Source organism: Molothrus aeneus, chromosome 8, assembly GCF_037042795.1.
Source record: "Molothrus aeneus isolate 106 chromosome 8, BPBGC_Maene_1.0, whole genome shotgun sequence".
Taxonomy (NCBI): domain Eukaryota; kingdom Metazoa; phylum Chordata; class Aves; order Passeriformes; family Icteridae; genus Molothrus; species Molothrus aeneus.
The window spans coordinates 19,669,230-19,741,318 of record NC_089653.1 but is presented as its reverse complement, the minus strand read 5'-3'; the positions used below and the strand labels follow the sequence as shown (position 1 = coordinate 19,741,318).

General features: G+C 38.8%; 2 protein-coding genes across 3 annotated transcripts in view; one reads left to right on the top strand and one right to left on the bottom strand.

Annotated features, from left to right (window-relative positions):
• The window catches only part of PPP1R3C (protein phosphatase 1 regulatory subunit 3C), a 4,086-nt gene extending 3,323 nt beyond the window's left edge, over positions 1–763 (top strand). Inside the window, exon 2 of the mRNA XM_066554490.1 lies at positions 1–763. This exon is cut by the window's left edge and continues 1,754 nt beyond it. The gene's annotated coding sequence lies outside the window, so the exon portion shown is untranslated.
• A 37,409-nt stretch (positions 764–38,172) lies between these two features.
• Positions 38,173–71,330, bottom strand: HECTD2 (HECT domain E3 ubiquitin protein ligase 2). 2 transcript variants are annotated; one of them, XM_066554269.1, is made up of 21 exons: positions 70,897–71,328; positions 66,605–66,734; positions 63,023–63,161; positions 61,481–61,583; positions 60,537–60,626; positions 59,924–59,988; positions 58,610–58,655; positions 57,420–57,529; positions 55,859–56,007; positions 54,349–54,472; positions 53,521–53,617; positions 52,539–52,646; positions 50,575–50,707; positions 47,612–47,700; positions 46,433–46,591; positions 46,068–46,142; positions 45,155–45,242; positions 44,797–44,903; positions 43,496–43,611; positions 42,733–42,876; positions 38,173–40,703 (listed from the first exon to the last, which is right to left on the bottom strand). In XM_066554269.1, the coding sequence occupies exons 1-21, from the start codon at positions 71,146–71,148 to the stop codon at positions 40,583–40,585; spliced, it is 2,445 nt and encodes an 814-aa protein (XP_066410366.1). In that variant the 5' UTR covers positions 71,149–71,328; the 3' UTR covers positions 38,173–40,582. The 2 variants fall into 2 exon arrangements, with proteins under 2 accessions (XP_066410366.1, XP_066410367.1); XM_066554270.1 differs by lacking the exon at positions 38,173–40,703 and having other exon boundaries at positions 42,764–42,876; positions 44,797–44,866; positions 70,897–71,330.
• Between the last annotated feature and the right edge of the window lie 759 nt (positions 71,331–72,089).

Here is a 72,089-nt window from a genome sequence, read left to right as displayed (position 1 = left end):
GGCAAATGGTTGCCTTTCAATGTTAAAAGAAAAATGTGCCTTTGAAAAAATTTTAAAGCCACCCTAATATGACAAAAATAGGGTTAGGCAACAAAAGAAAGTGATTTTGAATTTCCTACTCTGTAGTATCATTAGGTGATTCCACTCACCACCAGATCTAATCTTACAGCATCTGGTGGTTGAGTATCTTGCTCCTAATTGCAATGTTAGCCATGACTTTTCACAAGTAACATAGGCAAGGTCCTTCATATTGAAGACAGTGAATTAGCTGCACTTTGTGAGAGCTAATTTCTTTAAAAGAGCAGGGTTGTTACTAGTTTTTTCTAGACTGAATATAGGCTTGCACATAGAAAACTGTTCTGGTTTACCTCATTTTTATAAGTTTATTTGTTTTTAGAATTTAGTAAACATATATATATCTTGTATCTGTATGCTTATTATAGCTTTCTGAGCTGTCAAACTTTAAATGTTTTCTGGGTTTCATGCAAGACTTGTGTGAGAAATTGTCCAGTACATGCTCAGCAGGTGTGAATGCTGGCACACCTTTTAGCTATATAGAAATGGTGTTAATAACAAAAAATAAATCACAGTTTTGTCCACGGCTAAGAAGTATAATAGCCTGAGTATGAAGCTACTTGCAGTGCAGCGAGATGTTAGGTACTAAGGTGAAATAAACCTCCTCCACTAATTGCACTTTTCCTTATGTAACCTTTGCTATTATGTGTAAACTAGCCATTTTAAGAATAAATTTTATTTTGATACATCTGGTTCTCACTGTGTCAGCTCAATATATCTATTTTCTCAGCTTCTGTAAAACAAACTTAGCTGTGATACAAAGTACAACTAGTTTGTTCTGTGCCATGGGATCTGCTAAAGTTGGCTGTGGTATGGCATTGCAGATCAGAAGCTGGCACTACCCTGAAAATGAAATCCAACCTCTTCACTAAATGAGAGTATTCACCTTGCAAGTTGTATCATTTTAAGAAACACTGTATCTCACTAAATTTACTGGAATATTTTGGTTTGACAGATTTAGTCAAGGATCTTGCTGTGCTGTGGGCAAGTCTGGCAGGAGCGTGTCTTAATCTGAGGGCCAGATTTACCTGCTGAGCTAGAGCATATGTGATGTGTGGATGGGTGAATCTACACAGCAGCACTTAATGTTTTCTGGCTTGGTTTCACCTGAACTTGGCTGGTTGTGCTGCCTCCTGCAGCTATGCTGCTGTCTACGGCAGTGGGGGCTGTACCACGGAGCTGCCATCAGTCCCAAAGGGCTCCCTGTGAAATAAAGTGTTTGCTGTGAAATAAAGTGTTTGCTGTGAGGCAGCCATGCACTGTTGAGGCTGCAGCCTGGCCTCACGGGCACTGAGAATACAGAGAAGGGTGGGGGTGGTTTCCAAGGGCCCTCAGTCCCTGGGGTGTGGGCAGAGGGCAGCCCTACTTCTCCATGGCCGTGGACAGCTGCACAGAGGACTTCTTAGTACATCAGCTCACTGACAAGATGCAGTTTAGTTCTGTCTGCTGCACACAAAGTCAAGGGTTTCCAGCAAGAAATCTAGCTTTAATTGTGAAAAAGCAATTCCCGAAAGGCAGAAGACATGAAGCTAACGGCAAGTTGCTGACCTGAGGAATTAATTTAGTGCTTCCATATGGCTGGACACAGAGCCCACCTACCAATCTCCAACTCAGTTACTAAATACACTGGGTCTTAGTGGGCAGGAGCTCTTATATACTAGAAATTCCAGGTCCATCAGGTCCCTGCTCTAGCAAAAAAAAAGTGAACTAAATAATTAAGTGGCTTGAAGGCTGCTCTGCCTCAATGTGAAATTTGGCTTCAATTGCCACAAAGCTACTGGGTAAAGCAGAAGTCCTCTAGCATGAGGAAAAGAGGAAAAGAAGCATTTCTTACCCTCCAGCCAGACTTTGAGACTAGCCAGCCCAACTGTCCTGCTCCTGACTGAGACATAAATCACTTTAAAATACCAGAAGACAGATTCCTTTTACCAAGCCTTGGCTTTAAGCCAGCTGCTTTGCAAAGATGCCTTGCAAGGTCCTGCTTGCCCAGCAGAGAGTCAATGTGGTGCTGCAGCGTTGCTCAGCAGCTTCAAAGCTCTCCCTCAGCTGAAAGGGCAAAGGATTTCTCTTTTTTCCACTCCCTACCAAAGCAACACAGTTTCACTCCTTCCTCTTCTAAAACAGCTCATGTTTAACACTAAAGCTCACATCCATCAGAAAGGTAACAGGCTCCTGGAGAAAAGCGTTAGCAACACAAAGGTATATTAATTGAGAAAAATACTAGTCTACAAATCTTTTTATCAAACACAGAGAAAAACATCGCCACTGGAAAATTGTCTTAACATCTTCGATACTGCCCTTTCAGATATATCTGTTCCAAAACCTGAAGGTATAAAACAGATGTGGTCCTTGGAAAAAAAAAAAGCTAGTAAGCTGTGGCATTGTCTCATTCTCTTAGGAAGTCACTTTTTCAGCTGCACTGTAGGTCTGTATTACCACCACTAATGTGACAGCAGTGAGTAACTGGATTCACTCCTATGCCTTGGCAGTGCCTGACTTTCAGTTATAGCCTATGGGTGGCACAGTGCTTACAGACTTTATTTTTCAAACATGAGTGTTTTAAGTTGGGTTCCTAATAGCTGTGCTCACTTTTGAGAGGCTAGATCTAATTTTGCCATGCAAAATTAAATTAAAATTTGCTGGCGTTTTATATTAACAAAGATCTATCACCCTGGAAGATCAGTGTCTGAACATTTCCTGAGAACATAATTAGAATTTTCATGGGCAATTAGTGAATGTCTTTTTCTGTAGTTAAATATAGCTAAGCAAATCACCACAATTTATATGGTAAATCTGGTATATTAATGGTAATGTGGTAGATTTAACAGTGTTAAATATGCATAAAGCAACAACTCCCATCTCTCTCAGACACTTCTGAGATTTAAAATGAAATGTAATCAAGAATAAAGTATTTCCATGAAGCTAAAAAAAAAGGAAAGCAAGAATGTGCTAAATACTCTTGAGAGGTCTCTGCTCCTGTTTCAAGAACCACCTGTACTTCAGCCTGTCCTGGCTGGCACTCCCTTCACCTTTTCTTATGGCCCTTCAGTGATGGTGGCTTCCAATTATTCTTCCCTCATTTTAAGAGTCTCCTCAGGTTCTAGCCTGATTAAAATGAAGCTCTTAGCTTCTTGTTTTATTCTGCATAGACAAGAAGAAACACCTATTTCTTTCTTTTTACAATAGCCTGTAATGTCTTGAGAGCAAAGAACAGCTCTTTCCCCTCTCACCACATCTTCTCTAGGCTATGTAAAACTTCATTTCATTAAAATCAACATTTTGACTTTCCATCCTTCTTTGGGAAGAACCTGTTACAGCTTTGAATTTTCCTTAAAGCAGAAATACCACTCTTGACTAGTCTGGCAAAAGCCTCATGGAGTGGTCCTCAATTTCACCAGTGAAAACTTAGCACAGCTCAGTACCCATTTTTCATTGCTCAACTGGCTTCATCTATCTCATTCAGAAAGGCCTGGAGAATGTACAGCTCATTTCAGTGCTCCAGAGCTGTCTGTGAAGATCATGACAGCTGGGCAGACCGAGTCACTGATGCACTTCACTGACTATTCATCCTAACAATATTGTAAAAAGAAATTTACAATTCACTATATTGTAAAAAGAAATTTACAATTCACTATATTGTAAAAAAATTAGCGGGGAAGAATGAAATAAAATTATTTGCCCCAAAGGTGTTATTGGGGAAAAACATCTGCTATCTCTTCATATTTCAGGTCATTGTAATATTTTATATGCTTCAGTCCTTACTTTCAGGAACAACACGAAAGTGGCTGTTGCTACAGACTTGGTGGCAATTAGAGTGTAAGGGCAATTCCCCTTGCTTGCAAAAATGGGAAAACAAAACAAAAACCTTCACACAGCAAAACTCCTGCCCTAAATAGTCCTCTCATCCCTGAATCACACACACAACAGTAGTTAACCATGAAGTCAAATCCGTGAAATTGTTATACCAAAAGCAACTATCTCAATTTTTTTTTTCCCAAAATGTTCCTTACTGATATCCCTTTGAGAAAACAACATTTTAACAGATGAATTCAGAGTATGCAGCAAGCATCATTACCTGAAATCAGCAGAAGGTCAGGGTGAGGGTTTTTTTGTTTGTATTTTTTAAGTGCTTTTCTTCACAAAGCTTTGTCTTTTTCTCCTGCCTTCCCACTCACAATTCCCCTCCATTTTTCCTTCCCTGGGGCTACATCAATATTGAACCAGGAGACACATAAATTCTCAAAGCATCCAGCCTCACTTTGGCCTAAAAGTGAATGGAATTTCTAGAGATATACCAACCCTAAAATACAAACCCATACCAACAAAGCAAAACCCCAAACCCCTAGTTCTTCTTAGTTTAAAGATAATTACACAGTACAGGTCTATCAGCTGAGGCTCCAAGAATGTTATGGTACAGCACAGAGACATCTTTGACTTGGCTTGGAGCACCACAGCAAATCTACTGATCGCAGGAAAACAGATCTGTCCATAAACTTAGAGCTCAGCCACAACCATTAGCAGCCACCCCTCTTCTACCCATCAGAAATTCAGGTCACACACTGATACAGCACAGAAACCCACAGACTTAAAGGTGATTTTTGTGTTCAGGTGACACAGTCATATGTCAAATATTGATACCCTTCAAACCCTCCATCTAGCAAAGGCAAGTAATGGAAGACCTCCTAATATTTTCTGCTCCACTTTTGTGTTTTCTTGTAACAGTCACATTCTTCCATAGCCCAAACCAGCCCATGGTCTCTGTGTCTGTAACTATCACTTCAGCAGCTGCACCACCAAAAGCATTTCCCCTTGCTCTGCATTGGCAAGTCAGGAAAAGTTAACTTCCAAACCACACTCCCTAGCCCTAGAGTTTTTTTACCTTGTTATCAGGCTGTAAAATCCTCCTTTTCTTACTGCTATAATCTTCTGAAAGACCATCGTTGTCTGAATTTCTGGAAAATACCACTTTCAGAGGTCTGTCATCATCTTTGTTCAAGAGGGACGCCAGGCAGGATTTAATCCCAGTACAAAGGAACTGCCTGCTGGTGCAAAGGCAACCCCAGCAGCTGAGATAGATTGAGTTACAATCAGTTATAGCTCCAAAGAACAGGACCTAAGAGCCACTTCCAGTGGCAGGAGATGGAAATGATGCTTTATGGATAGCTGCTATTGCTGAAGTGAATTTCCTGCAAGCTTGATGTCATCCTGGGGGTGGTGGGTGAGTGCTGCATTGGCAGCACCTGGGAGAATAGGCATAACAGGTGCTGCCTGTATGGCACACATGGTGGCTATTTGCTAAATAAAAGAATTACATTCCTCCTCCTCCAAATCAAACCTTTATCATACTGAAGAAAACCAAAAGGGGTGTTTCACAGGCCCCTGTCTCTGCATCCTAGGTGTACTGGGATGAGCAGCCCAACTTTGTGCATTGAATCATGGTGAAGTCAAGTCACCAACAGAGAAGCAGCTGGGGCTGTGCTGAATGCAGTGCAGACCCTGCTGGAATAACAGCTGTGGTACAGAGCATCTCTACTCAGCTGCAAGAGAGCAATCAGGCACTACATTACATCATAAGAGTCTGCTCCTCTATGGCAAAATCCATGAGCAGCTGAATACTGAAGAACTCAACACTGATATTAATTGTAGCTAGTGATTAAAAAAAAATTGTTTTGGTGAACTGCGAATGCCAATTATTGTATTATTATTCTCAAGATCAGTTACATAAATAACATTGCATTTTATTCTATACAGTGAAAAATATGCTACCTCAAATATAAAATGTCATACAAATGCCACAGGTGTACGTCCTGGGCATGTGAAAGTTAAGGTATCATGTCATAGTACAATATTCATGCATTGTACTATGTACTATTTATTTTGTTTTGACCCAGGAAAAGCAAATGCCACAGCCTCAAGCAGCTGACTGGCAGAGGAGGTTGTGCTGGGTTTCTCCCATCATGCTTCAGTCATTATTCAAAAGGAGAAAAAAAAAAGAGGGATGAAAAGTGTTTCTGAGATCACATCCTGCTGGCTGTTTATTAGAACTCCCATCTTTACTCCTACCAGCTCCAGGAGAATGCCCAGGGCAGGGCCATGGTGGCTGTGAAGTCATTCACCCTGCAGTCTTTCTTCTCTCTTGTGGTAGTGTGGGAAAGAGTTACTTTCTGTCAGCATGGCAGTGATGAAGAATCACAGAATGAAAGAGAGGTGATTCTGTCACAGAATCAGAAAGAGAAGTCTGTGAAGTCATTTTATATAGTCAGTCACATTTCCTGGACTAAAAGCTCCTTAGAGAAGGAAAATTTTACCCCTTAGGACCTATGGTTCAGAGGTGTGTACTAATGCCTTCGTCAGCCACTGGTGAACATATTGCTATGCCTTTGCAAGGAATAATTAGGCAGAGACATATATTTAGAGTTAATTATCTTGTTAGGGCAGCAAGAGCAGAGTGAATTCCAAATGCAAAATAAATGCCCCCCTTCCTTTCCATATGGATTATATTAGCCCCTCTGGTGTTTGCTTATTCCTCTTGGGAGCCTTTTCAAAGACTTCTCAGCTCTGAGATTTAATGCCTGGCATTGCTGACGCGCAGAATTAAAAATGTAAAGCGTATTTGCTGCCTTCTGTTTTTAGATTAGCAATGGAGAAAATGGAACTTGACCTGCACATAAAGCCAGAAGGGCCCAAGGGACACAGCTGCAGTGTGAGCAGAATGGGGAGCAGAAAGCCCATTGCAGGAGGGGTGGGGGCAGAAGTCCCTCTGGAGCTATGGGAACAACTGGAGGAGAGGGAAGTTGTGGAGAAAATCCCTATCAAATGTTCACTGCTGGCATGGAGATCTGTTGAAGTGTTATTTCAGGAGACAAGAGCAGAGTGGTTTTGTCTGTAGGCCAGGGAAAGGATTGCATTGCAGCTGTACTTGTATCTGCAGTTAGCAATCAAGTGGTTTGAGGAAAGAGTAAAACCCCATGATTTTCACTGGATGTACAAAACTAAAAATCTTTAGTTAAAACAATAAAGAGAAGAAGAAGAGTGATTTTTTCCCCTTTCAGTGGAACGTTATTAACAGCTCTAGTGTTTGCTTTTTGAAGTGGCCTACTGATAGTTTCCAGACATCATTCTACCTATTTTCCAATTTGTCTTGTTTACGGAATGTTTTTTAAACCCTGAAGGCATAACTATTAAGTACTTACAAAAAGTTTCTCATGACATTTTTGAAGGATTTTCTCAGAAAACAGGGTTACCACACCACCCTTGCATGACTAGAAACTAGAATAAATTCCTAGTATTTTAGCTCTATTTTTGTACTGTTCTTTTGGTAAATAGCGCAGTGTCATTCACAGGTACATAACCTGAGACTTAGGTGCCAGAGGCTTATTTGCCACAGGTTTAAAATAATCTTGGGACAGTGGTGGGTTTTTTTCATCTATGGTTTCAATTTTTGTCAGAGCAATTTTCTGCCTTTCCTGGTCTGAGTCACAAATTTGTGAGAACAGAAAGCAGCTCCTGAAGTAAATTTACATAAGGCTTTACTTGTGTGCCTTTCTCGAGACAAATCTGCTCAGTGCTTTGGGATGTATTCTTTCTCAGCTGAAGTTCTGGCCCCCTGCAAATAACCTTTCACATGACTATGAATTTGCTGAGTTTGTGACTACCCTGGTGAGGAAGAAGTGTCAGTAGGGCAGTTCCTCTGAAACTCATGCCAGTCCTGCTGGAAGTGACTTTGGCTCCTTATGTTCGAGCACCTTTTGTTCTCCAAAGGTCATTCCTTTTCAACACCATGAGCCCACATGATTTCTTGGACAGTTTGGATTTTTCTTCACATAATGGTGCAAATTAAGTGCCTCTGGCCTTCAGTAGAATTGGGATATGTGTGACTGCCTCTCAAACTGGCAAGAAGCACAAAAGTGAGGAAGGACAGCTCGTGGACTGAAGTCCCTGGATGTTTTCCACCATCCGGCCATAGCTCCTCACTTCCCACGCCGGCTGCCAAACAGAGCCCAGGCAGCTCCAGACACAGGGGGAAGGGGAAGGCTCAGCAACTGAGGGCTGGGCTGCAGCTCAGTGCTTCTAGAGGAAATATTCCTCTGCTCTAAGGAGATGCTGAAATAGTTGTACTGCCAGCATCTGCTTCCTCTTAGACACCTATTTTACTCCTACATTTGACAGATGGACCAGTGAAGGGGAGATGAGTGCTGAGAGCCTCCTGCTAATTTCACTGATTTGGAAACAAAACTGAGAAATACATGTATTTTTATCTCTCACTTCTTTCAAAGGCCTTCTACTCCTTCATTGAGCAAGGCTAGAGCTACAAATCAACGTGGATTTTGTTTAGCAAGGAGTGGAGTAGAAGATGGAAGTGTGGCTGATCTAAACCATTTCACCTGTTTTAATGTTTCTGAAGGCCTGAATATTTAAAACACAATTAAAAAATATATTCTTGGTGCAAAGACTCCTTCTGAAGTAGAAGGAGCTATTTTTCAATATCCAGCTGAATTTCCAACTCTATTCTGAACATGCAGTAAACAGTTAAGATTTTTCTTGGATAGCTCTCAGTTCTGTAGGTCAGGTGACACAATAATTCTATTGTGCTTGCCCCTGTTCTTGGGCTTCCTGCAGTTTTTCCTGTCATACACCCCCCTCAATTCCCAAACTTGCTGTGGATCTATTCTCACCTCCTGCCCTGCCTGAAATTCACTGTATGTGCTAGTGTGAATCAGCAGTAATTACACTTCATCTGTAGAAAAGACAGTGGAAAAGGAGTTGGAGGTGATTCAGCAGAACACTTTATTGGCAATATCACTTTGGAAATCACCACACCTGAATCCTCAGGTTGAGGGCTTCACAGTCATAGATCATTGTGTAATAGACAGCCATCCTAAAGGCTTTCTGCAGCAGTCTGAAATTTGCTATCCATTATACTTGGACTGCCAATCAAAGCACCATGGCAGGGCAGGGACAGTGCCTAAGTGCTGTGAGCAATTTCCCATTTGTTCTCGTGTCAAACGTTCTCTCCAATCTCACAAAACACAGCCCTGGAGCTGGAAGTCATTTGAGTCTGATGAGTCAGAGCTCACAGTATTATTCTGGCACAATGGAGGCACTAGCAATTAAACCTTATTCTCCAGTTGTTCTGCCCTTTTAATCACTGCCAGTTCTTGTGGGTTTCTGGCTTATTGGTTACTTTGAAGGAGATGGAGGCAGACAGCTGATCAGGTATCACAGAGATGTGCCATACTGATGTCAGTCTAACTGCAGAGTTAAAATCTGCTGTCTGATCAAAAATGATTGGATTTATATAATGAATCCACCATGGGATTATGTTGCCACAATCATTAAAACAAGAGCAAAACAGCACTGCATACCAATATTATAAAAGGAGCCAGCAGTTAATTGTGTGATTGGCTTAGTTAATTTTTGTTATAAATACAGCAATTAGCTGTGTAAACCAAAGTCAAAGTAATTCTTCCAAAATGTAACTATTTCTATTTTTTTTTAACACTTTATGGTTGGGAATAGCTCTTTATGAGGCTGAGGGTGAACTCTCACTGGACTGGGCTGCACAGAGCAGGTTGTTCTGTGGGACGTGTAAGTCTGCATGTTCCTCTCCAGCCCTGCCAGCACTCTAACCCTGGGTGTGGTTCTTCCTTTCTTGTCACCCTTTCCAGCCAGAGCCTAGGAATTACATGATAGTTTGTACAAGACAAATCAATTAAGAGCCAACACAAGAACAAGAAACTCCTAGCTTGTGGCTTAAGAAATGCAGTGCTTAGCATATTTTTCCTATAAGTATTTTGCAGCAATGACATGCTGTCCTTGCAGTGCTTTATAAGGCCAAGGCAAGATTATCTTTCCTTATCTCCTAAATATGTGTAATACCCTGAACAGCATTTGCAGATGCTAATAGAGACAGTGTATTTTATGGATGTTCTAATTTTACAAAACCATGTTTCATTATTTGCTTATTTAATATATTCTCCAAATATTCTCCTTAAGACTGGCAGTATTTTGAACACATGTCAGAACTGAAGCACTGGGTGTTTAATGTCAACAAAAGAGACTGTGTGAAGGCCAAGTAGGGAAAGATGTGAGTGGAATGAGAGCACTGTGGCCATGCAAGGGGGGGTCACATTCAAGAGCAGATGTGAAAGCTGCTAAGCCTATTACTGAATCTTAAACGTGCAACAATTTTTCCTTAAATTCAGAACTGAGACTTCTCTTCCTAAGGGGAATAAAGGCATTTCAGGAATAATTCTGTAAAAGCCACAAGGTTATGGAAACGATTGAAGTTAGCCAATATGAAAGTGTGTGTCAAGTCTTGCTCTTCTCAATAACTTACTTCACATTTTACTAAATTGTACTTCAAATATTTTCTCAATTCACTGCTGCCAAATGCTATGATGCTTTTGGTTTTCCTCTTTTTCCTAAAAGCCTGAATTAAAACCTACCCATCTCCTTTCAAGATTCCCATTTCTGTCAAATAAAAGAAACAGAAAGAGGGATATAAAGATAGCAGAGAGAGACTAAGATTAAATGGAAATGGGATAGCTCCATCATTTCCTCCCTCTTTACAGGCACTGGACCACAAACGAGTCCTTCTGCAAGCACGGGGCTACGGAGCTTCTGCTCAGCACTTTTCCTTCCTGCAGGACTCTGAGAGCTCTGCAGGCACCCAGTGCTGTAAGAAGCATCCACAGGCACAGAGCCTCATCCCAGCTCAGTGTTGGTCCTTCACTGAGATCACACAGAATTCAGATGGCAATAATAAATGAGATGGCAAACCTGCCTTGTGGAGCACAGGCTCAGGAAGCTCCTGCAGCCACTGGTGTCCAACACCCTCATTTTTAGACTGTCATTAGCTACCTCAACACCAGCACAGGACATCCAGTTTGATTCCACTTCAAATCTGAGAAAACTAATAAATATTTTCTAGAAGCATCTCCTGCTCACAAGCTAATGTTCCCTTTGGATCTAAGTGAAATTCTTGCTAACAGCATTTTCAGGGTATTGCACTATGTGTTATAGTAAAAAAGCTTCCTTGCATGCAATAAAAAAAAAGAATATATCTTAACTAACTTATTTTAGTCGACTGTTTAAAGTATTAGCCTGGCTTGCCCTGCCCTATCAATACTTAAGTATTTTTCAATTGCCATTGGATAAAATGCACAAGCAATTCCTGAAGCTGTCCAGGGGAAATGTATTCCTCCCCTTATCCACAACAGGAGAAAAATGGTAGAATTCCTTTCTCAAATGCATACAGTATTTGCCTTTTCCAGAAAAAAAAACAGACCAAATATCTTTATATGGTTTTTCAGAGTTCTTATATTGTTCTTAGCTGTGAAAAGTTACATTTTTTCCAAGTGTGTACACATTGAGCATTTAACAATGGCTAGAAACAGTCAACACTGAAGACTGTGTCTGAACTCTTGATAAATACCTTGTTTAAATGTAGTCAAGATACCACAAAATATTTTCCCTTATAGGAAATAAAACATAGTCATCAGTTCTAATTTCACTGATGCTGATGTAGCAAAACATGTATTCATCAATTCACTTTATCAGAGAGTATCATAAGGACCACATTTCCACGGAGATGCCACAACAAATCACATTTAAACAATGTTTCAGCTTCCTTTTCAATGAAGGATTTTCTTTTTAATTTAAAAATCAGACATGATCTGAAATGTACATACCCTTACTCAAGCTGTGGATTATTGAGGCCCTGTCTCCAGCTGATGCTTCTGTTATGGACCTCATAAGAGAAAGTGTTTTATGCTCACCTCAAGCACAGCTTTGCCTACTTTTGGTTAAAGCTCTTTTTTTTTAGAGAGCTGATGGCAAAGGTGAGCACACTCAGTATGTTCTTATAGCCTCATTTACATATTTTTTATATCACGATTCTCTATCTAGGTTATCCCACCTCACCCTTTTTCTGAATAATTGAGCAGTGAGTATACAGCAGAATTGGGTAATGAAGAAGAAATATCTCAGGAAGAGACTGTACCCCCAGCAGCTTCCCAGGGACCTCCAGGGAGGCTGCAGGGAGTTAAAAGTGCACTAAGTCAGGTTTGCACCTTCTGCTTCTGGCCACAGGATAAGAAGAGCTCAGCTCAGCGAAGAGCTTTGAGCAGCAGGGTGGAATGCCCTAAGTTACAAGCTGCTGGTCCACAGAGCACTTTGGCCTGGTTACATTCCTGAGTCTCCACCTGGTCCTCCAGACCTTTCCTGAGGTCAGTCTGACTCAGGGACTTACATGTGGCACTACAGGGGCAATGCAGACTGGCAGGCTCTTGGGCACCACAGCCCCATAAGTCTTCACAAACAGAGGAGGAAAAGGAGGTATGTATCTTCTGCCAGGCCATTTTATTGCACAAAGACTACTAAATCCTAAAAATATGCAGGGTCAGGTCGTGGGTTTAAAAGCATAGATATGAAGAGTAGGAGAAGGAGCCACAATTTTAACTTACTGCAGAGTCAGAAGACAGATGTATTTACAGCCTTAAATCTCTGAAAACTGAAGAGTATGAGGCCTCTTGTCTGCCCTCTGGACTCTGTGTGCTTTTGGGATCTAGCAGTCATGTAATACCTCTCAGAACCTGGAACTAAGTGAACCTTAAAAAAAAATACAAGAGCAATTTAAGAGGTGAGGAGAAATGCCACAAGTGTCAGTGGCAGGCATCCTATCCTACCCCCAGCCCACCAGCCATGCTCTGTGGGAGGTTTTCCTTGCTGGAGCTGCATTAAAAACACTTTGTCCTGGATGTGATTTCTGTGAGAAGTATTCCACATGCCCATGCCAGAGCTTGGCCCCAGGCTTACATTCCTACTGTCAGAAGTACTCTTATGCTCAACACAACCTGCAAACTACAGACAGTTTTAAACTAAAACAGGGTAGATTTAGACTAAATATAAGGAAGAAATTTTTATGATGAGAGGGGTGAAACACTGGATCAGGTTCCACAGAGGGGATGGTTGTCACTGTCCCCAGAGGTATTAAAGTGCAGACGTGTTGTTAAGGGGCATGGTTTAGTGGAGGACTAGACAGTGTCATGGTTATGGTTGGACTCAATGACCTTAATGGCAATTTCCAACCTAAATTATTCTATGATTACTGCTGAAATCCATTGTAGACAGCGAGTCCTGATTGCTCCTTATGGTTCCCTCCCCTTCTAAAAAATTCCCCTGCATATACCTCAGCTCAGTGCACACAAGTCCAAACTCTTCCTCCGCTCCTCTGGATGCTAGAAAACAAACAAACAAAAAAAGAATTCCAAGACCAGTGTTTCTTTTAATAAGGGAGAGAGTTCATATGGAGGCAATATGCTATGCTGTAAGAAACTCATTCTCTCTACAGAAAATGAAGAAAGGACCAGTGAGACAGTAGCATTCAGAAGTGCTTTTTTACAACCCTGTGCTAGCCTCATTGCTTCCTGAGAAACATCTTTCTGGGTAGTTCTCTGAAGAATTCATTATTCCACCCAGTGACTTCAATTTATTCCATATAAAGCAGTTATATTTGGAAAAGTTGCAGTCAAAACCATATGATGCCATCACTGATTTATGTGCACAGCAGCAACAATGAGTAATAAAGTTAAAAAGCAATAAGAGAGGTCTAGCAGATGGGCGAAACATAAAAATAAATGTTCTGTTAAAAATGCAGATTCAGCAAACTACCAAACCCCGTAGATTCTTGGGAGTTTGGCTTTATTTGGGTTAACTAAGTAAATTTGCTCAGAATGTTGTTACACTATCATAATATTAAGGCACAGAGCATAGCCAAGGACAGTGGAACATACTCTGGATATCAGAGGATGAGGATATCAGAGAGAGAAGGCAGAACATACTGTAGCTCAGTTGCACTTTGCCCCCATCACATGAACTTATAAATCCTTCTAGAAGAGCTGCCCTTTCCCACAATCCATGCTACTAAAACTAGATGCAGCAGTGGTATTTGTGTACACAAAGGCCTTAGCTACTGTTCCCCACATCAAGCCTTCCCATTTTGTATGAAATTGATTTTATTGCAGCAAACTAGGCTCAAACTCAGGAAAAAATGTACAATAATGCAAGTGTATAAAATACTGAACCATCTTAATGGGACAGGTACATTTGGCAAATAAATTCTCATTAACAAGATTTTGGGTCAACTGGGTCCTGTTTCCTGCACCAGGATAAGAAATATTAGTTTAATAATACTTTTGTATTGGGGAATGTGGCTTCATTATCACTGGGGAATCCAGTGCCATTGCCAGTAGTGGCTTGGGAGAAGATTCTGAAACTCAGCAACTCCCTTATTTCCCATATCCAAGAGCTTTGAACCTGCTCACAGATGGGTAACCCCTCCTTTTGATCAGAAAATGACAGTCACAGGCTTTACTCTGTGATAATGATGATTTTTAAGTGGACAGCCCTGCTGCACAATCCATTGCAATCAGGAAATGAAATGGAAATTATGAGGAGCATGGTTTTCTTGTATACACAGCTTCTGTACAGAACTAACATTTAATTATATCCTTTTATGCTAAAAAGATCTGAAAGTAGCTTCCAACTGCAATTATAACCTGTGGATGGCAGAACATATTTCCAGAGATAATCATCTGTTCTGGGCAGATAATGAGATTTACATGGCCTGAGATCAAGATAGAAGTTTAGAAACACTTAAGAGAAATAATTTCTAGCATGATGATTTCTCAACAGCTCTAAATCAATCCAGCTCTAAGGTGCATTTGCCCTGCCATCCTCCACTGCCTTTATGTTTCCTGCCTTCTGCTGGGCCTGTGGAATCAGTGGCAGGAGCAGGACACTGTGAAACACAGCTGCAAACCAGGCTCTTTCTCAGCTACATTCAGCAGCCCAACAGTTCTGGTTACAGCAGTGCTTTTGAGCCATGTATAATCCCAGCAGTTCTTTAATGCTGTAAATGAATAACCTGGTTTGTGCTGCAGCAGCAGCAGCAGCTCAGGAGGGTGGGAGCTGCGGGTGCTCACCCCAGCCCCGTGTGGTCCCTGGTGCCCAGAGCTTGCAGCCTGGAGCCCTGCACCTACCGAGGGACTCCCAGCCTCCCACGACTGGGAGCAGGGCTGGAGGACCTGCCTGCTTGCTGCCAGCTATAATCTCTGGCCCTGAGCAAACTTTCTAATGTGGAAATTCACAATGAATAGAGCGTTATAAAAAAATATGGCATGAAACTCATATATGTAGGTTTAATCAGAAACAAAGGCTGAATACTGTACAAATGAGGAAATTTTGGTCACAGGAGACTGTAGAGCACTTTTCTCAAATATGCATTTGTTGGCTATGGCTGTCTCAGTCTATCAATTCAACATTTTCTAAATTAGGAGGGATTTCTATAAACAGAGCATGGTCTCTAAGGTGCTGTTTATGGTCTGTCTGGTATAAATATTTACGATCATTCTAAAATTAGTAATTTTTCTAAAGCGTGCTTTTGTTTAATACAGCTCCTGACAGTCCCTGTGGTAAATATGCCGTTTTGTTTTTTATGAGAGAAACAGAGGCAACAGAGAAACCCACTGAAAAATACAGCTGCAAAGATAGCTGATCAATGGAGGGTCGTTCTCAGCTGTGAACTGCAGACTCTCTGCTGTCTGAGAAGAATTCCCTCCTACACACTTTCCCCCAGGGCATGCAATCCTTTTCCCACGTGCCATGCAAACCTACCCATGCCCCGCAGGAATATATATATAGGAGCAGGGGGCTGGGAGGAAGTGCTGGAGCTGCTGCCTCCTGCAATAGAACACGTGTGATCACACGGAGTGCATCTGCTTACTCAGATCTGGTGTCAGAATGATAATTCATGTCCTCTCTGCAGAAATAAAAATAAACTGGGTTCAGGCTGAGTTCAACAATCTTAGGTTGCATATCAGCAGTTACCAATCTTCCTGGGAGGTGAGGCATTTTTCAAGTTCCCACTAGGAGGAAAGAAACCAGATAAAAGCCTGGTGCATGATGAGAGGCATGGTGCTCACAGTGACGTGACTCATACTCATTGGTCGTGACTTCAGTGGGCTTTTGTGAGCCATGACTACAGCATCTTTTAGCAGGATTTCCTTGAGTCACTGGCCACAGATCTATAGATCTGTGGAACCTGAACAAGCTTGTAGAATAGACTGTTCCTGTTCGTGTACTGCATTACGAATTGTAAAGTGCAACTGTGGGTAGACTGTCAATTCATTTCTATCTTAATCTCTCTTTTGAATAACAAAGCTGTATTAAAAAGTTGTAACTATGTCATTGCCAGATCTTGCAAGTAAAGTCTGCTCTTAGTATAGAATCACCAAATGAGAATAATAAATGACTGAAAATTATTGTGAACTTCCAAGCCCCTCACCAAATTCAGTCATCCAAACATCCCTTCTTCCTCTGCCTCTTTCCATTCTCACTATTCTCCCTTGTTACACAGCTAGGAACATGGATTTCAGAACAAGAGTTAAGCAAGTTTGCTATGGTCCTCCACTTGAATCACTTCAGCAAATCTCAAACACAGAAAAAATTTGAATTCATTTATGAAAATTTACCAGGAAGATGGAAAATTGGCAAGCTGTAAAGAGGACAATCCACTGCTTTAATTCAATCTGCACAAGCTGACAAGATTTAATTGATGTACTTTTGCAATGGGAATGAATTTGTCCAAACTCGGAGAGGCCAGGCAGCAGTCATTGAAAGGGAAAGAAATGGGTTTAAAAAAGAATTTGAGGTCACAGGGAATAATTAACTGAACATTGTATTATTGTTGATAAATACCTGATAGTTGTGGTGAGAAGGAAAGAAGAAGGAGTCAGACTCTTCTCTGCAGTGACAGGACTGTGACAGGATCAGAGGCAATGGACAAAACCTGAAACATAGAAAACCCCCCTTAAACATAAGAGAACACTTTTTCACTGGGGTGTAGTGAAACACTGAAACAAGTTACCCAGAGAGATTCTGGAGTATTCACCCTGGAAGATATTCAAAGCTGGGCCAGGCAGAGCCCTGAGCGCCAGCCCTGGCTGGAGCTGCTCTAAGCAGAGGACTTGGACTTGACAGCTTCCAGAGGTCCCTGCCAACATCCACCTCTTGTGGTTCTTCAGTACCTACACAGAGATCAGAAATACGAGAATAGAAAGACCAGAAACTTATCCATAGGACAAGATTCAAGAAATAGGAGCTGATGTAAATGCCTGAAGTTAATTGCATAGTTTTGACCATTTGACTTGCTGGAGCAATTTGCTAAGGACTATTGTGGACATTCCAACAATTCCAACTTTAAAATCAAATTAGATTTTATTCTAAATATAGCGATAGGGCAAGGGGGAATGGCTTTAAACAGGAAGAGGGTCTTTTAGTTAATGGTTTATTCTATATAAAGTATATTCTTATACTTCATAAAACACATTCCTGAATGGGACCTATGTTCCAGTGAATTTAAGTATCTTGGTGCATCCTTCAGGTCATGATTTTCATTACATTCTTTTGGCCTCAGAAAATGGAAAAAAATGCAGAATATATTCTTTTGCATTGTCACCACGTAGAAAAAACCTCCAGTGAGAAGACCAGTGGATATGCTTTTTGAACACCATAAATATATTTTTAAAGAAATAAAAACATCTTTGAAAAAGAAAATATAGCAAAAGAAAGACCTATACAAGCAACATTTCTCCCTGGGCTGCCCTGCAGGATTGGTCTTTGCAGGGAGAAAGTATTGGTGTATCTCTTAGGCTGAGGTTTTAAAAAGTTTTTAAGAAAAACTCTCCCAAAGTACAGCTGTAACCGTGATGCCCACCTTTGGTAATACTTGTAAATTTGTGGAAGACATGCTTCCTTCTGACTACAGAGGATGGTCAGGATGATGGGCACAGAACTGGAGCTCACAAAGACCTTTTTTATGCCAAGCTAGCTCAGAATATGGGAGCACGTGCACCTGAGCAGCACAATTTCTAGCTCATTGTGTCACTGGGACAGCTGCCAGTGCACGCAGTGTGTGGCACATGAACAGAGTGCCTGAAGAGCCTGCCTCAGTACAAACATTTATCTTTAGATAGCTCCCTGAGTGGGTCTGTGCAGCCTCTTTGTCCAGCTATAGCATGCTGCAAACGTTCAGGTTACAGCACCCATTTTGCTGCATGTTCAGCTTCTGTAAAAAGCAGAAAATCCTTCCCATCCTTCCCTTTGACTGTGGCAATTTTCAGAAGTGAAGGTGGTGCAGCTTGGCAGCATCTTCTGTGGGATGGCTGGGTAGTGACAGCCTGGGCTCCACACTGGCGTGAGGCAGACCAAGACAGAGCTGGGGGCTGTTTTTCACAGCCTTCTGTCAGGCAGCCAGACCAAATCCCTTCTGACACAAAGAGGGCATTTTTAGAATAACTAACATTCAGACAGTGACAAGCTAGACAAAGTGATGTGTTTCAGAAAATTGATGCTCAGGAAGGAAGATGGAGATATCAGGGAAGGAGGATTCTCAGCTTTACAGAGCCATATTAAATATGGGCTAAATATTTTCAAAACAAAAAGAAGTAAAAGTAAGTTGGCTAAAACCACCAAGTATGTTTGACCTTTCTTTCCTATAAGCAAAATCTTAGAGTTGAACTGAAGCCTCCCTCATATGAAAAGATCTTGCTCCTTCTGGTATGTTACTCCTTTCTGGATATGGGGAAGATGGCATTTGTAACCTATGTGATTCCAGCCTTTCACCCTAATCAAGAGACTGCCCACAAGATGGGACTGCATGGCAGATCCACCTTCCCACAGAAAGCAAAGCTGTGCACTGCCAATGCCTTGGAGCACTGTGGAACCTCTGAATCTGCAATAACCAGGGCTCCGAAATGCCCGAGGCATCTCACCAGCCTTCCCCTCTACCCTTCAAGTCAACTTTGTTTAACAGAAAACCCAAGGCCACAAAAGAGAAGCATGAAGAATGTTTCTCACAGTTACAATCGCAGGGAGTCCCAGATCCCTCCCTCCCTCCCCACCCCAGACTCCCCAGCCCCCAAGCAGAAGTGCCTGGAGAGGCTGCAGCAGCCCTGGCACAAGAGGGCAGAAAGGGCACAGCTCGCTCTCTCATGGGAGCACATTGCTAAATACCCACTGTCAGTAAATTAAATACCAACATTATTTGCTGGGACTGGTGCTTTGTTTAAGTGATTCATCCACAGAGTTCATTTTGTAAAAGAAGTGCAGATAAGCACTGCCATTTCTTTTTTAATCTGAATCTGATGACAGGCAGAGTCACCAGTTTCCTGGGCTGCTGAACAGTGGGTCACCTGCCCAGCCAAGAGTTAAGAATACCTCACAACTTGTACAAAATGATTGTTGTTGGTGTTCTTTTAAAATTTTTCATTCCTTCAAGCAGAGGAAAGGAGTGGAGAGGAGATGAAAAAGAAAACTAATGGCTAACTTAGAAGGTTTGCTGTTTTTTCTCAAAATGCACCAGCATCTTACAATCCATTAAAGATGAAACCATTCAAATTTTGTACTAAAAAAGTTGCATTTAAGTCCTAGGGGAGATGAAATTTTTTGATCAGAAATTTTTTGATTTTTTGTGTTTACTTATGTGCAGATGTCTGAAACTATGTATTTACCAATCAGAGGTTACCCAAATTTAATAGATCAGACAGAAACTGTAATGTCTGTTAAAATTTAACAGTCTTTTTCTAGCTTGTGTGGCTGCAGACTCTGAAGCCATGGCCAGAATCAAGTAGGAGCTCTCTGGGACTCACCTGATTTGAGCACAGTTAGAGAGTAACCTTTGAAGGACTGCCAATACAAACGATCCTTCCTGATAACAACTGCCTTGAGCATGATGAAATGGCTCTTGGATCCAATTCACTAAAAAATTCTGTCCTCTGAGCACATTTCAAGTTAATAAAACCCCACAAAAAAGATCAACAAAAATCCCATGGAATTTCAGTGCAAAGTTTACTCTAATGATAGGTCTAGATTAGACCTAAAATGGGATTGCCAAAGTACTTTTCATGTTTTACTAAATAAAGATATTTACTCTATAAGGATGCTAATTAATAAATGTCTGATGGGCTGATTTGGAGACTTCATGATGGGACAGAACAATCAACAGCAGAGTCTCTTCTCATTTAGTCTGCAGGTGCTGCTGAAATCAGACCTCTGCCTCAGCTCTCCTAGGATGAATTTAGAGCAAAGAAGGTTGTTTGCAAAACCAGTTAGTTTTGCTTGCTGGAGCTTGGATGTAAAGGCACTGGTATTCTCATTTCCTCTTCTCTCTCCTTTTCCCAATACAGTAGTACCATTTCTTAGTATGCAGCTTATGCTCAAAGTGACACAGAGCCCAGATGTGGACAACTACAGCTATGCAATAGAGAATTTCAGTCCACACAGCTTCCAAAGTCTCTTTTAGGTAGTACTTTGACAAATGGGAAGCTGAATGTGCCCTGTACATACCTTGCTTTGCATCTGGGAAGGTGAAGGGAAACACTAGGTACATCTTTTTGGTCCATTATTCCTATTGTTTCTTCCAATATGCCGATTTAAGAAGGTTTTGTCTGGATGCTGTGTAAAACCATTTATGTTCAATTGTGGCAGGATTTCCTAGACATCTGAAGGCTGATCCTCCTGCTTCAGAAAAAGGAGCAAGGTCAGGCACTTGGCAGTTCTCCTGTGTGCCCTGTGTGCTACCTCCCCATCCCCATCCCCATCCCCATCCTGACCTACTTTGGATAACCCTGAGGCACGTCACCATTGCCCTGGCCTTGTTTTTTCAAAAACACCACCTCAGACTGTCCTTCAAAAAATTACTCCCCTGACAGTTTCTCTTTAATATCAGTATTTTAAGAGGTTACATTTTGCCACTGTGACTGTCAGTATTCACCCCATCTATACTTTCACACAGATCTCTCCTGCTGTCCTATTAGCAAAGTATTATCACATTTAAATAGTATCACATCCAATTATCATTAATTCAAAAGACAGTCAGCAGTGAAAGCTCTTCTATGGTTTTAGAGGCTGGAAATAAGTGTCACTGGTTCAACTTTATGTTTATATTTTATAATTAGGTGCTGACTTTATTCCCAGGACTGAGAGCATGAGCTCCTCTAGCTGAGGCACAGGGTCCCTAAGCATCACCAAAATGTTACAGGGATCTCTGAAGCCCTGCAGCAAATTTCAGCCTCTGTTAGAGATGTCATGGAGCAAACTTCCAGCAGAATGAAGAACCTCTGCCTCCAGTAAAATTAACAGCTACCACCAAATTGTGTTAACACATACACAGTACTTCAATTGCCTCTGCCTGGGTCAAAAGCACGTGTAAACTTGGATTTTAGGATATGACACTCAAAAAGCTGATGTAGGGATGTAAGTAGGTGGTAATAAAGCTATAAGCTTTTGTTGTGACCTCTGCAAGAGAAAGCAGAGACTACTTGTCTGGTTATGGGAGAAATAAAACTCCTGACAAAATCCTGTGCCATATATGAACTGCATTAAATAGTTCTGGAATGTGAAAACCTTTTTCTTAATGTATTTTAGAACACATTCTCCCACTAATATCTTCGATAAACACACAGGACAACTCTGCTGCAGCACAATAAACCATTTCTTGGCTCTGTGCTTTTTGTATTTCAACGCCCTTTCCTGGATTCTGCTCTCAGCTAAAAGAGATGGGTTGTTTCTGCATTTAGCAAACAAAAATGCAAGTACTCTGAAGTTTAATAAACTAAATTCATGTCATGAACTAGAGACCTTCTCTTACTCTCCTGCCTCCCCAAGCAAGCTTTTCAACTGGCCTCTAAGCAAGTGTTTAAACTTCTTTAAGAGCAACACAGTCAAAAAATTAAATCAAAGTGGCTTTCACTCTCTCTTCATCCCTGCTAGCTATTACATATGGAAATACCCTGGGACTAATTTTCTGACAGGCAGTCCTATTGTTATTTCAGTCCCCTAAGAAAATACTAAGTTTTTTTCAGTCTAAGAACAGTAAAGAAAACCGCAGAAATAGATTTTGTTTAGGAAAAATATTTGTATGTTGCTTAAAACACTCATAGCAAGTGTAGGAAAATATAAAATCCTCCCAGCTGATATATTAAAATTATTTTGCTATGAGCCAGGATGTAAGGTGCTAGAGTTTTCCAGAGAGCTGGTATGTGCACCAGTAGATTCACTTTCTGGATGGAGAAAACACAAACTCCCCTGCAAAGAGCTGGAGTGCTGCCTGGTGCTGCAGACAGCCCCGCTCATGTGATGCAGCCCCACAGCTCTCCTCCACTAACTCTGGGTAGTTACACTGAATAAAATCACATTAAATAAAACTTTTCTATTATGTTTAAGCAATGACCATTTATATCCCAGAGCTACGCAGGTGTGATATGAACTCAGACACAGAGAGGATCCACACCACCACAAACACACACACTTAGAGTGATACTGCTCTAGTTCTGGCTCTACTAAATCCTCCTTAGGGAATTCTGTGACTACAAAGAGGGAATTTCATGGTGTCAGTGTTCCTAGGAGCTGTGCTGGAGTCACAGTGTGCCAAAAAGTGCAGACCTGACCACACCTCAGCAGGTGAAGGGCTGTTGTGGTAAGGAAGTGGTGGCAGGTAAAAGGCAACTTGGTAAAAAGGAACAAGAGCAGCACTCTAGCACCCTGGCACCTTGCTTGCAACAGAAGTTGAGGCTGGCTGCAAGCCTGTGGTATTATTATGCTGTCTCTCACAGACTCAGGACCCTATTTGCCCTCTGCATGAAGAAACAAAACAGTCCTGAGATTATGTTGGTTGTAGCAAAAACAACCATCATATATAGAGACATGGGCTGCAGTTTCTTACTCAGCCAATGCAATGCTAATAGTCCTGGAGACTATTGTCCTGGGGAAAACTCTTTGGAAATATGAACACCCTTCTGCTTAAACATGGTGAAGATTTTGGTAAATAATGATTCCATGCATAAATGAGGTCTGATGTTTTAATAATACTTTTGAAGAAGATGAATATGGATCAGTCTTGGGGGAAGGTGATCAAGAACATATTTCTTGTGAGGGAAGTGGGCTGCTCTAATACTTGTCAGCATAATTCTTTATTGATGCTATCAGCCTTCAACAACTGACTAGAAGTCGTGGGTTTAGCACCCCTCAAGCATAAAAGCATCAGTGCTACACTCTTTCAAGAAATTGCAAAGAATGCCCAGAAACACAAAATTTGTTTCTTAGGCTGTGATGACGTTATTGGGAGTAGGCTGAACTAGATGCAGAGAAACATGAAACAACCATATAAAGGCAAAGAAAGTCTGTTGTAATCACTGGCTGAGTTAAATCTGTAGTTGTAAGAGGCATGTCAACTCGGCCAACAGAAGCTGGCAGCTATGTGTGTGCAGCTAGTTTTTCCAAAGGAAGGCCAAAGCAAAACTAGAGTGTTTATTCTGGCATCAAGACAGTCTCAGCCTAGCTGAAATCTCAGCTATGTTTGTTCTAAGTTCAGCATTATCTTAATTCTACTCAGTGTGTTATTATTCCTTTCAGATACACAGACATTCTTGAAACAAATAATAATCTCCATCCAGAAGTAATGTTTTTGGGGAAGGTTAGTTCTGGTGAGGTAACTTGATCAGTCAGCAAGCAAAAAGGCAGCCACAGTCTGCTGTCCTTCAGTATCAGGAGCTTTTCTAAGACCCTGCACTGCTCTCACTTTTTTATATGGAAAAACTGAAGCATTGGGAGATCATCTAGTGTACTGTAGGGTAAATAATTACCAATATTGTTGCACCCTCATTTGAGAAAATTGACAACATACCATAATTCCCAGGTAAAGGCTATTGGTTTTCAAACAAGAGCAGTAAAAAAGCACACCAATGTTTGCAAAAATCATGTCACACACAAACTATGCAGCCCAGGGAATGAGTTGGCTGTACTAAACCCAAAAAGCAAAGTAATCACATTCACCTTATCAGAGAGAGGTCGGTGGCTGCCTCCAGTTATGCAGGCATCATCTGGAGGAGTTGTCTGGGACCTGCAATGAAATGGGAAGAGCATCACTGGAGCTTTGGAAAGAGCTGTGGAGAGTGAGTGGAACATTGCTGTGGTTGAGCTGAGTTCCTGGGAAAGGGACAGAGCTAAAGGACCCCCATGCTCTACTGAAGCTGGGTGGGTGCTGCTGTGTGCAGGCTGCAGGTGGTGGAGGAGGTGACACCTGTGACACCTGCCCCAGGAGTTTGGGTCTGCTCACCAGGCAAACAGGGGCTGGGCAGGCCTGTGGGATGCTGGTGACTCTGCCTAAACCTGGGTGAGCATCAGCTGGGGTCACACCAGGAAAAGCTTGGTGCTCCCAGGCTTGACCAGGACTGCTCCTGCACCTCCTGGCTGGCAGGGAGGGATAGTGTGGAGCCAGCAGCTCTGCCCAGAGCCAGGCTCCATGGCCAATGTGCCTTGTCTGCTCCCCATGCCCAGCTGCACCTGGGTGCCAGTTTCTGCCTGCCCTGGATCACACAAAAGCTCTGATACAGAGCCAGGTGTCCTGCACAGAAGCCCCTTCTAGATCTCTGGAGCTTCAGGCCAGTTCCTTCATCACAAAACCCCCTTAATTTTCCATCAAATCACTTGCACTTACTCTCCAAGGTGTATGACTGACTATGAGAAGAAAAAAGAACAGGAAAAATATCAAAAGAAACCTAAAAATTGTAATTACTTCATGGAAAAATCTCACAGAATACAAAAATGAAGCCTGAATTTTAGAGAAAGAGTCCCACAGAAATTATAATGTGAAGTCTAAAGAATTTTATCAAGAATTATTACTTGTTATTTTCATCTAAACCTTTATTCAGGCTAGAGATTTCTGTAGCAAGCCTTAAAAGTCCACTTATAAAGCAATGCATTATCATTTGGACTTTACATAATGATTTTCAGAGAAATCATTCCTTCTGCAAATCAGAAATTTCATATTTGAATGAGAGTTCACCTTGAACATTCATTATTGTTGTTTAACTGAACAGTTTTACAAAACATTCTTTTGTCACCTTGCAAATGCACTTCAGTGAAGTGCAAGATAGGAAAGATAATTACCTTTGGATCTTTATATGGCTGCCCATTAAAGACACTTGGAATGGGAATGAACATCGTCATCTAATTTCCCACAAACATATTTATACCTCATAGCAGGAAATGAGTTACATTCAGAACTAGATTTGTATCTTTATTCATAAAATGCCAGCTGTGATGAAAGTATTAGGGACATTAGTAACCAACTGCCAGTCCCAATATACCAGTGGATGTAACAGCCTACTATTCCTGGGTGGGAATTTAATGGCCACCATTTAATGTAGAGTGTCTGGAAAGAAGGACTTTGGTACCTCAGTGGTTCACAGGAGACTCATCTCTCAGAGAAGGTAGACACACAAAATGTATCAGAGCCTGAGCTTAAAATATGATATAATTTTGTAAATTGTATTATCCAGACTTACCATGCATGTATCAGCTTTGAGTTTAATCTTGGCATTAGCTGACGATTCCCCAGAGACATACCTTGCCAAGAAGATGTACTTTCATTACCTTCCTATTTGATTTTTATAATACTAATCCTGAGGCAAGCTTGAAAAAGCAGAACAGTGATTAAATCCCCATCTGGCTTTGCAAAAAGTTTGTGGAGGTTGGAAAAGAGCTTAGGAAAGGATAATTTACAACAGATCAAATCAGATTTAGCAACATGACCAGCCTTAGGGAAACAGGACAGGCCTTGCTACTGAAATCCTTGCAGATTTGTTGCTGTATTCATGACCTTACAACTGGCATGAGATACTGCCTCTTGCCATCAGCTGCTCAAGATGCTGATGCTCTGCCCATAGCAGTAAACTGGCACCAGAGGGGTGAGCAGACTCCTCTCATGTGCTGTGGCTCATGTGGCAGATGAACCATTTCCATTTGGTAGTTTTGGTGGGGCTTTTTGTTTGTTTGTTTGGTTTGTTTTCTTGTGGTTTTTTTTCGTTTGCTTGGCTTTGTTTTGTTTCCTGGCACCAGAGAGTGAGTTGGCTTTTGAAATCTTCTGCATCCTGTGATCACTCGCTGTCTTACTGAACTGGTAATAACCCAGGATTTGGGAATGCGTGGGGGAAGAAAGGGGTACTTTACCTTGCCTGCCATTTCCCTTTTCATCTGCCTGCTCATGTTCAGAAGTCTGACTACAGCAGAAAGAAGTGTGTGAGGAGTGGGCTCAGCCAAATACACTTTGCTCATGGAGGCTCAGAGGCAGTTGCTGTCACAGACAAGGCCTAGTGCAAACTAAATTCACAAAATCAGGAATTTTAGGTAAAAAGAACATAAACTCTAGTTTCTTTTGCTTCATTCCCCATCTCTTTGCAAGCTGCTGTGCTCACCTTTAAGAGAAGTGTCTGCAATGAGACATGACAGTGAGAGTATTGGAAAGGTGCTCAAGAATAGTTTGAAATAGCATTTTTGCTTGCCTGAAGCATGCCTGTGATTGCCAAGTCATGCTAACACACTACTTCCAACAAAGCCCTTGTTACTGAGAGGGCAGGCTGATAGCCTTGGCAGAAGAAGCTGTTCCTTCAGCTGCAAATCCAGTCCAGCTCACAAACAGGCTTTGGCTTCATCCTGGAGAAGCAATGTTGGGTTCCTCCTGTGTGGACTGTTACCAGAAGACTTGAAAGAGCATAAACAAGGGAAATTATCTCCTTCTCAAAATCAGCAATTTCACCCTTGAAGAAAAGAGAGCTCACCTTTAACAAAGCTAAATTAAATAAAGGTAAATTAAACTACAGTTCCATTTGAACAGTTTTGTGACACTGTAGGACTGGGACTGAAGGCAGAGCCCTCTGCCAGGAGAAAGCTCTGGCTGATGAACCAGACCACTGGTGGGGCCAGAGCCCTCAAACCAGTAGAGAGAGCAAGTGCCAGACACCAGGTTACTCTGAGTAGTCTGATGTCCACAATGCACAAATCCCATGTGCAAATCCCAGCATTAAGTGAAAGCTCTACTGTGCTTCAAGAATGCATTATTATTTTTAAAAGGTAGAGGTAATTAGGTGGTGAATTGGAATTAAAAAAAGAAAACATTTAACAATGGTTAAAAAATGTATAACACAAGACTGTGTATGTCCCTGCAGAGAAAATACTTTCAGTGTTTTTAAGAACATATTTTTTTTTTAATTTTTTTTTTACATCCCAAAGTCTGATGTGTCAGCACTCTTTTGGGCAAACACTCCATCACACTGAAGTGAGGATTTATGTGGAGATTAAGCCTTAGGGGCATGTTCCTGCCAAGTGTGCACTTGCACCTTTAGGATGGAGGATGGCTGTGCTTGTTTGAGTAGATGTCTTTCTGCTAATACTCTGAATCACAGCTCTTGGTGCTGACAATACACATGATTCCAGCAAGCTCTCCACATGAACTCTGTGCCAACCTATCAACAGTATTTCTTGCCTTGGACTGACTCAAAGTTCTTCAACAACTTTAGAGGACAACTGGCAAACACCTCATTTCCTGTTGAAACAGAGGGAAAAACAGCAACAGATCAAGTGAGTAGGGGACAAACACCCAACTATTTCAGAATAAATAAAAAAAACAGTTAGACTGGAAGAGTAGTCTTTTTTTGTTGTTGTCTTGGAAGTATTTCCAAAATGTGATTGCGATGAAGTTAAAGGTGATGAGTTACACAAACCCATGTTGAGACACCAACACAAACACCTACCTGCAGAAACTGCAAAGATTAAACATTCTGGACAATGATTTACTTTATTCATTCACCCTCATCATTCCAAACTAAACATTCAAAAATGGTCAACAGTTTTGCAAGAGAGTGTTTGTAAGGAAGGCACTGCGTGCAGATCAGTGCCAGGTCTGTACCCCCTGCAGCAGCCACATCCTCAGGGCAACTGCACCCAGTGAGGCAGAGTCCTGGAAGGGAATGGATGGTCAAATTCATCTCAGGCACAATTTCATCTAGACCAGGGGAGTTATACTGGAATGTGAGTAGGCACAGTTAAGCCCAAACACAGAATTTGAGCAGCTAATTTATGATACTATTAATTCTCAAATGAACAGGATACATGTAAAAATGTTTAAATGTATGCTGCATAAATACCCATGGGAAACAGACACAAAAATGCTCATGCTGTTTTTCTTTTTTCTTCATAGTCTATTCAGAACCAGAGTGTTCTTGCAGCTGACTATGGTCTCTCCCACAGATTGGAGAGTTATAAGCTCATTTCAATCTACTTTCCTCGTCTTGACAAAAATCTGTTCACTAAAGAATGAGAGGTTCCTTGAGAAATAGGCATAATATTCAGTGCAACAGTACTTCAAGGCAGAGGGGAAAACCTACAGGAATGCTATTTACCTGAAAACAAACACCACCTCGTCAATTAAAACTGAAAGTATTTGTGTTTCAAGGATTTATAAGAGGTAACTTAATAACAAGGCAATTTGGGAATATACAGAGGGGATAACAGCTTTCTGTGGTTTTGGTGTGCTCTGTGTTTTATATAAACACTTGCAAAACATGCAAGTTTGAGAAAGGGGAGAAGTATTAGAAAATAAAGATTGAAATATGCCTTTTCATTGTGTAGATTGCAATTCTATGCACAAAGTTATGATTTCCATAAATAAGGAAAGAATCATGAAGTTGTTAAGTTTGGGGAACATATTTTGTAAACCACTGAGTATATAAATAGTTGTATTAAAGTCTTTGCCAATCAAGTTGTCAAACTGAAATTCCTACAGTCAAAACTTGAGTTCTGTAATGACAGCATTTTTACAAGTTGGCAAGTATGGGATTCATCCAAAGCTTTCTGAAATCAGTGAACATTTTCATGGGCTTGAATAAGTACTTTAACAGGATATGCACCATAATGCAAATGACACAGCATTCTCAACACCTCTCTCTGCAGAACTGCTCAAAGCTTTATAATAAAAATGGATTATTTTCAGCTTAGAATGTTTCAGCATATTAAAAATTCAAAGTCTTATTGAGGCTCCAAATACATATTTTTCAAGATAGTATTTTTCAAAGCTTTCTGTATTTCATTTACCCAGATGAAAAAGGCCCCAGTTAATGAGTAGAACAGAGAACCAAAAGTCATTAAATCCAGGTTGGGTTCAAATCTAAACATGATTTTGTGCAAAACAGTCAAAACAGCTCAGTGATGGAGTTACAAAATGCCATAGTCATGCTCTCCTCCAGAACTTGAAATGCAAAGATTTTTCTACTAACAAAATCTGCAAAAAACAATTAAACTTATTTTTTCAATTATCTGCAACTCAATGGAGAGTTTTGCAGAAGAAAGGGCCTAGAAAGCAGTCATAAATTTTCACTAACTGGTATGGCTCTTGCAAATACCCACTAAAAATCATATATACAAATCCCCCCCATATGTTATCGAAGTGGAAATTTTAGGATGCCTTAAATCTTGCTTGTTCACACAGAATTACTATGCAGTGTGGGATGTGGACTTGAATATTAAAAAGTAACAGTAAGAACTGGTGATAAGGCCTCTTTCTCTCACACAAGAAAGCAAACTGGCATGAGGAAATAAATCCCACACCTGATGTGAAGGGCGAATGAGTGTGGGATGCAGAGGTTCCCTGCCTGCTCCACTTAGTGGCTATTGAGCTCCCAGCCTGACCCCACACCAGAGTCCCCAGAGAGAAGGCAGTTACTCCAGAGAAAAGAACCCTTTCAGTGCTTCAGAATCCAGGCTTGGTCAGAGGTTTATGAAGGCTTGAAGGCTAAATGCAGCCTGGAGACTGTAATGCTGATACAAGGATAAAAACATGCAATTTTCAGAAAAAAAGAAGTTAGTTCTATGTAATAACTGGATAATTTTCCAGCATGGCTTTCACAGTATTCTCTGTATTTTCAGCCAATAAAGTATTTCTGGCTTCTTATTTTTGCACATTGCTCAGGCAACTTGCACACTGAGACACGAAGAATGGTAATTTAGTTTTTAGATGTACCAGACTTCTTAGAATACTTTCCCATTCTCAGCCCCTTTTGTCCATGGTTCACACCTGGCTTGTGAGTAGGAGGGAGGGTTTCAGGCATGACTGCTGAGCATGATTAATATTTGGTTCAGCTAACAAATCATAAGATTTACACAAAACAAAGATTATTATCAAATCACACAATCATAGAATGGCTTTGGTTGAAAAGGACCTTAAAAGTCATCTTGTTCCAAACTCCTTGACATGAGCAGGGACACCTTCCACTAGACCAGGTTACTCATAGCCCCATTTAGCCCAATCTTGGACATTTCCAGGGATGGGGAGCCCACAACTTCTCTGGGCATCCCATTCCAGTGTCTCACCACCTTCACAGTATCTAATCTAACCTTCCCTCCCTCAGCTTAAGGCCAATTCCTCTTGTCCTATCACCTCATACCTTTCTCAAAGGTCCCTCTCCAGCTGTCCTGTAGCCCCTCAGCCTGTCTTCAAAGGAAAGATGCTCCAGACCTGAGATCAACTTAGTGGCCCTTCTCTGGACTCGCTCCAACAGGTCAATGTCCTTCTTGTGTTGGGACCCTCATACCTCGACAAAGTACAGGTGGAGTCCCAAGATAAATCAAAATAAAAGTGCAGTGGGGGCTATTTTATTTTCCTGAGGTGAGGAAGTAGAAGGCCATGATTCCCACTGAAGCAGAAATGAAGCTCTTATTCCACTTGGAGATGTTTAACAAGAGCAACTGCTGAAGTTAAAAGCTCATGTAGCACTCATGATGGTGGGAGAACCCTGTTCTCTGTGAGTGACTCAGTATGCTCACCTGGAGGAGGAGAGGACCAGCCTCCTTCTGCTGATTTAAACCACAGATTTAGGATCTCAAGGGTTACCAACAACAAAAATTCAATTCCTGCCTTCAGAATGCCAATTCCCCCACTCACTGGTAACTGCTCTGACCACCTGAATGTTGAATGGGACAGATGGAAAAGCATGACACCTTCCTCACTTTTTAAATCAAATATTTCTCCCCACAAAGCTCATCAGTTGAAATTAGCCATTAAGTTTTATCAGCATTCCTGGATAAAATGAAAACCTCCAGTAGGGTCTGAATGCGTAAGAGATAATTACTACAGGTTTGAATAGCTGCAAGTATAAAAAAGCCTGTAGTTCTACTTTATGGATGGTCTATTTATAAAATGTAATTTCTGACGTACATTTTATTTATATATATATATATATATATATATATGTATTTATCTTACTGCAAAAATCAGACACCTTTGCTAGAAAACTAAGTCGCTGGTGAAAAAAGCACTTACACTACTGGCCAGATGTAATTGGGAAGGTCAGGAGCTGTTACAAAGTAGAACATTGCCCTAGAGTTACCCCGGTGTTATATTTCCTTCAGCCAAAGCCAGCCTTGCCCTGCTTATGGGCAGTCTGGGAACCCCACCAATTAATCCACTGAAACAAAATCCAAAAAGCTCCCCTTACATACATAAAAATGAACAAATCTTTTTCATTATATATAAGTTGCCAACATGTGGTTTGGTATTTTCTGTGTTCTGTCTTCACATTCTGCCTATGCTAAAATAGTGAGGGAGATGGGAAAGGCTGTTACCCAGTTTTACAAGTTATAATGGACATATAATGCCCAGCATGTTAAGATAATATGAGGCTACTTTATTTAACTGCTTTGTTCTGGTAATATTCAGTAGTTTTGATGAAACTCTGATCTTAACAATAAATTTCTACAATCTTTTTATATCACTGCTTTTAGGTTTGATAAGCTATCTGAAAAATTCTTTGCTATTACCAATAAAAAGCTCTAAGATGGTGTTTGGTGCAGATGTTTTGTCTTTTAATCTGCAATAATTGAGACAAATGAAGCAATGATATCAATGTTGGACATTTCCAGAACTGCCTTGATTTAAAAAACTCAAGAAAAGTCACCAACCAGATGGCTGACAACTTGGTAGTAGTACCTGATTCATCCAAAATACAAGCATCTCCTGCTTCCTGGTTTTCTCCTTTGACCCTTGACTTGAAAAGAAACTGGGGTTCAAACTGAGTGAAGTAATAACAGTGATTCCTGTATGCATCTAATTAGGGAAGAATGATAATGGCAGAAATTTAGCACTCCAGGGTTTTGCATTTAGGGTATTTTACAGGACAGCTCTGTGGTCACATACTACAATGCACGAGCAAATGAAACCTAAAAAAGGCAGATAGATGGTGGGGTTTTTTTAATAATTATTTTCTTCAAAATAAATGGCTAGTATTTGACCTACTAATCCTATCAATTTAGTAACAAGCCTACATTTCAAATTTATTTGCTCACCTCCACTTATCAATTTCTAGCAAAACCTGTTTGAAAAAGATTGAGAAATCATCAATGGAATGAAGAGCCAAGATACCCAGTGATCTAGCCTTCCTTGACTGAGTGACACAAACAAGTGGCAATGACTTCAAAGTGAAAAACTGTGAAGCATTCAGAGCTGAAGGGAAGGGCTGAAGCTGGCTTGCTGCGCTGCCAAACCCTGCTGCAGCCTCTCTGCTGGCTCAGCAAACAAGGTCTCCCACCAGCATTGATCAGGCTGGCTTAAAAACGGGTCCCTCTAGACAGACTTGAGACAGATACTGGTAAACTCTTCAGCTTTCTACATTTTGTTGAAAAGGCTGGGACGTCATATGGTCCAAGACAAGCCTTGCCTTCTTTCTCACCTCCTAAGTGGGGCTCATTTGCTCGATTTCTCCTGCTTTGAATGTCAGAAATGACATTCAAAGCAGGAGAAACCCACTACTAATAGAAATTAGGTAAGCATGGGCTATGACAAGGCCAGAAGATAAAAAAGCAAACATCGCCAAGGTAATTCAAATAATAAGCTAGTGGCAACAAAAAGGAAGAGCAGATTGAGTTATAATGACTGATCTGAAGCTTGCAGTGTTATCCCTCAGGGATTTTTGTTCCAGGATATCTTCAGTATGTAGTGTCTGTCTAGCTCCTCAAAAATGAGAGAACAGCACAGCAACTCTCTCCACTTCCCTCTGCCACCACTTTGAACCCATTGTTTTTAATCTGCCTTTCTTTTTCTTAAGAGGCAGAGACACATTTACAAGTTGCACCCTAGAGACAAAAGTCATTATCCTTTTGCAGCAGCTTTATCTATGTGTTCTTCCTCAATATCTAGCTAGGATAAGGACAGACAAGCCGAATAACTCATAAGCACAAGTGACAACTCTGTCCTAAAATGCCTGGTAAATTCCCCTAAGTTACCCAGTGTTTTGAGAAAATACAAAATAAAATCCAATACCTAGTGAAGAAAAAACCAAAAACCTAGAAAAAATGTTCACAAATAGCCAGTGGGATGATTTTCTAATCTAGGAAAATTCAAAGTGAAAGCCTCTATTTCTTTATCATTCTACAATTACATATCTACTGTATCATGAATGACAGCAGATCTTGAACATGGTGAAAGGCAGCAGAACTATACAAAGAATGCAGATTGTTGCTGTAAGTAATGACAGGAGAAATTAATCAAGGATTGGTTGTGCTGCATGAAAGTAGCAATTTCATCTTCCCAATACACCTACAAGTATGAAAATGCTAACTGAATGTATGATTAAGCATAGCAGCTGTGCTTATGTCACATAGAATTAATAAGCCCTACTAATAAAGCCAGCAACAAATAAATTGAGAAGAAATTCAAGGGCAAAAGATAAAGTGAGACTACCTTTGCACCATAAAGTAGAAAAGCCTTGATGTGTCACGGTGCACTGAAGAGGGAAGAGAAACACAGAAAGATAATTTTTTTTTTGAACAATTATGTGAAAAATGATGCAAGCAATTAGACCTTCAGATCCCCATCTGTAGTGTACCCACTGCTAACAGTTACAGATGAAAACCATACCCAACTACAGCTACCACGAGAGGATGTAAGCAAAGAGATAAAAAAAATTCCAGTTCTATCACTTTCACGTAAAAACTTGAATTCACCAGAAGACAACCAAAACCAAGGTCCAATCTCCCATGTTTTTGTTACATGCCTACAGCAGTTTACAAAAAAACAACCAGGGAATGAAGAACAGAAGACACAGCTGTTGATGTTGCTTCAACACCTTTGATTATAAGATGGTGTTTGATGTTTAAAATCTGGTATAGGAAAATAAAACAGTTTCTAAACTAATTTCGTTGAGATTTTAGTTCTGTACCTGAGAGTTCTTGGCCAACATTATAGACTGCTGAAGAAACTGACTTCCATTTCTGAAATGAAGAATGAATGGGTATTTAATTGTCAGTATAAGAAATACATTAAAACACCCATTCAAACACCCTGGTTTGAAACCCATCACCAGCAGAAACCAGGCCAGCATGCTCTGGGAGATGATCAATAGAAGAAAGCAAACATTCCCGTGGTAATTCAAACACAGCTTGGTTGTAACATCCCAGGAAATTTCAGCCCCTATCTGGCAACTAACAAAGCAATTAACTTTTAACAAAAAACCATTATTAACTTGGAATCCTTTTCACATATTTGCCGTAACTTCCAGTAGCACAACCTTCCAGAATGTGCCATATGATGTACTTCAACCAATGTGCAGAAATATGGTATTGAATAGATTCTGGATCCTAAAGCAAAACCACCCAAACCAAAATGCAATGAGCTTGTTTATATGCAACAGGAACAAATGTCTGTTATTACTTCAAAACTTTCAGTTTGAATGAATACTGACTGCTTTCAATGTTTGGGAAAGCTTTTCTTTCACGATAAAAATTGCCAGAAATGTTGGAATTTCAAAAGAAAAATTATGAACACTTCATTAATATCAGTACAATCAGACAATGCAATAAGCAATACAGAGAGGTACATGTAGGAAAATGTGTACTTTATTCAAATTTTAGCTTTATCTAACACAGTTACTGAATTAAAGAAAATATTTTCAGCTCTTAAGCTCTCTAAGATATTCCACCCTAGAAAAATTTAACCTTATCAGCTAAGGAAATAAAATTAGATTTCTCCAACTAAAAAGCAATTCCATCAAAATCCTAAGGAAGTAAATTTCTTCTATTCTGCTACTGTGCTTATCTCTATTTTACACAGGCCACATTTATCTGCTACGGTTAAATAAATTTTCTATTAATAAAGGATAAAGAATTAATATGCATTTAATATACAAAACATGTCTTGTCAGTGTTCACGTATCTGAGCAAGGTACCTTCCATCTTGGAATCCAGAAAGAGCTGGGAAAAGATCCCTCTTTAAAGCAGTTGAGCAAGATGACAAAATTAAGTGCCTTCTCTGCTCAGTCTGGCACATTACCACTAATCAAGGCCAACTATTAAAATCCCAGGCAGTATAAAGTCTTTGGAAACCAAGAATGTGAGGTTCATAAATTCACCAGAAAACAACCAAAATCAAGATCCACGTGTTTGAGTTTAAATCCCGTGGCTTTCAAAAATGACTGTACTTTAGCGACTTTATATCCAGCTGGATTGATTTTTCCAGAGGACAAAACACAGCTCTTGACTTTCACAGTATTGCTACTGACACGAAACAAATAGCAAAAGAAATTCATGTTCTAGCTCTCTGCTAGAGCAGAGATTGAATGTACACTGAGTAAACTCACCCCTTGACAAGATGCTTGAATTACATAATGTAGCTACAAATAGTTCTGCTCTGGTAATGCCAGTGGAGGCTGGATTGTTATTATCTATTAGTATGGCAACAGCCAGAGATCCTGGTGAGAAGATAACTAATGACTCTCTGAGAACAGATTCATCTCTCCTGGTTAATAGAAATCATGTTATAGAGTTAAAGCAGCAAATAAACAAGAAGCCCTTAAATTAAACCTGAACATCATGTATCTACAGAATCTAGAATGACTCTCATGGGAAGAAAATACTGCATCAAAAATTAAAAGTCTCACTCACTACAAGTACCAAATCATTAAACTGATGCCAAAAGGAAAAATAGTAAATGAAGCCTTCCTGTAGTAGAACACAAAACAGACAAGACATTCATTGATACATCCTTTCATTATGCATATAGGTATTACATAACTATTATTAACTCTAGTATTGCAGAAAAGTCCAGAACTGAACTTAGTTTGCCCAACTTATCTGAACTTCTCCCACCTTTCCAGAGTCTAATGAGCAAGTGCTTCACCAGATCATCAGAAAAAAATCTCTCCATCTTCCTTGACCTGTTGTGTTTTACATAAAGGTATTGGGGTTCAAAGAATTCAGTAAGAATTTAATTAACAATTTGAAAGGTGCAGATCACTGGGGGCCATTTTTGCTCATTAATTTAACAACAAAACCTATTTCACTACTAATTAGAACATTTCTAACACAAGAGAAACAGCTTTGGCAGTACAGGCCATCTCATTATTTTCTTATACACATGAATATTTTAAAGTGTGAGGAACTTCAACAACACATAGCCCAGTACAGACCCTCAAAAAACCCAACCAATCAACCAAAAAAAAACAACCACCAAACCCCAAAAAAACAAACCAAACAAAAAAACCATCAAAAAACCCCCCAAAACAACCACAAAAACCAAACCAAAAAACCCCAAAAACCAAACCAAACCAAAACCCCCAAAAAATCCCCCCACAAAAGACTCGAAAATTACTTGACCCAAATAAATTCATTGGAAGAAAATCAGGGGCTCTAGAAGAGAAAAAATATTATTATCTGACAGTCAGGACATGAAACAAGAGGCTTTGAGGGACCTTTCAGATATTTTCATTTTTTCACGAAGGAGCTCTGAAAGAATATTAAATACCAAAGCTATGAAGATTAACAATGGGTATGACATTTGCTTCTGGAGCAAGTCAACCAGTACCGGCACCAACTACTACTACAGAGAAGGAATCTCACCACTTTTGGCCAAAAAATCAAAAAGAAATACAGCATTTCAATTTTAAGCCCCATTGGCAGCCTTCTGATCCCTAGCTGAAACAGGACAAGGCAAGCCAGGCTTTCCAACATCTTTCCAAATATCAGTCTTGAGGCTATTGACTGGTCAGAGATCAGGTATAACCAATCTCCTGTCTGAGGTTTTGGCAGAGTCTTTCATTGGTCCCAAAACCACATTAGGAACTCTTACTGAAAAGAGAGGACACTCAAAATCCAGCCCTAGATACAAGAAGCTGCTTCTCCTTTCTCCATATTTGTTCGCTATAAGTCAATTTATATTCGTTGAGTTTGCCAATTTGCAATTAATTGTGGTATAATTTTTTTAAACATTACTTTTTTCTTCATTATGTGCATTTATAATATCTACTGTTAGCTAAGAGGGAAGTCTGACCTCTAATTAAATTGTTTCAATCTTCATCTTTGCTGCCATCTGTAGGTAACTGGAGTGGTACAAAGGTAACAGTTCTGTGACCAGGGCCTGCGTCCGTGAGAAAGCACCATGTTCTTGTTACCTGTCCGTCCTGACCTGTGTTCAAATTAGGCAGAAAAACATACAACAGCTTGTGAATTTGCACCTCCAAGTAATCTTGCAACTGAGGTAGTTTATAAAAAAGGAAAATTAAGTTAGAATCACAGAATCATAGAATGCTTTGGGTAGGAGGGGGCCTTAGAGATGACATAGTTCCAACCCTCCCAGCCATTCACCAGATCAGGTTCCGCAGGGCTCCATTCAGCCTGGCCTTGAATACTTCCAGAGATGGGGCATCCACAACATCTCTGGACAACCTGTTCCACTGCCTCACCATCCTCTGAATAAAGAACTTCATTCTAACATCTCAACCTGCCCTCTTTCAGTTTACAACCATTTCTCCTTGTCCTGCTGCTATCTCCCCATATAATAAGTCCCTCTCTCTCCTTTTCATGAGCCCCCTTCAGGTACTGGAAGGCTGCAACTGCATGTTCCCAAAGCCTTCTCTTCTCCACATGGAACAACCCCAGTTGTTGGATCCATTATGAGATCCATGCTGTTTTACAGCATTATTACACCATGCTCCAGAACACCTGTAATTTTGACTGTAAATACAAAATTTAAGTCTTGATGTATGTCTGGTTGTTTTAATTTAGCTTCTTCTCAGTGAGCTATGCAATATTTTAGGAGAACTGTCATGATAAAGAAAACTTCTCAAGAGAAAAATAAACCAAAACCAGAGAGGTTGATCATAATTTTATACCCATTATGACCAATTTTGGAAATCTGAAATTATACAAGTGAGGTCAGCACTTGAAATATTTGATTTAATGACTGGACAATTTTGATACATAAAAATAGATACTTAGTAGTGAACAAGTTTATACAAACAAGATTTCTTTTGTACAGTACAAAACAATGATGGAGATAAAAAAAGATTTGCTGGGTTACAGGGCAAGACACAAGAACAACAAAACACCGTTGAATAATTTTTTTAAAATTATCAGAGGCTTATTTCATAAATACAGTGTAATGCTTTCATTTAACAAATACAAAATTTACTATTTAATTTATCAACATCAGGAAATATATAAAATGTCTTCGAATGACAATCTGATTTAAAAACTGATGCAAATACAATAGCATTTTTAGAATTCTGAGGTAATATTACACATTATCTCAAAAAAAGCTTCAATAAATAAAACTGAACAGAAGGCAAAGTGCAATTCAGTGAAAACGAGAAAAGATAAAGCTCTTATTTTAACAATAGTAGAGAAATAGTTATTAAAAGCAGGTTTAAGCATTAAAAAAATATTTTGGCTAATTTGCCATGTTTTCAGATAATCTGTATAGCTATTTATTCATAAGCCAACCTTTGATGAATCCAATTCTATAAAGAGAGGAAAGGTTGTAGGTCTTTGTTTCCAGGTTTCCTACTTACATCCACATTCAGGTGTTAGAAATTTAACATTGCTTGCAGCTATCTAGTTCATTCAGTGCAACAGTGAAAGCTTAATTTATTTCTCAACATCTGAAATCCTTCAAGTTAAAATTAATTTTAAATTCTCCACTTGGGAGATACAATGAAAAAATGCAGAATTTTTCAGTGCTGCTTTTAGCATGCTTTGTGCTAACCCAGCACAGTTCCAGGCTAAAGCCATTGGAAATTTTATTACTGGTTTCAATGACAGCACTATGGATACAGTGTCAAATATTCTAAAATATCCTAATATTTATCTCTGTCTTAATAAAACAGTAAAATCACCAGTAACTCTTTAGAAGAAATAAAAAAATAAAATGTACACTTAGCTATTGAAGAATATCCAGAACAGCTTTGAAAGCATGAATTAGACAGATTAATTTGTTAATCTTTCATAAATCTGTTGATTTTATGTAAATAATACAGAGAAAGAAAGAAGACTAATATAGTATTTGAGTACAGACACTACAAGATAGATATGCATCCATGCCCCAGCAGAAGTCAATGGGGAAAGCTGACAAATTAGATGCCAAAGTGTCTCAAATGATCTGGGCCTTATTCAGCTGAAAGAAAAATCTACAGAACACACAGTAGCTGTTCAAATTTAAAACTATACTGCATGCTGACAAAGTGTTTCAATTTAATGAATAAAACCCAGATTTACATTTATTTCAGTATTTTAGAACCATTTCTTCCCCAGCTGCTAATTTACTAATTCAGAGCAGACATACCAAGAATTCTTTTCACAAAGTTTGTGCAGTGAAAAACACAAAACATTTTTAAATGCTGGTCTCCAAGTTAATGAAAGTTTCAACATTCTTCAGAAATGTTATTGTGTTCACTTTTGTCACAGCTTATTTAAACTTTCAACAAAGTTGCTGCAAAAAAATGATACCATAATACACTATATCAGTTTTCCACCAGTTGTGGATATAATTCTCTTCCTAAAGCATTTCACCAGATGTGGTATTTATTTTAAATATCTAGTTTTATTTACTATAATGCTACAGTAGATCTGGCTAGTTTGCTGTTAAGAATGGACATACAAATTCCTTAATACTTGTAGCTTGAACTTGAATCCCCTCAAGCTGAAAAAATACCTTTTAACACTCTTGTACAGTCAAGTGTAAAAGCTGAATATACAACATCTAAAACCTCTTATTCATAAAAATAATTTTTTAGCAGTAAATGGCACTATCAAAACCCTATTTCTTCACAGGCAGTTATTTACATACTTCTTAGACAGCTGGTTTCCCCAAGCAGGAAAACCAGAATAATAAAACTACATACATTTTATAAAGACTAAAATTCCTATTTGCCTTTGTGGGAAAAAAAAAAAGGCTACATGCTGATGTTATATTTTTTCTGTCACCGGGATTAACCAATAGAGAAATATTCTGTATATTTTCTCCCAGTAGGATACCTTGATGTAAAGGAATTATGATTAATCATAAAGTGCTATTAAGAAAAACTTAACATTTGGGAATTGTCTTAGTTGGGTTTTGTTTATCAAACAGATGAGCTTTTTGTACAAAGAAAGCTACTTCTGAGACAAAGCAAGCAGCAAATCTATTGCCATTCAGGAAAAAAACATACACTTCATATTTAATTTAAAAAAATTATCTAAATGTGATAAAACTGGCACAGTATCAAGAGACATAACAATGAAAAGCTTAAAGGCACAATCAGAAGAGAGTGAATGCTACATAAAAATGCTGTTCTTGGAGTATTTTATCTTATTCCAGACCAAACCCCTCTGCATTTGAAATTCCAATTATTAACTTTTGCCTCAGTTCCTTCTTGTTCTTGTAAGGAGGGAGACAAAGCTGGTTGAAGCAGGTATGTGCCACAGGTAACCTAAAATAATTTAAAAAACACCCAGCAAAACACATTTAAGAATAATGCCATAGAACCAGAACACTGCCTCTACACTTTCAGTTAAACATTTCTTAAATAAGAAATCCTATAAAAGGAACATTTATCCCAATGTTGGTTCAAGTTCTGTTGAATGCAAGTAACACCACTGCTGGTCAAAAGTACTTCAGATGAGTTTGTTTGCCTGCAACTCCCTCCTCCCTCTTTATTTTTTTTTTTTTCAAGTTGGAAACATCTCCTTCTACACTCTGGAAACTCCAGGTACCGCATGACTTTCTAAACACAAAATCTGGGTACAGTAAGAATCCACACCATGGAAAAGGAAGGTGGGTCCTGCAGTAGGTACAGTAGCACAGTTCTGTGTCTGTAAGGATACAGAACTCAGGGCTCAGCCTGGTAAAACAGGTCCTTACAGACTTCAGTGGGGAGCTCTAAAGAACTGACTGAAATGCCGGAAAAACAACAGTTCACAAATTCTGGTCTCAGCTATACCAACACTTCCAAGTTACTTCTGAGAGAGAGCTTGAATATATGTATTGCAGATATGGCTAAGGAATGCCTGACTGAAACACTGGAAACTTTGTTTCTCACTAGAATGGATTAACTCGATGAGCCACCGGTAATAAAAAGCTACAGGAACTTCTTGCCATTTAAATTGTCAAGTGACATGGAGGACACCTGAGGATATATACTTGTCCTACAGCTGATAACTTGGGGGGGAGACAGGAGAGAAAGGCAATGAGCTGAAACTCAACCTGCCATTTGGAAAACACACTGAAAAATGTGTTACAGCTGGACACACATATTTTATTATGTGACTCAAAAGCCCTCTAGGTCTCTCTTAATGTCATCCCTCAGTCTTTTGAATGGCACCAACTTGGCCTTTTATCATTGGCAAACATGCTCAAAAGGGGATGGAACCCCCAGATCTGGAAATCCAAGTTACTTTTCCCTTCCCTGCCCTTTAAACGATCACTGAAGATCTGTTAATTGGACTGGAGTTATGGCTTCAGAATTTGGAAAGCTGAAAAGCTTTTATTAAAATTGCCAATTTATATTGCTATTACATTCTTTGATATGATTGTGTGAGCAATATGATGATGGTGTCTACATTTATCCCTGTGCAGGCAGTCTGACAGTAACAATTATCTTGCAAAACATGGACCTTCAGCAGTTTAAAATGCACACTTATTTCAAAACACATTTTCTCATTTTTAAGAAAGAAAACAATTTAAAGAAGGTACATAAAGAGTGATTCAATGTTGACTGATTTATCTTCATTTGTCATCTGATCTTCATGTTCCTTTACATGTTGCTGGAACCAGTTATTACCTCATTGAGAAAAGTATTAGAAATATCACAGTAATGAGATAAATTAAATTTAAAACAACCTCAAAATTTATTATGTTTATGCCTTTAGATCAGCTCTTCACAGAAAACCCAGCAAAACTCAGACTTTGAAAAATATAGTTCCATTTAAATATTTTGATTACTCTAAGTGTTTGAGAAATCTAGGTAAAGCCAGTAATTACTGCTTTGCAGAGAGCTTCAGAGCAGCAAGTTTTTCTATACAGCTTTAAAATTATTTAAACTGACTTTCCCCAGTCTTAAAAACTAAAAAAAATACTAACTGGCTTGCTATAAATAATGCCATCAAACTCAAAAAAATTCAGAAAAATTCATGGTAGTTCAGGGTGTATTTTCACTAGATCAGCTGTCATGTTAGGAATGATAAAAATAAATAATTTATTTGAATTTAAAACATGTAAATAATCCCTATAAATAATTACCAGTCTCAAATGTAAACACCAACTGGAAAAAAAATTTCCTTCTTTTTAAAATTCATGCAATCAATAAATGGGTATAACATTCTGAAGGCAAATTAAAGGAGTTCATGCAGTTTCTTCCTTGCACAATCATTTGCTCTTCTGTAAAAAGACATTCAAGAGCAATAAGGGCTCTTGGGAAAAAAATAATGAAAAAAGTTTTAAAAATCCAAAACATTACTTACCAATTAGTGGATGTTTCACTCCTTGAAATCTTGAAATTCAGATCAGCCATTCCTCCCACAGGTACTCTATCACTTCCTGTAGCAAAATGTAGCAGCTTCTTTTGAAGATCCAGAGAAAATCCAAGTACTACATCCCAGAAGTATCTATGCTCGGGGCAGAGGGAGAAGAAAAAGTTGCAAGATGCAATATCATAAAAAAGTAGTATGAAGATGATAATAAAACTGCAAGTACTACATGGTGAATATCACTTACTGAGAGTTTAACTAATATAATCTATAGGACATCAGCAGTACTCCAATATACAAGGTTAAATTCGCAAGGAATTGACAAGTACAATATTCTATTAATTTTGGAATGATGTCTTGCCAAATGATACCCCAACCCACTTATCTATACAAATAAAAATGCCTTCTACTCACTAATATACATGTCCTTGGTATCAAAGAGAATTGAGTAAAAAAAGAACTTTTGGAAGACTGGATAATAAAAATACTGACATTTCATATGCAGGATTTGGAGCTTTTCTTTTCAAAGTATTCCACTTCAATGTGGTCCTAATCTTTTAAGGACATTCAGTAAACACATACTATTAGGGTTCTAATTCTTCCTACTTATGACAATTTAGTAGTGTCTTTGTCTTATTGAGAAATAGGTTTCTAAAACTTCAGTCATTCTCAGGTTATCCTTGAAGAGATTACTGCTGGAAGACTAACATTCCATGACATTTTAAACTCAGTAATTAGAATAAAAACCCAGGCCTACCGTATAGTCAGATCAGTTTTTTGGTAGCCCTCATATTGGGTACTTCTCTGTAAAGCAGACATGTCCAGTTCAGGACTGCCACAGACAAGAATTTCAACCTCCTCTGGACGAAGTAGCTGCCAAAAATCAAAGACAAAATATTTAATTTTTTAAAGAAGATGAGAAATTATGCTACTAGATTAATTTTTTATTTTGTCATTACAGAAAAATTAACAGAATATCATTCAATGTAAGTCTCTAACTTGGATACATGCTGATTATAGAAAAATTAATTGCTCAGCACTTTGAAGAATCTCTTACTGCCAGACATAGTAGAAAGGTAATTACAGGATAACACAATATTTCAGCATATTATGTTCTTCATTTCTTCATCATTCTTACATTTATTACACTGACTTGCCTATGATGTGATCAGACTACAAATGAGTCAGGAAGTTTGTACATATGGAAATCTGAGGGAGGATCTTAATGTCAATTTTGATTTCAACTTCCATTTCATTTGCACTGCCAGTCCCAGCATGGGTAGCTGAGCAGCAGAGGCTGACAGAACTCGACTCTCAGTTGTACACACTGTTGTGCAAAGCAAATACTTCTAACAATAAGCCAAGTTTCATATCCACTAAACTTACACCTACAGAACCCAGTTATTCATTGCCTACAACATCATCAAGTTGCGTGGAAGTATGCCATGGCATGTCAATGGATTCTCATTGTCCTTCCAGAACCTCCCCTGTGGTTGGGCACACCTCACTTTGCTGCAAGGTGTCACAGCTCACCAATTTCACTGGAATTTAGAAAATCCCTGACAAATTGAAACTTTCTCTTCTTTCTCAGTGCAGAAGGGATACTGTAAATTTAAAAAGTCATTCCAACAGCCAAACAGGACGGAAAATAGAAGAATGTTTAATCTCAACCTCACTGAGTGCTCTTCCTGCAAAAAGCAATATATGTTTTCAGAGGAGTCACTCAGGAGCACTCAGACACAGTTGTTCTGCAGTTCCTAAATGTGGGGAATACATAGAAACCTTGTAAACATTCACTGGAGAGCCTGTGATGTGTCTGTGAATACACAGTGATAAATCTGTCTTCTGGAGCTTTATTTATGGCTTTTCAATGAAACACTACAGAGAATAGTTGATTAATTTCTGATTAATTTCTTCTACTTATGTTGGATTAATCAAGTCTATCGATCAGTCAAGATTCTTTCCAAATCTTAAAATCATCCAGTACAATTTAATTTAGATAACTCATTGTCAAATACTTGAAATAGAAGTGAAGAGTTATGTTTCACTTATTCTTACCAGTAATGCATATGAAGCACAGACACTATGAAATCCATAATAGAAAGCTGCAAATTGTTTGTAGATCGATCTATTGAGAAGAAAATCAACATAGAGCTGCACATATTCTAAAAAAAAAAAATTGTTTTGTTACATTATAATAATTTTAATCAGTAACTTGTTCTGCCCTCTAAAATTGTAGTGAATATGAAAAATGAAAGCATTTAGTTTTAGATACCATTAAATTGGTAGGCATACCAGAAAGAACTACAGCCATTTCATTTTCACAATCTGTTTATAAAAGCATAGGTTTATAGAAAGGAGAAAAAGGACAAACTTAAATCTACAAAGTATGTGTGGTTAATACATGTCAAATTACCTTTCCTATTCCTATTTGTGACTGGAATTTTATCTCCATTTGGCTTTAAGTTGTAAGATTTTATGACACCAAATTCTTCCTGAAAAACCTACAGAAAAAGAGGAGTCAAGGTGAGCACTGGAAAATAAATTAATATACTTACAAATGCAAGATTATGTCATGTATTCCCTTCCTTTCTTCAGCACATGCTGTAATTCTGAGGGTTGTGAGGCTTTTACAAGTTAAATATTACAGTTTTCAACAAATTGCTCAGAAAATTAGTATTCCAAGAACAAAATTTGACCCTGTTACATAGTGGCATGTCAAACCGAGCTGCAGGCTCTGAAGCCATAGAGCTTTTCTACAAAAGAATAGCACAGGAGCAGCAAATGCAATTAAGAAGGTATTCGCTCTGCTGTAGCTCACCTAGGAACTAAGTACCACCAATGTGAAATTTCATTAACTCATATGTGTGTTCTGAAACAATGAGTAATTGAAAAAGACTTTCCTGACTGAAATAGCAGTTACAACACACAGGTCAGGCAAAACTGTAAAAACCTGAACAGGCTATTGCTAAAGTGAGATTTCTTGGACAAAGTGAATAAAAAAAACCAAATGAACTTTGACTATCTTCTGGGTTAGACAGAAAAGCAAAGAGCTGGAAATGCACCAGCAGCTGGCCAAGTGACCCTGGTGGTGAGCACTGGGCTCACCTACACTGTCAGGAGCAACAGCCTGGAGCGTCACCACGGAGCCAACTGCGGAACATGCAGCAGTGCCGGGCAGCGCGGCTCCTGGAGCCAGCTCTGATCCTGTGCAGTTATATTCCAAACAATTAGCAGTCACACTGCAATAAGCCACTCCATTGCCATTCTAGCACTGGGAAAAATCGCTGAACGAGTTGAGAACCACTTAGAATTGTGCATTTAATGACCTGAAAGGTTGAGTAGAAATCCTCTTCAACATTGCCTTCATAGGATAGAAGTTCACTTAGTCCATGAGCCAATTCCTACAATATGAGTAAAAAACTATTTAGTAAATCTACAAAATTAAGTGATGCACTTTGCAAGGATACGCCAGAAGCATTGTTTTACACAGAAAGCATCTTGGAAAAAGCTGTATTTTTAAAATGCATGCTATGCTAGAAAACACAGAGCTTTTCTGTTTCCATCAGAAGACAACGTTATCAGCCTGTGCTGAAAAAAAGCTGTTTTCAAACAGTTCATAACTCTAGCATTAAATATGAATAAATCAGGTTTTATATCAGTAATTTTGCCTCTTAGAAAATGTAATACTTACAGGCATAATCTGAAACAGATCATCTAATGTGACACCACAGATGCCTACAAGTGCGTTATGATCACAGGGAACAATGGGAGGACTCAATAATTTCTTGTAACAGCAAGGTGGGAAACGAATATCCAAGGTGATACTGTTATATACAGCAAGTCCCATAAGCTATATATGTCAAAAGTTAAGGGCAAATCTGACACATCCATATTATAGATAGTATCTTTGTAGCTTGGAAAAAATATTTCAAGATTCATGCTCAACAAATAGAAGGAATGTGAATTATTTCATTGTTTCTGGACTGACAATTTTAAATACAGTTTTTCATTACAATTAAGCAGTGGTTAGCATGATCAAATGATGCACATTGACAGAATGCTTGAGAATCTTCTCTATAATATTCTATACAAGCATTTCTACAATAAATTTTCCAAAGTATTGTTAGGAAAAATAGAAAGATAAATATGTATTTTCTAGTGAGAGATCAATAAAGCAATGTTTCTTTTAAATAAATCTAAAAGCATTAAGACATACCTGCACTGGTACTACAGCTCATCCATTAGCATATTTAAGTGCATCCCATGAAACAAATTGAAACGATCCCAATTCAGCTTCTCACAAGAATAAAATAGATCTGTTAGAAAAGACCTACAACCACCATCTGATCCAACTGCAATCAGTTAATGGACACTATTACATCATCTCAGTGGAGTTATGAGCATATACTATCATAAATTGTTTGTCTGAGGTCTTCATTTATAACCACAACAGAAAACCTAGAAAATAAACTAGGGCTCAAAATAGCATGTGGCTTCCATTGTGTAATAAAAAAGGCAAAAAGCCACATAGTGCTCAATGGGGACTTGAATGAACTATTAATGAACACAGACACATTGATGTTTACTGAAAGAAACTCCAAGGTTTAAAGTTACAACTTATAAACAAAAAAGTTGCATGTTTAATATTGACTTAGCATTTTCTGGCTGTAAAATGTACCACGTACCCACACACCACCATTTTCTTCCTATTTTTAGTTCACTTGCTTGAACAATATTGAAAAAAAATACATTTAAAATGGAACATAGATGTATACACAATCTTTGAAGGAGCTTGAGCCAGTGCCTTATTTCATCCCCACACCATTCCCAGAATGTCATTTGGAACATTCTAGCAGACATAAAAGGATACAGCTCCAACCAGTCGGAATTCTGAGTAGTTGTCACATTTAAAGCTGCTGAACCAATGGCACTGTGAGTCCTTGTGGTAGGTGAACATGCCTGCAGAATGGCAATGTGATACTTAAAAAGGCACAGCTTTTTAAGAACTCGTACAAAGCCTCCTCTTTCTTACCCATGCACCCCTGGAATGCTCCTGGGGTGCCCACATCCCATGCTTGTTCTCAGGACCCTGTTCCCACCCATGGCAGGAGCCTGCAGGCTGGTGCTTGGGAAGGAGCACCAAGGGCAGTGCCAAGCCTGAAGCAGGCTCAAGCCCACTAGCCCTGTTTGGTGCTGGTGCAACAGGTCCTTCAGGGCGTCCAGTTGTGGATATTCCACATTTTCCCTATGCAATCTGTTTCTTCATTGCACTCCAGCATCGGTACTGCCATAAATATTAACTGTCTAACTAAAAATTTTCTTACTGCAATGTAAACTCACTTCCTCCTCTCTTTCTAGGTCAATAGCAGATGACAATCCCAAAAAATGCTGGCATGAATCCCATGATACAAATACCATAAGTTTACCTTCTTAGAATAGAAAACCGTAAATGGTTTATGTTATACACACACTACCAGCAAAGGGATATGTTTCATATTTTCTGTCAAAAAATTATATCAGAAAAGTTAAAAAAGCCCCAAACCACACGTACCCTAAAAAAGCCACTCATGGGTCTAAATGACAAGCTAGATCCTGCTGAAATCATGAGTATAGATGCGTTTGACTGCTATTTGAGTCAGATACAGAACATTCTGTTTTAAAGAGAGACAGAAAGTAAAAACCTACATAATGAAAGCAGATTGTTATCTGTTAGCTCTCAAATGCCTAGGAAGTATTGCTCAGAGAAGTAAGACACACTCGCATAAAGGTGCTCTAATGCAGAAGTAAACTGGACAAAATGTGATGGCCCTTTTGAATTTGTTGGAATTGAATGGGCCAAGCTTATTATTGTTGCCAAGCTCTGTACAAACCAAAGCACTGACTAGTTCTAAGCATATCTCGTATGCAATAGCTCACTGTATCTTTCTTTGAAAATAAATTTGGTGAAAAATAATATTTCATTAAAAAAAAAAAAACAACAAACCAAAGTCCTTTTCATTAAAAAAAAAATGAAAATCCAACTTTTCTCAGGGACATCCAGTTCTTATGATAAATTACAGGCAAAAAGCTGCCTTCACATTTTTTCCCCCACTCTCCTGAACAATTTATCTTTTGAAGCCCTTTTTGAACTTACCACAAAAGATGATAGACACTGCCATTAGACATTGCCAGAAGCAACAGAACAGCTGCATGTAAGGCAGAGCAGAGCTCACATGCTAAAAGATGATAAGGATGTTGGAACAAAATAGGTTTTGAGTCCCATTTGTTAATTGTCCACACCAAGATAAAGAAAGCATTGCAAAAGACACAGCTGACTTAATTAAGAGTTTTTAAATTCCAGGAGTTAAACCTGAAGAATCAGTTTACCTGGAAAGGGTAATAACAGTGATATTTTCCCTTCCAAGCTTCTGACGTGTTATTTGCATCTTAAACATTACAGACAGTAGAGGATACAGTCCCTTTCCAAGGGACAAGTATATTTCTGAACTCCTCCCACACTTGGCTGATAGTCGTAACAATGAAAGAATTTGCACTTTAACGTAAGGAAGTCTGCCAGAAATAGTGAAAAAATAAATTACTCTGACTGTTTCCAAACTCATCAGTTAGCAAGCTCTGCTGACAGCTTTTTTACTAATGGAACTGTCAAACTTACAGAATGCTTTCTGCAGGATAAATTGTTTCCTATTAAGGTTGCTATCACCAATGTCATGTCTTCACACAGACCCCGTTTTAGTGGAAAAAGGGCTACAGGCAAATTATCTCAGCAGATATGACGACATATTAATGACTTAAAATTCTGTACCTTTAGAAGTAGTCCTAATAACAATAAAGGACCATGATTTTAAGGGACATGAACACTTCCAGGCAAAGACAGGCAAGCTCAATGACTATCAGGTGTTATGCTCAAGTCCCTGGAAATCAATTTAAAAGCCATCCTGTCAACACTTTGCACTACTGATGCACTAAGTCATCAGTAATGTATCCATGCACAGAGGAAAGCTCATTAGAGTGGTGAATAAAACACACCCAGATCCATCTACATCACTATAAAGTAAGAGGATAGAACTGCTTGTTTATGACCGCTCACTCACATCTTACAATGTCCTGTTTAATCAAAAAGCCTTACTTTTTTGTCCCCTTGGGCATGAAATGCCCTTACAGGCTCACAAGTCCTGGTAACAGCAGAGTCAGGCTTTTTCATTCAGGCTCACAACTGCTATACTGTCTCTGCTCCTGACTGAAGGACCTTTCTTTTCTGAGATTACCCCAGACCCCTTTAAGAATACTGACTACACAGATATCACAAACAGAACGTACGACAACAAAGGTTCAAGTAAAAACTAACCTCTACCTATCCTAGTCACAGAAACAGTACTAGAACGTGCAGGCACTCTCAGTGCAACTACCAGCACCAAAAAAAAATCCCCATTGATACATGGGAGACCAAGGTTGGCAGTTTGCCAGAACTGAGCATAGTAACAGCACCCAACTATAGTCGCTGACAAAACCCAGCAAAGCTCCCTCCCTAAACTAGCAATAAGAAGACAACTGAGGGCAGAAAGAGAAAATGCAGCATGTGAAGAAATAGGGAAGGATGTTAAATGATAAACCAATGGCCTTATCTCCACTTGAATATTTGCTAAACCACTGAGCTGTTTTAGGCCGAGATAATTTCCTTCATAACTAATAGCTAAGTTATTAAAAAGTTTATGCTTTGGATTTGTGCTAAAAAAAAGTGTTTATAATACAAAGACTTTTCCATTATTGCTGAGTAGTGCTTACACAGAATCTGAACAAATTCTCACAATCTACTTAAAAATTATGAGGACTCACCATAATCTGGGTGAAAAATCTGCCGAATCAAAAGCAGAAACCATTCCTTTGTCAGGCCACCCATATCAAGACCAGCTTCTCCTACAAATGTGACTTTCAACTTCTTTTTCAGATCTGCCTTCTTCCTTGCTAGCTATTGTGAAATAGGTAAGGCAGAAGAAAAAGGACATTTAACATATTATCACTACCACTAGCCATAGAGAACACATCTCAGCCTCTGCTCTACTGCTCTCTCTTCGATGAAACCATTAATTTGCATAATTTTCTACTAATAGGTCAAAACTATATTAAAACAATGACTGAATTGCAGAAGCAAGACAATTATGACTACTTGACATCATCAACTTTGCACATGGTGTCACTCTCTGGGCTTGAAAAGAAGTTAGGTGGTGTACAAACAGGCTTAAAAAGCAATTAGATATAATGAATTGAGTTTGTCTGGAATATTTCAGACCTACATAATTTTTTACCTTTTACTGTGCTACCAGAAGGAAATGACAAATTATAAAAATAGTTTGACGTAATTTGGAAATATTTAGAAACAGGGAAGTAAGCTAACACTTTCAATATTTGGACACCATTTGGTTCTGTGTAAGATGCCTGCCAGCAAGTATCACTGCTTTTTAGAACTGTTTCTTAGACAATGGTAACAAGCACTTTTCATTGCGTTGCTCTAAGAGATAGCTTTTCATGCAGGTACACAAAAAATCTGCAAAGAACTATTTTACAGCCTTTTACAATTAACAGTGATCTTTCAGACTGAGTCTCTAGGCATGCTTCCTTTAAACCATTAATTACTGTCCAGCTCCAGAGAAAGTGTTTAAACCAGCCAAGAATATGCATGTGCTAAAATAATCTGCATGTTTTTAGTTGCTCAAGTAAATTCATATTACATAGATTTTATAACTATAAGTATTTGTGTTATTTGAAACAAGTTATTTATTAGCTGAAGTGATTCTCCTTTGCAAATTTTTTAAACTTGAAATACAAGTAAGACATCTTCACTCTCCACCTGCTGTTCCCCATAAATTTGAAAATATGAATATAATACATTTATACTCATCTCTGAGATGGGTAGAAGAAAACACTGGAAATAAACAGGAGAATATTTCAACTATAAAAACTTTTGAATTTGCTCTTGGTTATTTTAGTGTGGTTAATAAAATGACAATGCCTGAGGGAAAGCAATATTACCAATTATACTTCTTTTGTCTTAGGAGAAAAGGCCAAAAATAGACAGGTTTTAAGATAGAAAAATAAAGTTTAAACTTACATTTTATGACATGAGTAATCAGAATTTGTTTGATGCTGTTTTCACTACCTGGACTTATTTTTCAGTATCATCAGGCTCAATGTTGAGAAATCTCAAAGTTGAGAAAGAGAGGGAACTAAATTTCACTAAATAACGTTAATTAGCAAGTGGATACTGAAGAATTGTCTACTTTATTGGACACATCTGTTTCATTTCTAAAAAAGGAAAACTTACATTGTAGAATGTGAAGAATTAGTTAAAAGAATTTAAGACTAGAAAGCCCAAAATTATTCTTATAGGACAGAGAAGGAAAATAATAAAAATATTCAAAGAATTAGAACAGAACAACCCCATTAGTGATTAGTCACATACTATTCACGCTGCTATCATGGAATCAAGTCCTATAGAAATCGATAATTGTGCACGCTATTTTTAACAGAAAAAATACAACTACAGACCATGTGCAAGCATGTATGTTTGTTATGGGTTTAGCTACAGAGCACTATGAGCACAGGAAATGAATTTCAAAATGTCTAACCCAATCTGTTCTGTGGGACTACAATTTTGACAGTAATTAAATTATCTTTATTTAGCATTATGTAGTTATATTCCCAATCTCTTAGTGCAAAAGATTTAAATATGACTTATCAAATTGAAATCTAACAATAGCTACTCTACAGCAACACACAATTTAATTTTATGTTTTTGTTACCTCATCAAGTGAATCACTAACAAGGTGTGTCCTCCTCACTTTGACATTTAGGAATAACATATTCATGTCAGGCTTCTGTCTGCGAGAGACTTTATCCACAAGGCTTTGCTATTTGAATGAAAAAGAAACATCACACATGCAGTATCTTCATTTGAAAAAAGGTGTCACACTTGTTAACTGTAAAAAGGTCTCAGTATCGTGTATTGAAGACATTTCCCTGACACAGTAACTGCTTCAGTCTCTTCCAGGAGATGAAGAGAAATTTCTTTTCTACTGCAGATACCTTCTACACTACATTTGAATTAATGTCTTGGGAGGTTTAACAAGAAGGTGGCACTTTCCAAATTGTTAGAAATAAACCCATAAGATTCTGGAAACTGGCTTATGCTTTAATTAGTTATTCACAAGGTATATCCTGCAAGACAGGAGTGGATAGGTGGTGGTGCTGCCACACAGGGCACTGAGGAGAAGAGTATCACTTATCACCTGTACAAAACTACTACTGAAGGAGGCAGACAATGCCTTTTTCCACCCAGAAGAGGCTGCTCAGAAGCTGTACCTTTTCCACGACCTGAAAGGATACAGTTGAATCTTGGTCTTCCATGACAACACACCTCCATAGAATAAAATACAGAACAGTTCAAGATTCTCATAGAATTTTTCTTCCTTAATCATTGTGTTAATTTAACATGCTAGCATGTTATGCTGGTTTCTCAAAAGAGGAAGAAAAGTAAGTCAATACTAGAAGCTATTCTCTAAAACACTGCCCTCTATAAGGATCCTGAAACTAAGTACACAAAAAAAAAATACTCAGAGAGCCCAGCATGGATATCTGTAGACTATTCATAGTAAAATGGTTTAAGTTCTTTTGCAGGGTATTCAGAAATACTAGAAGTTGTAACAACAGGTGTAATATCAGTCTAACAAATACTCATAAAGTACCAATGGATGAGACATAAACATTCATCATTGAGGGACTTACCCGTGCAATACTTATCATTTGTTGTTCTGAGTCCCTTTGAATAATAACTTTTTTTGCTGTTATAGAAATAATAAATGGGTATTGACAGAAAGAAAACCTAACAAGAGAAAAGAAGATTAAATATTTTCTTTCTAGAATACTATTTTCATTTTAAGAATATGGGAGTGAATTATCATTCAGTAAGTAATTCCTCCACAATAATTTGCAAATAGCTGCTGTTTTTTCACTTTGTATATAGTGATACTTGACTCACTAGAACAAACTGTTATTTGAAAATACTGCTAGAAACTGAATTTAGTAATACTTATCTTTTTTCATTTGGGTTGTTTGTGGTTTGTTTTGTTTAGTTGTTTTTTTCCCTTCTCAAGTAGAATATCAGGTATCAGACAGAAGAGCAGGCTGAAATACCTGATTCAGTGGAGCAAATTATGGTCTCCAAGTTTTCCCCAACTACTGCTGAAGGCAAGGAAAATGCCTATGAATGTACTGGAGGCTAAAATATGTCTGTAGTAAGACACAGTCAGAAGTCTATGCCAATAATTAATAAAATTACTTTATTATCATCCATATTTTACATATTTTCTCTAGTTTGCAAAGGCAGAACGAGATTTATTTCAGACAATCTCACATCCATGCAGTAGCAAGTAGTAGCTATAATATGTTTTTAAATAAAATAATACAGTATTTAACATGGATCTGTACAGACATAAATGGTGTGCATATCATATACAGACCCTACACATCCACTACATTTAATATAGATTTACATAGCATAGACACAATGCTTTGAAGTACTACTCAACAAGAAACAACCAGTAATTCTCTTACCTGTGAGAATTGCCATAGCATTGCCAGTTATGATATTCTTCCATAAGATCAATATGATCAAGTGTAGAATTATAGAAATCCGTATATGAAATAATAGGAGGGCTAATCAGACTATTTGCAGCATCTGCAAAGAAAACACAAAAGTCTTTTAATATAATGCCTAGGTTCAGCACATCTCATTTCTTGGCATCATGAGCACCAATGATCTCAAAAACTTTAGGCCAAGTCTAAAATAATACAAAAAATTATAACTTTATTACAGAACTTAGCTCAGTCTTAGCTACAGAACTATAACTACAACATAACACTATACAACATCACATTAATTGCTGTAGAAAACAGTAAATCCCTAGTCCAGCCCATTTATGATAAGGGAACCTCAGTTTGACTCTGGTTTCCTTAGTGACACACACTAAATTAAGGTTTTATGGATAAAGGGTACTATGTTCTGCTGAAATTGATGAAAAAGCAGTTTGATAAATGAAAGTGTTTAAGAAATCCATGTAATTTCAAGCAGCTATGGCTAGAAAATCTACTTTTTTTTCCATTATACCACCTAGACCTGCACAAAAATTAAGTACTTGACAAAAGGAAGAAAGCTTAAATGTGAATTCTATCTCATTATATAATGGTATTCATAAAGTGTCAAACAGTTAATAAGTTTTCTCCATTTAGCATAATATAATTTTGGACAGTCAGACACAAAGTAGTGTCTTCTGATTGACCAAATAGCTCTTTTCCCAGAATTAAAGAACAAGCAACTCTTTCATAGATGACTATAAACACATCTTGGGTTTAGATACAGGTGTGCTAACGTGCCTGACTCTGGACAGGCAGGACTGTGCAGAAGAGTTTTAAGTAGAAGTTTTAGGTTGACAGTGAAAATATATTAATCCCAATTTTAATTTTTATTTGGTGGTTTAGTCTTCTCCTAAAACAGAGGAAGTAAATACTCTAATCACCACTTGGCAGCAGTTAAGAAGGTTTACATTTGCAGTAGTCAAATTTGCTGTGCTCTATGTTGAACTGAGCAGGAATTCATTTTTTAAGCTGTAGTTTTGGATGTAAGAGGCACATGCATTGCCTAACGTCCTTTAGAAGCTAAATATTCTGTGGGGGTAGGTGAGTTGCAGAAGAAATTCTGGCAGCTACAAGTTTAAGACAGTTTATTTTATAAATCTAAGGGAAACCTTAACCATTGGTTACTTCTGTGAATTTCTGTTTGAACAATCTTCAGTTGTTGTCACGGGAAAACTCTGTATAACAATTATCCTCTACTGGAAAGCAAGTAGGAGACTTACCAACAGAGGACTCTTGCTTACTACATTTTAGCATTTTATTGTAGTTTGTACTGCGCCACCATCATTATCAGTCTTCCCCAGAAGAGGAGCAGTAAAAACTATCCTCACCCAATATGTGTGTGCATGTGTGCAAAACAAACCCCATATACACACACAAATATACATATAAAAACATATACATGCCCACACAGCTCAAGAAAAATACCTACTAAATAAAGCCAGGACTTTTGTTGCTGATGGAATCCACCAGGTACATTTCACCATAGGTGGAAACTCTTCAGGTTTTGCAGGAAACAGCCGTAAAGAAATAAATTGCAGTAACCTGTCCACCACCTGCTTGAACCTCTTCTGTGAAATCCTAAAACAAACATGCTGCACTTACTCTCACGTGATCACTGTCTACACTAGAGTTTGTTATCAAATTTCAATGCTTTTAAAGAAACTCCCTCATTAAAATTTTTAAATTCAATTTGAATTGTTTAAATTATTTTTTTAAATATTTTTGTCCTGTACATAAAAACAAAATTCTACATGTAAAGTTTGAAAAAGAATGCTTTTAAATATTGACACATGGTAATTCTCTTCAGTGTGTCCCTAACTATGCTCTTTAAGTCTGTGGGAAAACAAAACCAAGAGCAATAGAATAATTATCTGTTCTTGACTTTTAGTGAACAAAACAAAAATCCTTATCAATTTCACTCCACACTCTGAATACTGAGGAATTCTGATTAATTTTAAAATACATGGTCCTTTTAAATAAAAAGTGGTATACGCTTCACATAGTGCCATGTGCATATTTTAAATTACGTGTTACACCACTTCAATAATAGCACAACAATACACATACATGTGTAGACATGTTAAAATAGCCTTTTCTAAACAAGAACTCTCCTATTTTAATGGTTTCCATTTCTAATACATGCTTTAAAGACTAAAAACATTGATATGTTTATTGCATCCTTAACTAAAAGTGGAAACCTCATTTGTAAATGCAGTTCCAATGAAGTAATATTTTACCACAATTTTAAGCAAATCTGGACATAGGGAGGGGAGGGAAATTGAATTACCATCCTTGCAGAGAAGAAAATCCTTAATTAGATTTCCTAGGAGATTGGAAATTGCAAATGTGGCCAAACTTTGTTTTTACCTCAAACAGAATTTTTGCTTAGTCAGTACATGGAAGGCAATCTGCATACAAACTTAGGAGCTGCTCTTTGGGCAGTTACCCCCAATATGACTTTTTTTGTGAGGTGCTCTTAGAGTTCTTTCAATTAATTACAAATCTAATGCCCTAACCACACTCTCTCACCACCTCTATTGCACTAGGAAGCCAGGCCACTAGTTTGGCTGTGGTTTCTGTATACTACAGCAACATTACAATATCTTTTGCAATTTACGTGAGATTAAACTTTATTTAAACAAAGATCATAAAGATGTTTATTTTAATAGTACCGTTTAAATATATAAATAAAAATTTACACACAAGTTATTTTGCATATGTTATCAAAAATAACTCTGATAAGTTATTTGATTAAAGCTTCTCTGCAGAAGTATAATAATTTTTATACATTATGTACATTTTGCATCTATAAATCAGTATCACTCAGTGGACTATGTCCACATGTATTTGAAAGTAACAAAACCAATCTCTTTAGTCAATTAAATTAATTTTCATATAATTTATAAAACAGTCAACATCAATGGAAATACAGAACAATTGTAATCCTAGAAATGGAATTTGTAATGTGGGGTTTTGGTTTTTTGTTTTACTTTTTAGACCAGTGCACTAGGAAATGATGGTCAGCTTCTGTTAAGGCTGCTATCTGTCTTAGCAAGTGAGCATAGATGACATAAGTAGAAGTGTTACTAAATTGAGGATTCTGAAAAAGATTAAAAAAAGTGTTAGGTTAATAAATTGCATAAAGGGAAAAAAGTCATTAGGATTTTTTTCTTATGTTTGTTGTTGCCAGTACAATTACACAAGAAAGTAGTTCACCAAACAGCTGTGACAGAGGTAAATCTATGGGAAAAAACAACTCACAACTTCTGTATTGTAAAAATATGATTTTTTTTTCCCCTAAAAGAAAGCCCACAGGTAGCCCAAAACCAGTACTCAAAATTCTGGATCATTCTTTACATTGTAACACAAACTACACTCCTCTAAGTGATGTGGTTTTCATATCAGTAATACAAATTCTTATAGCTCCTGTCTATCCCATATCAATCCAAACTAATTTTCCCTCTATTCCATGTGTTCACATATTCCCTTATTTTAGCAGGAGACATTATTTTTAATTCACAGCTAGTATATACCACCCCAGAGAAGAAAAGGATTGTCTCAATAAATTAAATTGCCATTTGATATTTTCAAATAGCAGCAGAAACTGCTCTTTGTGTGCAGAGGTGTTAGGTACACTAGCAAAATACAAAGGGGAAATCTGCTATAAATGCAAGCCAACTATAGCAGCAAAGGCAAGAGGTGACCACAGACAGAAATCAGACATTGTAACCAGTCAGATAGACTGGAAAAAGTCAGCCAGACAGAATGGATAAAATGCAACACTGGAAAAAGTCACAGCAATATCAGAAAGTGCATATACTGAAACTTTCAGAGTTACAGCACCCTAATACAGCAAATCTGGGAATAAGGACAATATAAGAACAAATAAAAAGGTAAAATATTTATTCTTCCAACCCAGAAAAGAAAAGCAAACAATTACTTGTCTATCAGTGCATTGTTTTAGTCCATTCAACCTTTCCCCATCAACTGTCTTCCATTAAGCTCCCACTCCCATCATGCATTACAGCATTACACTTTTTTACATATTTTAACGCATTCTTACAACAGGAAATTGGATGTGAAGTATCTCAGCTATATAAACTATCTTGCTTACACGGTATACTGGTTTATAGATTGTAAGTTGACACATACTTACATAAAAATACTGTATTTTCCTTACCTGTAAAAGTATACAATATGCTCTAAGATCATCCTTTGTTCGTGGCCTATGAAGGAATGAAATTATAAACAGAACCATATGGATCCATAATTTACAGACATTAAGAGTCATGAAATCATGAATGATTTTGTTTTGCTTTGCTAATATGTATAAAATACCATATTAAAGAATCTTCACTGCTCTCAAAAAACTGAAAAGGTCATTTAGAGATTCTGACAATTCTCTGAAAGTAGCAGGCCGTTTATCATCTGTCTTTTTAAAATGTGACAGAAGGCAAAAAAGGGTCAGAATTGAAGAGTTAGAGGTGTTCTAAAGAGGGAATTCAGCATTATTGTCTATTTCAAGTGACACCCTAAAGGAGTTTATTTGCTCCTCTTTGATATTTCCTGCAAGAATTCTCCATACACTTCTACCACTGCAGCCTCTGTACTCCTTCATTTTATCAAGGCTTTTACATAACCGCAATTAAATAAACACAATTAAAGTCTTAAAACTATCTACCCTAATAACTGCATGAACCAAAATCCCATCCTTAAACGCAATACTGCTCCTAACCCTGCTTTCCCTTGCAGGCCTCCCTCCTCTGACAGGATTCTTGCCCAAATGACTCATCATTCAAGAACTAACTAAACAAGACATAGCCCCAGCAGCTACACTTATCTCCCTCCTCTCCCTACTAAGCCTATTCTTCTATCTTTGACAAATACACGCAGCAACAGCACAAAAAGCAGTGTGAGTTGGAGAAAGGGGTTGCCAAGACCTGGGTCATGTGAGCTACAACAAGCCACTGTCTCTTGCTATACCTGTTTATAAATTACACTATGCATTCTCACTTCTATTACTTCATGCTAAGATGCTGTCAACTCCAAAAACCCTCCTGCTTGTTGGCTATCCCCTTCTGCATCTTGTACTGCTCTTTCTCTGGTGCTGCCTCACACAAACAGTATTGTGAAGCAAACTGTGGATCAAGGAATTGTCCTGGTTGCTGTTGGGGGACAGACAATGAGAACAAGTTTTAACCTCGTTGAATTCTTAAATTCATCTCACAATTAAGAAGTCCAAAGAAATGCCCTGGCAACAAGCAGCTGAGATTTGGTGACAGAATGCATGGCTGTGTATGGATCTGTCTCTCAGAGGTTCAAGGCCAGCTTACAGAGTTCAAGACTATTTCAGCAGACTTGCAAAAAGAATTAAGTTCTTATGTATCAAATTAGTTGCATCACATTTTCTTTCTTTGCCTAAAACAATAAATATAAAACATATAGCAGATTTAAGTGCTGGTGCAGCACTGATGCAAATATTTATTATAATTACCCTGTCCATTCTTGCAGTAGACCATTAATTATTCCTTTTAGGACTGACTTCTGCACATCTTGAGGCTATGAAGAAAGGAGAGGAAAAATAATATCTGAAGTAATTACACATATTCAATACAAGGCATTGTACAAACAAGCAACTTTGCTATGCTTATATTTCAAGACAGCTAAGAAATCTTTTGTGTTATGATGCTGATCTCCTAAATATCTTCCTCACAGATGTACTAGGTGAATGTGGGGTTGGGCCAATGGTGCCTTTCAACACTTATACCCTGTAAATATAATTTCTAAACCACTCCTGTCCTTTGTATACTAGGCCTACATTTTACTATTCCCATCCTCACATTTTTTTAATTTCTCACCATGCAGTCCCATCACTACCATGTAATATCTCTAAGATATGCAGTCTTTAAGAACTACCACAATATAAACTATGCTTTACTAGAAGGAAAATTTTCCTCCTCTTTTACTGGAGCAGCTGTCAGGATTCTATAACAATTCTCATGGGATCATCTGAAGTATGTTTTGAGAGATTCTTCAGAAATCATGCCTATCTGGGAAAAACTTTGGTATAAAATGGTATAAAACATGAATTCTTTTTCTCTACTTACAGTATTTAATAAGGCATCATAGACAACATTCACAAATTTTGCATCGATTCCAGAGTCCTCAATGGTATTAAATGGAGAATTGGTATCTTTCTGTAAGTTAGATAATACATGAAGCATTTTGAATATTTTATAGCTATCTTTAATATGTAAGTTTAACAGCAAGCTTAGGAAAACATGTTCAGATATAAGTATTTCCTTAATCAAGATATAAGAATATAAGTTTCCTTAATTAGTATGCTAAAGATAGAACAAAACAATAGTAATCCTACACATATTTATGTTGGCATTCTATTTTCAAAATGTAAGAGGGTTTCAAATAATGAATTACATTGAACTTTCATCATCTTTGTTGTTGATCCATTATCAGACAAAGGCAAGAAAATTTTAAGTATTCAATATTTATTAAATAACTAAAGGTCACAGGTTATTTTATCCAGGCTAAGATCCTACCATCCATTTTAAATATCATAAGCATATTTTGCTCTATAATAGGCAGGAAATAATAATTTAGCATGAATTCAGAAAGACAAATATAACAGCTCCCAGGAAAACCAAGTATGCCATCATAACACATGAACAGCTACAATAGAGCCCATATCACATCTTTTTTTTAGGGGTAGGGAATTTCTGTTTCCAGATTTGCCTGGGCCTCTGCATTAGCATGGATGTTTTAAAACTGTGTAGAAAGTACCTACACAGTCACAGTGTCACAAACAAACTACATACTGGAATTTTAAAGGTCCACAAACTTGAAATAAAATTGCTTAACTGGAATCAATAAATCAATGCAATAACAGATTGTCTACAAAAGGCAGGTGAGATCATGACAAAATTATCTGAGTGGCCTTGAATACCTGGCTGAAAGCCTTTAACAGATATTTTTGAAACATTTTGAAGATAAAAAGCACTGTAATTACTAAATAGTATTAGGAATTATCTTCTACCTTAAATGCAGCATTTATCTCCAAGAAAGAATCAAAAGTTGTAGAATAAAAATTATGTACAGCTTTCCAATCTCCCGATGCCTTCGACTTTTCCATATCATCCCTAGAGAAAATATATTCAAATACTGGTAATGGTTTGATCTTGCCAGCCACTTAGACCTTAAAATGCACTGTAACTTTAAGCTTTTCTCACTAAGCACACTTACAAGACAGACGAGTATAATATCTGTATCTTTCTAACCTCTTCCTTGTCATTTAAAGATCATGGTATTATAAGAGAACAAAAGCATAGTTTGTGTTTGATACACCTGAGCAATGTCTTTTATTCAAAATGTTAATTCACAATGTCATAGTTCAGCGTGTTAGGACAAATAATTAGCAGAACAGAATTAAGCTGCAGCTACACTGACATGATAAAGTCTCTCAGAGTAAGTATGATGGCTCTTAAACTACTCAAATTCACTAGAATTTCTCAAAGTTTCCTGTCTTCTAAATTTTTTCAAATAGAACTTAATCTTAGGCACAGGTGGTCAATCTAAGGTGGTTAATCTTAGACAAGGTGGTCAATGGTGACAGTCAACGTGGTTTCACTAAGGGCAAATTGTGCCTGACAAATTTGGTGGCCTTCTACAGTAGGGTTACAGTGCTGGTGGATGATGGAAGAATGATGTCATCTACCTGGACCTGTGCAAGGCCTTCCTCTGGAAGCTGCTTTCCCCGACTGTGCTGCAGGCTGCGCAAGAAATCCTCAGCATAAGGAAATCCAAACCCAGCTCAGTGCTGGGAGCAGCTGCCAGAACCAACTAAGAAGGACCTAGCCCTGCCTGGATGATGGCAACCATGGGAGAAGGGAAATGGAGAGGTGGTGGGAGCTCACAGCTGGGAATTCAAATGGACAGGACAAGGGCTAATGGCTTTAACCTGCAGGAGGACTGATTTAGATCAGATGTAAGGAAGAAGCCTTTTACAAACACTGCCACAGGTTGTCTAGAGGCAATAGTCAATAGATACAAAAATCTAAATGTGGAAAAAAATTCAGCTCTTTGGATCACCTGAATACCAGGAAAGGATCACCTCTTTGCAAATTTTCTTTACAGCTCTTTTTCTTTCCAACCAAATACACACCAAATTATCAAAAAGGGTCCCTTTTCCTCCCTGGAAGCACAAAATTTCAAACATGGAAGAGAGAAATAATTGCCAGTATAACCAAAACACTTAAGACTGCACGGACTTTGCCAGCCTACAATAAACCATACATATTCTTTTCCAAAACTAAACACTCCCTGCATTTCTAATTCTGAAGTGTATGTTTTGCCATTTTCTGTGTGGTACAACACTTCAACCTAGAAAAAATATTTTGATGGTTTTCACAGCAACAGAGCTATCAATCCCACCACCACAACCAGACTAATTCCTTGCCAGTCTTACTGAAACTGTTTCCTCATCTGAGATTAACAAAATCAAATGTATGAATTAGGTCAAAATGAAAAGAATTCCAAAGAAAGAGGAAAGCACATTTCTAGGAACAGCAGTATAACTTACTGAAAATCTTTCACAGTTTTGGTTCGAATTGGAAGGGAAGGTTCAGGAGGAATTGGTGCTTTCAGTTCCTGGGGTAATGTATCCATTGACATGCGCTTCTTTTGCCGTACATCCAGGCAAAGAGCTGGTAGGTCCCGCCCTTAAAAGAAAGGTAAAGAAGAGCAAATACAATGCATCTAACACAAATAAACTGGTGCTAGGAAAAAAATAAAACTCCAAGTGTTTGATTCTAACTCTTTAAAAAAGTATCTTTCTTACTATGTGCATATGCAGACACGATGGAAAATTTGGCTAACTAACAAAAACATCAGTGATGCCAATTACTGTATTTCCAATATAGATTGTAAATTTTCAATATACAAACTGCAACACTGGTGCTCCTTACAGCTAAAAAAAATCTCATGCACAACCATACCAAAGTCCAACTATCATATAAGGACAAGACTTCGGTCCATTTTTCAACACTGTGATATAGAATTTTAGCTACAGATGACTGTGAAACATCTACAGCTTCCATAGAGAATCTCTCCAGAAAACTAAATGGAAAAGGCAAATTTTTTTGTCTTACACAGAATTAGTGCTGAAACAGAAGCATCTTTGAACACTTCTTTTTAATACATTTGGCTACCTATTCTAGTACAATTGGCAGTGTTTTGCCAAGGCCTTTCTATTCTACTCCTTCCTTTCTATTTGATCTGAGAATAGTTGATCAGATTAGCATGGCAAGACTTGGCAACAGCTACAGTGAGAGGAGAGACGAGGCTGCCTGTGTGTCCAACACAGTTCCAAAACACACCCACCACAGGCCAAAGCTGAGCCCAGCAGTGACAATGGTATAGGACCCCTGTGACAATATATTTAGGAAAGCATAAAAAAAAACTGCACAGCAGCTGAGAGAGAGGAAGGATTTAAAAAAAAAAGGAAGAAAAAAAAGAGGGAAACTACCCTACAGACACCCACATGAGTGGAAAAGAAGGAGAAGGAGGAGGTGAGTCAGGGTCTAGAGCAGAGAATCCCTTGCAGCCAGTGGAGAGCCAATGCCTGATCAGGCTGCTGGCAGAATTGGAGAGAAGTTGAGAACAAGGGAAGGTGTGGTAAGCAGGGAAGGGGAAGGTGTTTTGAGTTTTGTTTCTGTTTAGTTTAACTGGCAATAAATTAATACCCTCAAGTCTGTTCCGCCTATGATGAAAATGGGAAAGTGTACTCCCAGCCTTTATCTCAATCCATGAGCTTTTTCATCTTATTTTTCCCCCATGTCCTGTTGAGGAGGGGAAGTCACAGAGCAGCTTGGTGGATGTCTGGCAGTCAGCCAAGGTAAGCCCACCCAAAACATGAAAAAATATTTCCACTGCATTTCCAACACTCATTTTGACAGTGTCTTCACAAACATCCTCAAACACTCTTACAGTCTGATTTATGCTGCTCATTTTTAAAAGCATTTACATGAATTGTGACATATGTTTGGGATAAAAGACACTATATAAAATAAAAGTGTCCTCAAAAGTCATACATATTTAATGAAAATCCTCTATGAATTGTATAAGACCCCTCTAAGCCTTTTTAAAGATTTGGGTTTTTTTAATTAACTAAACATCAAAGTAGTATCACTACACTGCTGCCTACTCCATTTATCACAGCAGGGAAACAGATGCTATAAAAGTCCCATGAATCCAAAAGAAGATTATTTTCTCTCAGGCTCATGACAGGGTGATTGTCCTCTCATGCTCATGACAGAGTCATGAGTGTGACTTAACTCAGCCACCATTCATGAGAAAACAGATCAGAGCTGCCCTCAATCACCTGAGGATGCATCAGTTACTGATATGGAACCTTGTCCATTCTCACAGATGGAATTTTAACCATTTTAAGAAAAGAGTAGTAATTGAAAAAAACAGAGCAGACATATAGATAATAAATTAATCCAAGCCAAGGTGCCAAACCATCCAACCATGCATATGTTCTGCTATTGAACACCATTCTCTGAAAGCAGGATGGACTGATTTTAAAGAATCTAAGAATTTGTCTTATTTTTATACTCTGAGAATAACAAGTTTTTTGATTTAACTTTCATTCTGTCTTCTCAATTTTAAATGGATTAAACATTGAGTTATAACCAGCTGAACACACTGAATGAGGAAAAGATTCCTTCTACATCTGTAGAAGAGACATCTGCTGGCAGACACTGCTTCTCAATTCAGTAAATTGAGGCTGCAGGTGCTAAGCTGGTAACTTGTACCCTGTCAGCAATGTCATCTTCTTGGAAATACATGCAGTTTAATTTACATATACTAAAATTGATTTTTAATAGTATCTTTAACACATATGGTCAACTTCAGTATGTTTTGTCATCATTCAAGTTTATTTGTACATAGATTTATTTGCTCTTCTGCCAGCAAAGAATACTAATTAAGATCCATCACTGGAGTTTCATTGAGCAGAAATGGGAAATTTTATGTATTGAGTTGATAAACAGCAATAACACAATATTACAAGACAAGAAAAAACAGTAATTTCTGGCTTCTTGCCCAGTTACATCAAGTAAAGATTCAGCTGTGCATGACTGCTTAAGAAATGATCAAAAACTTTGGTGAAGAAAATCTCCTTGATACAAAGCAGAAAGTTTTGCAGTATAGCTAATAGGACTAATAAAATATTATTTTAGTAAGAATCTAATGCTGCAAGTTATAAACCACCTTTTTCTGTACAACTTTGAAACTGACAATACTTGTCAACAGTTTTGTTTCCAAGCTGCACTGCTGAGATCTCTCAGTGCAGTCTCTTTCTTGCCTCAATTTCACTGAGTGCGATAAAGACTTAATGAACCACAGCACAATAAGCCTGAAGGGGACTTGCTCAGAGACAAGATCAATACAAACCTGACAAATGTTTGTACAGTCTTTTACGAAAAGTCCCAAATTACTGAAATCCTAGCCCAAAAGTCAAATAAAAATTCCAGGTCTAACCACAACATCATCCCATCTAGGCTTCATTATTCTAGCCTACCATACTTAATACAGAGCTACACTTTCTATCTTTTCATCAAGTATTGTTACCTCATCACAGCACAACAACATTCCTTTTCACTTATAAAGCTATTCAGAACTCACTGTTTCCTGTGCATTTTACTTTTTGCCATCACTGGCCTTCATCTTCACTGAAAAAAACCATCTTTCAGCAACTGCCTCCCTTATAAAAGTCTTATGCTTGCCTCATTCCCACCATCCTTCAGATGGCAATAAAATAATTATCTGAAAGTTCTGAAAATTTCTAGAGACACTGCCTGATTGCAGCTTGACAAATATCTGCAGATAAACTGCTGAATCAGTACCTTTCTTTAAAATTTCAGATAGTTATTCCATCCTCCAGATCTATTTGTTTTTTCTTACCCAACTTGTCTCTATGACACAACCTCCACTGAGGATCGGCTATCATATATCTCACTGCCTCTACAATGTACAACACAGCATAATTTAATGAAATCTAGATTTCCAGATTTTCTGACACTACCAAAATACAAATACTGGCAGAAAACTGAGCACCTTCTAAACTTGGTAACTAAGTAACAGGTCTCTTTTCTCTTACCGTTTTTGATGTTGGGTATAACAAGTTGCGTAGGCGAATTTCTGTTTCCGATGCCTTCTTTCTTTTGGTTGATAGTTGTGATGAAATTGCTGAAAGTGGAAAACTGATTTTTGGCTCCTTCCTCCAACCCCTGTAATTAAGATGACAGTATGCTCTAAAGGGCTAATACATTACTGCTGTAGTAATCTTCCGAGTGAGGTTTTTACACAGAATTCTTTTAAATCAGACTGGTAATAACTGAATAAAACATAAATAATGATTCTGCAAGTTTGTTTCAAATTGATTCAGGAGAGGTACCATAAAATTCCTTTCAATTACATTAAAAAACTCAAGTATTAACTTGCAGGATATGAAGATGTCCTTGGATTTCTGTGAGGAAAACACAATACAATTAGGATGTTGTCAATAATATTCTAACTTTCTGCATCCTAATGTCTACTTTTATACTTCTCACTACATCCAGCTCAGTTTAAACAGAAGAAAGTGTCACATATTCCTTTTTCCAAATAGCCCTAATATAGTCAAGTAGTTTAGACAAATTTCCCTAGACTTAAAATGTGGGGCCAAAAATTCTAACCTCTAAAAAAAGTTCAATACTGACTACCTGGCTAAAACTCCCTAATGATTCAAAATGCTCAGCATCTGCTGCCACTGAAGAAAGGCTTACTAACAAAACTTGGTTAACAAAGTGCTAAAAGACTCCCTGCTTGAGCACCTGTACATGCTGTCACCAAGGAGCCTGCACAAGTCTCTGCTGGGAAGTGTTGAGAACTAATGTGTTTTAACAGCAGACAGAAGTGAAATCACACATCAGACTTCCAAGGGATTGTGCCAATTAGTCTGTTGGCTAATCAGCACGGGGTGCTATTAGATATAGTTATTCACTACAGAATTTGCAAAGCATAGGTGGGGTTAAGAGGCTTGCCCAAGATGACAGAAATCTCATGATGAATATTTTAATTTTCTTCTCAATTCCAAGTCATCAATTGATATCAGGAGAAGGTAGATCAACTGAAAAAAATATACATACACTTCCTGCACATCATGATTTTCAACCTCACAGTAACCTAAAGACTCATTTTCCTGATATCTGGCATCTGTACTCTCAGTTAGGAAAATGTTTCCACACAAACCAAAACTTTAATTCTGCAAATGAGAATATATGTTCTCATATAATATCCTATCAACATTTTTGAACCAGTACATTTCCCTTTTCCCTTAACAGAAATACATTTAGACTAAGACATGCAGTCAGAGTTCTAAGAAAAGCATTTCACTTCCACCACAACATCCTGAAAAAACACCAAGGGTAATAATCCAGCCCTTAAACCTACCACACCACAGTGTACGCAAGCTGGTACACTGCCAGAAATTTTAAATAACTCTGCCACATATAGCTATTTTTCCATGGCTCATAACTCACTAAATTGTAAATTTGAGCAATCATCAGGACTTCTGGCTTTAAAAATATCAGATTTCAATTTATAAAATTTCTATTTTTACCAACTTTCAATCTATAGTTTTAAATTCATTACATGCAACAAACATTCCAAAATAAAATATAATTACCAGTGTAATTTTCAGATTAGCATTTCTTTTTAGGCTATAAATTTTGAAATATCATTAAGATGATTCTTAAAAATCATCTGGCACATGACTGGAGTAAAACAGACCCTGGACAAACATTAGTGACTGAAAAAGAACTTTTAAACAACTCCAGATCTGAGGTTAATCTGCTCGATCACAAAATGTGTGCTCCAGGCAAAAAAGCTCTGAAGCACAGACTAGTCTAATTATGATTAATAAGGAATAGATAGCAGAGATAATGGAAAAAAGGAGTTTTTGTTAAATAAATTATTGTGACAGACTTTTTGACTGACTTAGCTTTCTAGGTTTTACTCCAGACACATCACTGAAATACTACAGGTGAAGAGTTTCTTAAAAACTTTCTCCTTACTGCCACCTCCTTCAGCAGTGATCACATAGAACAAACTCTGCATCCCCTCTTCACCTCCATCATCCTGTTTCAAGAATATTAGATAAACATATGGATTAAGGCTTCATTGGGAGGCCCTAGAAAGAAACTTCACACTCATTAATGAGAAACTCTGACAACCCCTGAGGGAGTAATCTAGGGCACAGCACCATGTCATACTTAAAAATTTTGGAGGAGGTCACAGCTTTTAGAGCCTAAGACTCTATAAGCACACTGCCACCAGAAAACTGAACATCCACCATTCCCCTCCCACCCACCAAAAGGAATGAATATGCTAGGAGGGAGTGAGAGGACCAAAGTAATCTTTAGTCCTGTTTTAAGACCATATTAATAACCAACAACTCTGCTGGCTTCTTAGTGGAAGTTTTCCAAGCACTAAGCCCTCCATAAGACCGGAGAGTTACTAACATCATAATTTATAAAACAGTATTTTCATTATTGAAGTTAAATGAAATGTTGAAAACAAATCAAAATGTTTCAAAGAGCACATACAGACTGATTTCTCAGAAGAGACAAAGATCATCAGAGGAGCTTCTGGAAAATCCTGTGTTAGCCCTAACATTGCTTACTCAAGACCCTTATGTATATGGCTTGCAAAGACTAGTGAGGATGAAAAGATTTTCTTCCCTGTGCAAGATGTGGAGGACACTCGGATTTCCCAAAGGCATCTGAGAGTACAACAGGCTGCACTAGAAGCAGGATTCTCCCTTCCATTCATAGCTTGAAAGATGCAACTTCAGACTGTTTTTCCTTTACAGGAGTCTCTAATTGTTCCTTTTATTAGGGAGCAAATCACTTAGCTTTCCACAAGTTTCTTTCCAGAATGTGAATGCTGACACCCAAACTATCACCTCTTTGGTGATAGTCTATTGCATCTCTCCACAAAACTCTCTCTCTATCCCCCCTGTAACACGCTACTGAACCCCAAGTAAGGCTCTTGGTAAATTCAAACCCTGCCCTGCACCTGACACACAACCACCCCCAGCCAGCTCAGAGCTCCTCTACAGGTCCCACAGCTCCTGCCTGCGGCCAACACTCCAGAGGTACCTGACCGATGTCCGGCTACAAAGTTCTCCTGGTTCTTTAAGGTAGCTGGAATTCTACATGGCCATCCAAGGGCACACATTTTTCATTAGTTGAGCTAAGCCTGACACATTTTAGGCCAGCACTTTTATCTTTATTCTAAGGGACTGGCTTTTGCCATTCAAAGTCTAAGGTGGAGATATTCAAAGGTAGAAAAAACTCCTGTGCACTTGTCCATTACAGATTTCTCCCACCAAACTGGTATTTGAATCACAAGAATAAACATATTCTTGCACATTCTGACAGATTTACAAAGCTGAACGTCTTTCAGAAGATTGGAACATTTAGGCAAAACACAAAATTGGCAGAATTGCTCCAAGGAGTTTACAGTTTGCATACAATTACTCAGTTTAACATCACGATTATTTCCTGACAGTCATAAATATTATATGTGCAATCTTTTAAATTCAAATTATGAATTTAAATAAATGAGAATTTAAATGATAATAAGTCCAATGCCTATCAGAACTGCTGAACTAAAATCTCCTAAGTGTATCACTACAGGATTAGTAACATTTTTGTTCTGTTGTTGGACTGAAGTAACTTGCCACAAGTTCTAATTTTAAGCTATGTAAGATATCCAGCTCACATTGGGAATGGGAATTTTTGGGAAAATTTATGTTCTGTAATATTGTATAGACAGCAGAAAGAAAAGCCCAACTCTGGTATAATTAAAAACCTGAAAAAAGGTTTCTGAAAGGAAGTTATTCTGGCAAATATCCTTCCTCCATTTTTTTCTCTGCATTAATTCATTCATCGTTTCATCAAAATGTTCTGTGATCTTTGCTTCAACACACAAAAATTGGAAAGATATTTAAAGAAAAAGTTAAAAATACAGAAGTATTCCCCAGCTACCTCTCTCTCCATCAAGTGTATTAGAGCTGAAACCCTCCACCCCCGAGAACCCTTAATGAACATTCACAATGCTGCAAACCCTCAGTCATGACTAACCCGACAGAGCAGACCGTTGTAAAATGTTAACTATAAGTGGATGGAGAATTTATAGCTTCATTATGTCATTGCTTACAGATGCACTTGTTATTTTTAAGAAACTTGAATGAAAGCCTCTCAACGGAAAGGAACATGAAAGAAAACGAAGACGATGATTCCCCCCTTCCCTTTCTCCTCCCAAATGAAGCGGCAAACACAGCAAACGAACACGGATGGCACAGGCGGGCCCGCGGGCGGCTGCCTCGGAGCCGACGGGACTTACCCCGGCAGCCGCGGTGGACGCCGACGGGATGGGCGGCAATTTCTCTCCCTCCTTTTCCTTTTCTTTTTCCTTTTCTTTTTCCTTTTCTTTTTCCTTTTCCTTCTCCCCTTCTCCCTCTTCTTCCTCCTCCTCGCCACCCTCCTCGGCTGACGGGGCCGCGGCGCTGCCCTGGCTCAGCTCCGCTCCCGGCGGATGCCCCTCGCCGGGGCCGGGGGGCAGCTCGGCGGCAGCCGGCGGGCTCTGCAGCGCCATCGTCCCGGTCCCGGCAGCCTTTCGGTGCCGTTGGCACCCGCGACCCCGCGCCCTCCTCTTCTCCTCCCTCCGCGGAGCCCCCGCGGGCACCCTCAGCTCCGCCGCTCCGCTCGGCCGCCGCGGCACTGCAGCAGCCGTGCTGCTCCCGGGCGCCCAGACACCCCCGCACGGCGGGGCGGAGCGCAGCGCAGCGCAGCCCGGCCGCCCCCGCCGCGGCCCCGGCGAGCAGGGGGAGCGCGGGACGCGGCGCAGCGGAGGCACCGCCGGAGCCGCTGCCCGGGAGCGCCCTCGGCCGCCGCGCCACCTACAGACCGCGGGCAGCAGGAGAGGCCGCCGCCGCTGCCGCCATGCTGCTCATGGGCGGCTCGTGGAAACGCGCCTGGCGGCCGGGGCGCGGCGCGGGGGGAGCGGAGGACACGGCGGCGGAAACTCCGCGGCGCAGGAACCGGCGCGGGGCTGCGGCTTGCCCCGGCGCAGCCGCTCTGGCAAGGGGTGCCGGGCCGGGTGTGGGGCACTGACGAGACCCGGGAGTGGCGACGAGGAAATAGACGAGTAATAAACAAATATGAACATAAATATAAAAATATATATAAATATACAGCTGGGTGAAGGACTTTCGGGGCGGATACCGCTAGGCACGGCCGCGAGTCCGTCACGCCGGGTGATGCCGGGTGCTGGTCTGCCGGCACAGGCCGTGCTGGCAGTGGCACTTCTCACACCCCCCTGGGGTCGTGCCACCTCTCACACCGTGCCGGGGCCGTACTGGCAGTGGCACCTCTCACACCCCCCTGAGGCCGTGCTGGCAGTGGCACCTCTCACAGCGTGCCGGGGCCGTGCTGGCAGTGGCGCCTCTCACAACCCCCTGAGGCCGTGCTGGCAGTGGCGCCTCTCACACCGTGCCGGGGCCGTGCTGGCAGTGGCACCTCTCACACCGTGCTGGG

Bases quoted from the DNA above. Each gene is read 5' to 3' on its own strand.
- HECTD2 (XM_066554269.1), bottom strand. From the start codon at position 71,148: ATGGCGCTGCAGAGCCCGCCGGCTGCCGCCGAGCTGCCCCCCGGCCCC. The intron at 50,708-52,538 runs GTAACAAAAACA...ATTTCACAATAG, and splicing joins TTAGTGATTCACTTGATGAG to CTAGCAAGGAAGAAGGCAGA. The intron at 45,243-46,067 runs GTCATTAAATGC...CTTTTTCTGTAG, and splicing joins ATTTCTACTCAACCTTTCAG to GTTTTTCAGGAAGAATTTGG.